Genomic DNA, 72089 nt, shown 5'->3' with positions numbered 1-72089 from the left:
GTGCCCGATCTGCAAACTTAATGGGTTGTTCGGCAAATCTAGATTCATATACCCACCCCTAATATTTGTGTTGTAAATTCTTTAATATTTATCTTCAATTCTTACGGATAAAAAAAATTGTAACATTGACTATGATCGACATTAAACAATGAATGCAAAAAAAACAAACAAAGGCTGAGTTTATGGGTCAACGATAATTCGGGTATTTTGGTTTCATTACTAAGCAACTTTAATTTTTCTTTGAATTTGTTGGCTTATAACTTTTATTTGTTGGTTTATAGATTTTGTCAACGATTTTACTTATTTTTTATGTTTTGTACGTAGTGTTTATTTAGTGTTGTGCGTCTGAGGGGGGTAAATACCGGAGAAATTTACACCAATGGACCATGAGTAATCATATAAGTGAACCTCACATCACACCTTAACCTAAAACCTTAAGGCTCGAGTTTATGGGTCGAGTATTCACTTATATGGTGCTCAACCTTCTCATTCCTACACGATGTGAGACTTTGTAACGATGAGCCTCATCGTTACGATATCACCACTCTAAACCGCATAAATTTCAATTTTTAAATGAAAACTCCGTTAATTTGCTAATGAAAAATGAAAGTAAATTTTTCGCGATATACATTTACCAAACAATGCACAATTACTTAAATGAATATATATATATATATATATATATATATATATATATATATATATATATATATATATACACACACACACACACACACATAGTAACTCAGTACACATCATTCACATAATGGAAAGTAAATTAGTTCATACATATAATTAAATTTGTGATTTACATCCTCAATTCAAAAAGAATTATAGAACCAACTACGGAGGTGTTGATTAACAAAACACTACTCTCTTCCAAGAATAATACCAACGTCATCACGTCGGCTTGGCGGCTCCACAAAAGAATCTCACTCCACATACTCTATTGTTGTGCTTCTGCTCCCATAAACAAAGGTTCGCAATCATCACAGATACAACCCACACAGTACAAAAATTGCAAGGGTGAGTTAATTATAAAAGAAATTAACACAAAAATCAAATGAACATGATTAGTAAGAAAACATTAAGAAATAACATAATCATACACAAACATCCATTAGTCCAACACACACTCAACAAGTAGTCATCAGCCTTCCATAATTTCAATCAATCATGCTCAGTATGATGCATGCACTTCACCTTAACTCTCAAATGTAATATGATATCATTTGTCAGAAAATAGCCTAAGCATGTCCCCATGACACTTTCACTTAGGAAAACTAGACAGCAAGTGTCGAGGCCACCTTGTCGTGCACAGGCAACTCCCCCCCCCCCCCATGGTGATCAGCCTAAGTCTTAAGGGAGTTCCAAACCGAGTGGCATGCCCCCAAGTACAAGTATTCCTCCTCATGAGAAACTACAAGTACTTACTGACAAAGTTTATACTATTTCCATGCAATATGAAGTATAAAACATGGGCATCATCAATGCACTGACCGTGGATAATTAAGGATTCTAAGTCATCTCTCTTTAGAGATGCTTAAAACTCTTTAACCACTCTATTTCCCCCACCAGGGATATCCATCATGATCACTACACCCCCCATGTACATACACATCACACATCATCACAATGACATTTTCAACATCAACAACATCTCATCTCAATGTCATTATCAACATCAACGTCATCTCATATTAATGTCATTCTCAACATCAACATCATCTCCTATCAACATAATCATCAATAACAACATCATCTCATATCAATATTATCATAAACACCAACGTCGTCTCGTATCAATTATAATCAATATCATCTTCAATAACAACATCATTCTCCATCAACATTATCATAAACATCAACATCACCTCATATCAATTAATATCATCAATAAAAATATCATCAGTAAATCACATTCTGCATATACATACATATATAGTTCATGCCTGAGATTCACATTCTCCAGGTCTTCAGAAAACACAAGTCTAATAAAAACAATAATGTCCTTTATCAATAACAGACATATCGTATCCCATTAGTCAAAAACATTGTTTTTCTAGAAAACCAACATGCAATAGGGACAGGTATACATCCCCATAGTTAGGTTCCTTGACCCCAACTACGGTATCAAATGCCATAAATTATAATAAACTCCCCTCACCTATCATGAGCTCTCTGTCAGTTCCTCTTTGCGTCGCTCAGAGACCTCTCTCGTTCACGTTCGCCAGTCCAAACACAATGTTTTATATACCAAATCAAAGGAAATTTAGTATAAATTTCAAAAACAAGGTTAATAACAACATTCAAAGTCAATTACCCCGGTCAAAACATAAAGGGCTAAGGGATGTTTTGGATTCTAGTAAAAGGAGACGTCAATTTGAAATTCCGATCACGCTAATGTGACCGAAGTAGTGAAGGTCACAAAAATAACATCAATTTTATAAAAAGATAACTTTTACAATGTCTTATTTTCAATGGGTTTTTTCAAAGGAAGTGTAAAAGCACCCTATTACAGTACCCAAAACACAAGAGACACTAAAAGAAACTCAAACTAACTAGAAGAAAGGCTTAGAAGTCAAGATTACCTCAGAAAAGCTACGAAAGAGAGGATTGAGGGATTTTTTTCCACCAAATCCTTGAGGTGGATTCTGAGGATTTCACTCTGATTAAAATGTTCCTCTTGGTGTGGTGGTTCAACGGCAAGCAACGACGACTCGTGGTGGCCACCAATGGTCGTGGGTGGTGAAGGAGGAGGTGGGTGGGCGTTGGAGAGAAAAAGAGTGAAAAAAAACATGTTTTTCACACTGAAGAACATATTTATAATCTGCAGATCAAGCTCGTCTCGCTAAGCAAGAATCCACTTTTGGCGCTAAGTGCGACTTTTCTCACTTAGCGCAATTCCTCTTGGATTGGGAGTTTTAAAATTTGAAATCTCATAATTTCAACTTAGGTCAATAAAACTACACATAACTCAACATCCACATCAAGAAAATCACACATGACTAATTCACACCATTCCCCAACTCATTCAAGTCAAGCATATAATCAAATAACATGATAAATACATTTAAACATTGATTTATAGTTACCAAAATTTTAGGGCGTTACAGACTTCACTTAACACTTGTACTCCAACAATCTCCCCCTCAAGTGTGAGTCTCATCCACATGATAGTCTCCCATTCGAGCGGAAATCATTTTCAATCCATGAGTATCTAATGGTGGCCCTTAGAGCTTAATCGTGCCTACCCCGACTCGTTTAGTCATTGCCTCCAACATGCTTTAGTACCTTGCACCGCTGCAACACCTACAGGAGACCTGCTACCTAACCTCCAAGAAGACTTTCGATATAAGGAATCTCCATGTCCATGGATACCATGGGCCATAAACAATCATATAAGTGAACCAGACACCACACTTAACCCAAAACCTTATGGCTCTGATACCAATTGTTATGCAATCGAGGGGGATAAACACTGGGGAGATTTACACCAATGGGTCATGAGCAACCATATTAGTGAACCTAACATCACACCTTAACCCAAAACCTTAAGAATCAGGTTTATGGGTCTTCTCCTCACTTTAATGGTGCTCAACTTTTCCATTTCTACACGATGTGGGACTTCACCTTACACTTGTACTCCAACAGTTAGGAAGGCAATTCATCTCTATTTTCAGGATATGCTACTAATAAAGGGAGCATTAATCAGGTAGTTGCTAAGCTTTATGCAAAATTTTGTTTTTAATTTCTTCAATCTGTTTGTGGAGTTTGATTCATATGGTTGGGATATGTGCTAAGTCAATTTGTTTATGCAAATGAAATCTTGATGTTATATGAGTATTGGAAAAATCAAAATTAGAGAGGGATCAAATTTGTCACTAAATAAATAAGAATCCATCACAAAATTAGTTAATGATGGACTAAGATTTCTCGCATATTTTGGCATCACAAAATCTTTAGCAACGAATTTTTGTCCCATCATAGAACAATGATGGAATTTATTTCATCACATCATTTAAAAATTTGTCATAACTTTTATTTCAATGAAACACACAACAAAATCACAATTCTGCTGTGTTGTTTTTCCAAAGCCACAACGGAATCACATTTCGTTGTGGTTTTCTAAACCCAAAAAAGGTAACGGAATTGTGATTTTGGTACCTATTTTTTCCATGAAAAAAAAATCAAGATTTCATTATAGGTACCTCTACAACAAAATCACGATTTTGTAGAACATGAATTTGCAAAGAAACAAAAAAAAAAGGTACCTCGAAGGAGTTGGGGAAAAAGAGGGATAAGGCTTGAGCACGGTTGGAAAGTGAAGGAGAAGGGTTGGGAAGGAGAGGAGTTGAGAAGGGAAGAAAAGGAAGAGAGAAGAGGATGGGAGGAGAAAGGTTGGGGAAGAGAGAATAGGGGTGCCAAGAAGGGGAGGTGGGGAAGAGGGAAGGGTGGAGTTTTTGAAATGTGGGGCAAAATAGGGTTTTCACAGTGAGGTAGAGGCCAAAAATAAATATTATAGAAGCCAATAGTAGTTTCTGACTCTTTATTGTACAATTATTTATTCTTTTTGTAAAACTCTTTATTTTATTAGGCTAAAACAATATATATATATATATATATATATATATATATATATATATATATATATATATATATATATTCTTAACAAATGTCTGGAGTAAGATGACCACTATCAATTATTGATCTTTCTAAACTAAGTTAATCACAGCATAAGGATATAAGTATTAATAAATGAAAAAAATATAAAAATATAAATAAGAAGAGAGATAAAAAAAAATACAGAATATCAAATGAGAATTTATAGTGTCCATATAAAATACACATCTTTCACACGTTAAAAGGGAACAAACTGTTTCCATGCCTTTACATTGGAGCTAACAATCCCTCTAATCCTAAAACTTTCATAGTCAAGCAAAGCAAGGAACACACAACATTTAAAAATGAACACATTATTCAATCAACATTTTCTTAATATGAATGAAGAAGCTAGGTTCCATCTTAAGAAAAGAAGTAGTGATCACTTGCAGCTTGAAAGTGGTGACCCACACAAGTACTTATTATGAATGTACATGTACGCATCATGATCATTGTTATTCTCATCGTCACCCTTTGGAATCTCACCACATAACATATTGTAGCTCACATTCAATGACAACACATTTTCTATCACCACAGGAAGGTGCCCATAAATCTTATTGTGACTCACATCCAATGTTAATGATCTTATCTTAGGCAACTTCACTTTTCCAAAATCAAATGCAAATTGGTTCCATGAAATGTTTATGTTAGTGGTCACTTTGGTGGACCCCAAAAGCATAGAAGCATCACCTTCAAAAATTATGTGACAATGAAATAGATGAAAAGTTAACCCTTCTTAATGAAATGGGGATTTTCCCCAAGAGTTGGTTATAATGGAGGTACAAATTTGAAGAGTTATAGTTCTCATCATTGAAGAAACCATATGTATAAGCGATTAGACCTGTAAGCTTGTTGTGTCCCAAAAAGATCCCAAATAGATTAGAGGTTGTCGCTTTGTGCACCAGCCATATTGCTTGTACACCTAGCAATAAATGGGTATTCCAAAAATACCCATGTCTAGTTTCTTCTTTCTTTTACCTTTTTTCTTTAATGTTTTTAACACATTCATTCATTCATTCTCTTCGTTTCTTCTCATTTTTTCATTTTCGTGAGAGGATAGGTGCATTGTGGCCTCTTCGGTCGAGGTGAAAGTGTTATGGAGGTATGTCGACAAGTGGTGGTTGTCGCAATGGTTGATGTTATTGGTTTTTAATATATAGGGTTATCAATTTTAATGTTTTATATTATTAAATGAAGTAAAAAAGTACCTAGGGTTTTGTGTGATAGTATATGTATGGTGTGGTTATGGGTCATTTGTTTGTGATTGAAATTTTTGAATGTCTTGTTAAGATGGACGAAGATTAGTGGATGTATGACAGTATAATGCTTGAAGAAGTTGATATGAATGAACAAAATAAAGATGAAGCTGGTGTGAAATCAGAACATGTTGATTGTTTCGATGCGTTCAATACTTCTCAGGTATTAATATGTTTTTTTTGTTGTTAAAGTAAGTTATTGAATGTTTGTTGAAGAGTAAAGATGTTTGGATTGCATTGTAGGTGTTTGCTACCCATGATGATGTTTTGAATTGGGCTCGAGCTATTGCTTATGAGATTTGTTTTGTTGCAGTCATTATGAGGTCAGACACAAACACTGGTATGAGAGGAAGGGCTTCATTTGTCTTAATTGGTTGTGAAAAGAGTGGCAAGTATAGGTCTAGGAAGAAAGATTTTGTAAGAAGAGATACTGGTAGTAGGAAATGTGGGTGTCCCTTTAAGATACGTGGGAAACCAGTGGTTGGAGGCCAAGGATGGATGGTGAAGTTAATGGGTGGGACTCACAATCATGAAATGACAAAGTCATTAGTTGGACATCCATGCATTGGTCGATCAGCTAAGGTTGAAAAGATAATTATTGTTGATATGACAAAGTTAATGGTGAAACCAAGAAATATTCTGCTAACGCTAAAGGAGCACAATCCCAATAGTTATACAACAATCAAACAAATATACAATGCAAGAAGTGCATACCGTTCTTCCATAAGAGGAACGTAGTGACAAAGATCTAGCATTGATGAATGTAGTGAATGTAGTGACAAAGATCTCTGAGTGATGAATGTAGTGAAAAATGTATTCCCTGAGTGTACCAACTTGTTGCGTAGGTTTCACATTGACAAGAATGTCAAGGCAAAGTGTCAATCCCTGGTTGATCAAAAAAATGGATGGGATTATGTGATGGATGCCTAGGGGAGTTTGGTTGATTGTCCTTCTAAGGATCAGTTTGATGATTGCCTTAAGAAGTTTGAAATTGCTTATTCACCATGGCCAATGCTTGTTGACTATGTCAACCAAACATGGATAATTCCCCACAAAGAAAAATTTTGCACTTAGGAAACACAACAACAAACAGGTACAAAAATTTTGCTTGTTGACCATGGCCAATGCTTGTATTTGTTTATTATTTTTTGTGTCTTTCATATGCAGGATCGAATCTGCTTATTGGGCTTTAAAAAGACTACTACATAATAGCCTTGGAGACCTATGTAGTTTCGGGGAAGCCATGAACAACATGATCACGCTACAACACACTGAAATTAAGACATCTTTTGAGACAAGTACACATGTGGTTGGACATGTTTTTAAATACAAAAAACTACTTGGCATGGTATCAAGGTATGTTTTAAACCAAATTGTTGTTGGGTATGAGCATGTGAGTTATGCTGTTATTGACAGTTCTTGTTGTGGTTGTGTAATGAGAACTACTTATGGTCTTCCTTATGCATGCGAGCTAGCTAGATATGTTGTCGATAGCATACCTTTAGGTGTAATCCATATGTTTTGGCGGTGGCTAAGTTTTTCAGAACAAGGTTTATCTGAGCCCGATGTTAGCATAACAGAAGAGATGGAAACCACATCCAAGCGGTTTCAAGAACTTGATGTTTGTGACAAAGTTACTCTAAAGAGTAAACTTCGGGAAATTGTCTACAAAGCTTGATCTGTCTTACTGAGAGTATGTTGATGTTTTACATTTTGTGCAAAATAGTAATTCTTTAGTCAAACGTAGTGCATCATCATCTGACTAAGCAATTCCAAGAAGGACTATGCCAATGTTGGGTCAATTTCATTCATGCATTCATGATTCATTGAAAACATTGTCAATGTCAAAGCTGACGATAACTGTGGATATTGTGCAATTATTGCCTTATTAGGTATGGGTGAAGATTCATGGTCTTTGGTATGCAACCATTTGCTTAAAGAACTTGCCAAATAGTCATATGAGTATATCAACTTCCTTTATGACATAGGCAGATTTGAGGAATTAAAGCGGTCCCTACTTGTTGATGGATTGTCCATGATATGTAATTTCTGTTATTTTTATAGTTAAAATTTATTGTAAATAAATGTAATCATAATTGTAACATGCAGGTTACCATGGATAAGTGGATGAATATAAATGATATGAGATATGTCATTGCATCAAGGTATAATGTCATCCTTGTTTCTCTGTCTCTCCAACAAAGCATGATGTTTTTTCCTCTTAAAAGTCAACCACTAAAAGATTGTTTTATGCATCGCGTAATATGTAATGGTCATGCATATGATAATCATTTTGTTTAGGTAAATGCATCATAATTTTTGTTTTAATTTATCAAATAAATTGTGTTATAATAATTTGAAACTTTTTGTGCATATGTAACAAGTTTTTTTAAGAGACTGTTGTCCCTTACCACCTCTAGCTTTGTTATGGTCTAGACATTTTCATCCTCAAGCAAAGTAGTGATCATCTCCATATATTAGTAGAATACAGCAGTATAAAAAATTATTGATGTTGAAAACAGACTATGTTGATTTAAGTGAAGAGTGGAGATTTAGCTACTTATGTAATTGTAATGTACTACAATAATATACACCTATTTCATTGGAAATTCATATAATTATCTATTATACTTTACTTTCAAATGGTTTAGGGTTAAGTGTTACTTGAAAATAGAGGTTTAGTGGTATGCCAGTTGACTGGTGCATCACAAATAATGGGTTTTACTACCTAGGGTTTAGTGTTATGTCACAAGTTAGGGTTTAGTGTTAATTCAAAACTTAGGTTTTTTGTTAAGTGTCTAATATAAGGTTTATGGTTTAATTCAAGACCTATGATATACGGGTTCGATACTAATATAAAAAATATCTCAAAAAAAATTGTCAAACAAAAAAGTTTTCAAATAAAATAAAATGATAAACATTGTCTAAACATTTCCTAAAAAATTCTAAATGTCTTCATGCGTCTTCCATATGCTGCCTTCGTCGTGACCACACATATACATTGCGTTTCACAGTGACACCTCTAGCAATCCTTAGGCAGTCTTCCATCACACTGTATGCTTCTATACTTTTTGTCACTATCCTCATGTTCAACAATCGTTTTAATCTTTCAGCTATTGCTTGGCAAGCATCCTATGAAATTGAAAACAATGGAAAAGGGTTATACACGTTGCATGTTCAAATAAAATGAATATCAGAGTAAACTAAATATATATGTTACCACTGCATGTCGAGACTGCTCTACATGAGAAGGTGCATCTGCAGGGGCTTCCTCCATAGTTGTTGTCACCATTAGGTACTGAGGAATATCTAGTTCAACATATGTGTCATCTTGAAACACAGGTGGATGTCTAGCTGGATCCCTGGGTTGTGCCGGTCTTATGAAGGGATGATACATCATGTAAAACCAGTCGATGTAGTCTGTTGCATATTGTCCAAGCACAACACAAATCTGACCCACTAGTGCAAGGTACTTAGAAAAATGCATCCATCTGTCGTCAATATCTTCTAAGCATAATCTTGATGCCGGAGAATGTGGAGGAATGCTATAAACATACCCAAATTTCCGCACAACCCTCTCTGGTCGGTGTATGACAATAGATGGACCCCATTGGATATGTCCGAAAAACAAAGAAATCAACACAAAGTCTCTAACTGCACAATGGTCACCATAGGGCATCCAGCAAACACCATCAGATGCCAATCTATCTAGACGTTTCCGATATGTCGACACTGGTAATGCCTTCCCAGAGTTTCAGCAGCAGGCATGTGGTTTCCTCTCATGATAATCTTTAGCAGCAATAGCCTCAGCAACAGAAGGAAAATGCTCATAAATCCAAAACTACACATATTTTCAAAACAAAAAAAATAAAATCAACACAATAGTCAACATCTAAGAACAACAAAAACAAAATCAATTATAATTACCTATAACAGTATGATATATCTTGCAAGTTGTCTAGCGCTACTCTTAGATGCATCATTCAAATAGTCGTACATATGCACTAAGGCGGCAGCTCCCCATGTGTAGCTTCCACTCTGGGTGAAGTCTCGAAAGGCATCCAAGAACGTCACATGCACGTGTATTGCACTCTTGTTAGCAAAAAGAGTGCAACCTTGCAATTGCAACAAATAAGCTCGAGCTGCTACCGTCCAGTGTGTGACATCACATTTGCTACGATAAGTGTCTCGTAGCCATGATAGTTGAACATATGCCCCATGACATTGTACTATCTCAACTCTTGCTTCATCTGCACTTACCTCAAGTAATTCGACTAACAACAACACTGCTTCGTCAACATGAAGAGTCTCAAAGCTATGGAAGGTGCCTATGATGGGAAGATGAAGCAAAGATGCCACATCATCGAGGGTGATAGTCACCTATCCTACAGGAAGATGGAAACTGCTAGTTTCCTAATGCCACCTCTCTACAAAAACCAATATAAGTCCCCTGTTAGACAAGTGGCCTCAGATATCTTAAGAAGGGGGGTTGAATTAAGATATTACAAACTATTTACCCAATTAAAATTTTATTTTAATTTCAATGCAAGTTACAAGTTCCCTTAAAAATGAACTCTTCAATAATGATTCAAATAAAACAATCTGAATATAAATGCAAAGCAATAATAAATAAAAGAGTTTAAGGGAAGAGAAAGTGCAAACTCATATTTATACTGGTTCGGCCACACCTTTGTGCCTACGTCCAGTCCCCAAGCAACCCGCTTCAGAGTTTCACTATCTTGTAAAATCCCTTTACAAGTTCTGAACACACAAGGAAAATCCTTCCTTTGTGTTCAGATTTCTTTACAACAAGAGACTCTCGGTCTCTCAATCCCTTTTGAGAATTTAGAAAGAAGAGAAGAATAAATCTTTCTTGAAAGAGATAGATTGTACAATCTGAGCACTCAATTAATTCCTTATTGAATTGCAAGTGTATTGGCCAAGGAATTCTTAAGAGGATAAAATGTTTTTGCTCTTTGAGAGAATAAGACTTTTTGTTATGAAAAACTCTGAGCAAATTCGTGTTCCAAGTCACATATAAATAGACCTTTGGTGGCAATGTAAAAACCATTTGAAAAGATGTGACTCTTGGAAATAATTTTCTGAAAATATCCTCTAGTAATCGATTACAGGATTTGTGTAATCGATTACAGGTTTTAAAATTTGAATTAAAACATTTATTAACTGCTGGTAATCGATTACCAATATTGTGTAATAAATTACACAGTGTAAAATTTGAATTCAAATTTTTAATAGCAGTTGTAAACCATTTTGGCCACTGGTAATCGATTACCAGAGAGTAAATCTCTTGAAAAAGACTTTTTAACTTAAATTTCTTGGCCAAACCTTTTGCTATTTCAATTAGGAATTCCCTTCCTAAAATACTAGAGATCTTCTTGATGTTGTATTTTGTATTCTTGAATCATTGTCTTGAATTAAACTTGAGAAGCGCATTTTCATCAAATCATCACAATCATCATCAGAACATCAAAGACAAAGTCAAAGTCTTTGCTTCTACAATCTCTCCCTTTTTGATTATGACAATTTAATTCCTGAAATCAAGATACAAGTAATGTATATGCATGATATATTGCGTTCACTCATTTCATACTCCCCCTATGTTTTGGAATTGATGATCACTGGTTTTCTAAGCTTCTATACCACCCCATTTATCTCCCCCTTTGGCAACATCAAGAAGCCAAAGTGCGTGGTAATAACAAAACAATAGTATTCATATAATTCAATATAACACGAAAACACTAAGACCAAAAATAATCCAAACAATCATAAGTTAACTAAATAATCCAAACATTCATAAGGTAAATATATAATCCAAACATTCATAAGTCAAACCACATTTAATCCTAAGCATAAAAGACTAAAGTCCAAATACCAAAAGATAACTAAAGTGCAGAAAATGATATCCTAAAGATCATAGCCAAATACACGGCTTATAAGACAAAGATAATTATAAACTAAACACTAAGAAAGTGGTGGTGGTGGTGGAAGATCAAAGCTCTGACGAATATATCCCACATCTTCTTCAAGTTGTGTGAGACGGATATCTATTCCTGCAAAGCGATTATCCAAAGAATCAAAACGTTCACCAACATAAGTGCGAAGACCTCGTAACTCTGAAAGAACTTCAGTCATAAAGGCTTAATCATCTCGTTGAGGAGGAGGAGAATGAGTGCGGTCATCTTGTGGAGGAAGTGCATCTTTCTTTAGCCATTGACCATTACGATCCTTACGGTAACCAAAAGAAGTGACTGCACCAGCACCTATAGCAAAGGAACGCTTGACTTGAACAAAAGGTTCATCATCAAGAGGAATTTGAAAATGACGGAGAAAAAGAGTGACCAATTGAGGGTAAGGAAGAGGTGCATTGGCCCGTAATGCCTTATGCATTCGGTACCGAACCAAGTGAGCTCAGTCGATCTAACGACCCGTAAGGAAAGCCCACATCAAGATCAAGTCCTCCTCAGAGGCTTGAGCCAAATTTGAAGATCGGGGAAGCAAAATTCTAACAATAATATAGTGCATGATGCGATTATGAAATGTCAATGATCCGGCCAGCAATCTACCGGTAATTTTAGCCTGGTCATTACAAACCATACGGCGAGCATCATGACTAGAATAATCAAATTTCCAGTCATCAACAATGGTGCCCTCAAAAGGTGCACCTTGAGTGGGTAATTTTGTCAATGAAAAGAACAAAGATTGATCAATGATCATAGAAATACCATGCACCTCAGAAGAAATAATACCATCCTGAATTTTTAAATTGATGTAGAAGACTTTAACAAGTTCAGGATAGTAAGACAATTTTAAAGACATAAAATCATTCAATCCTGAGTTTTGAAAAACTTGATAACAGTCAAATGTCTCATCATTGAAGAAATCTATGTCTAGGTACTTAGGGTCTAGAATGATCCTAGAAGAAAATTGAGAAAGGTACCGTAGACGTTGATCATTAGAAGAAAATAGAGTGGATGATCTTGGAGATGATAAGGAAGGATGAATAAATGTTGTGGGTGCTTCAGGTGGTCCGTGGCGGCGATGGCCAGCAGCAGCGGTGGTGGAGGATGATCCCTTTCGCTTCTTCGACGATTCTGCCATTTAATGAAATTTTAGGGAATTTCAATCGGTGGAATCGAAAGAGGAGTGAAAATGATGAAGATTGGGCTTTGTGGGACATGTTTTGGTGAAGAATTGAGGAAGATATGAGGGTTTGAAGATTAGGGATGAAGGGGGCACGAAGAAGAGATGGTGGCTGCGCAGCGTGACTGGTTTTCGTAGGTATTTATAGAGGAGGACGAGATGTAATCGATTACACGATTTCGTAATCAATTACAGGAGTAGTAAGCCTTCTGGTAATCGATTACAGGCTATTGTAATCGATTACAGGCTGTCTGTTCTTGTGAAATCGATTACACTGAATGGTAATCAATTACCAGAGCATAAACTAGGCTAGTTCCTCTAAACATTACCTATGTCTATGCTAAATACATCTAACACTATCAATCATCACTACTAATGTATTTAATTCAATCATTCAAACATCAAACACACAATAATGCATCAAGCCATCATAATAACATGAATTTAAACAAAATCATGCAAAGTAACATACTTAACATAAACAATCAATAATAATAAAAAAATAGATAATTCAATCAATCAATTTTTATTTATCCAAATCACTAACATCTAAGAGACCTAATTCTCTTCTAATAGAGAAGAATGTTTCTTTGGGGAGAGGTTTTGTGAAGATATCAGCAAGTTGATTCTTTGTATCAACAAACTCTAACACACAATCTCCCTTTAGAACATGATCTCTTAGAAAATGGTGCCTAATTTCTATATGCTTAGTTCTAGAATGTTGAACTGGATTTTTGGAAAGATTAATTGCGCTTGTATTATCACGCTTAATAGGTATATGGTCAAGAAGGATTCCATAGTCAAAAAGTTGTTGCTTCATCCATAAGATTTGTGCACAACAACTGCCGGCAGAAATATATTCCGCTTCTGCAGTGGATAAAGCAACACTATTTTGTTTCTTACTATGCCAAGAAACTAGAGCAGATCCAATGAACTGACAAGTTCCACTTGTGCTCTTTCTATCTGTTTTAGAACCGGCAAAGTCTGAATCAGAATATCCAATTAAGGTGCATGTGGAATTTCTAGGATACCATAAACCTATATTCATAGTGCCTACTAAATATCTTATGATTCTTTTAACAACACTAAGATGTGATTGTTTAGGATTTGATTGAAATCTAGCACACATAAACACACTAAACATTATATCAAGTCTGCTAGCAGATAAATAAAGAAGTGATCTGATCATACCTCGATATTGCTTAACATCTATTGACTGACCGGTTTCATCTTTATCTAAATAGCAAGCAGTTCTCATTGGTGTAGCCATGTGCTTACCATTTTCCATGTTGAATTTGTGGATTAACTCTTTGCAGTACTTGGATTGATTGACAAATATACCATCCTTGGTTTGTTTAATTTGCAATCCAAGAAAGAAATTAAGTTCTCCCATCATTGACATTTCAAACTCACTTTTCATGTCATGAGAGAATTCCTTGCACAATAATTCATTAGTGGATCCAAAAATAGTATCATCAACATAAATTTGAACTAATAAAATATCATGTGATTTTCTCTTTATGAAAAGAGTAGTGTCTACTTTTCCTCTAGAGAAGCCCTTTTTCTAAAAGGAACTTACTTAGACAGTCATACCAAGCCCTAGGGGCTTGTTTCAAGCCATGTAAAGCCTTTTTCAATTTATAGACATGATTTGGCTTATCCGATATTTCAAAACCTGGTGGTTGTTCAACATATACTTCTTCTTGAATTAAGCCATTTAGAAAAGCACTTTTAACATCCATTTGATAAAGCTTAAAATTCATTATGGATGCATAAGCTAAGAGCATTCTAATGGCTTCTAATCTAGCAACTGGAGCATATGTTTCTTCATAATCTATACCTTCTTCTTGATTGTATCCTTTTGCAACTAATCTAGCCTTATTTCTAATGATTATGCCATGTTCATCTAACTTATTCCTAAATACCCATTTTGTTCCTATGATGGGATAGTTTTTAGGTTTCTCAACAAGTTCTCACACATTGTTTCTTTCAAACTGATTTAGTTCTTCTTGCATAGCAATTATCCAATGATCATCTATTATGGCTTCTTTTATATTTTTAGGTTCAATCATAGATACAAAAACCATATTATTGCATAATTCTTTAAGAGAATGTCTAGTTGTTACCCCTTTTGAGATATCACCAATAATGTTGTCAAGGGGATGATCTTTTGAGGCTTTCCATTCTTTTGGAAGTTCATCATTTGATTTGGCTTCTTCTGGAGGATCTTCATTGCTTCCTTTCCCTTTTCCTTTAGAATCTTGTCCATGAGTATGAATTTGTTCTAAAGATTCTGCAATATCATCTAGTATATTCTTTCTTGACAAAATAGCATTAGATTCATCAAAAGAAACATGAATGGATTCTTCAATACTCATAGTTCTTTTGTTATATATTATATATGCTTTACTTTGCAATGAATATCCAAGAAAGATGTCTTCATCAGATTTTGCATCAAATTTTCCTAGATTATCTTTACCATTATTAAGCACAAAACATTTGCAACCAAAAACATGAAGATGTGAAATGTTAGGTTTTCTACCATTATTAAGGCCCTATTCATGATGTAACATGCAGTATTGACGACTTCATCCCAAAAATATTTTGGAAGAGAAGTATCATTTAATAAAATTCTAGCAATTTCTTCCAATGACCTATTTTTCCTCTCAACAACTCCATTTTGTTGAGGGGTTCTAGGTGCAGAAAAAATATGCTCAATACCATGTTCATCACAAAATAATTCAAAATCTTTGTTTTCTAATTCACCCCCATGATCACTTCTAATAGATGCAATCTTAAGATTTTTCTTGTTTTGTATAACTTTGGCAAGTTTTCTAAATGCTTGGAATGCATCACTTTTCTGAGTAATGAATAATGTCCATGTATATCTAGAGAAATCATCCACTATGACAAGAGCATAGTAATTTCCTCCAAAACTCATAGTTCTAGAAGGACCAAATAAATCCATATGCAATATTTGTAAGGGTTGAGTAGTTGAAACAATATTTTTGGGTTTGAATGAGACTCTAGTTTGTTTTCCCTTTTGACATGCATCACATAGTCTATCTTTTTCAGATTTTAATTTAGGCAAACCAACAACTAAATCTTTTGAAATTAATTTATTTAAGTGATCCATGTTTATGTTAGCAATTCTTTTATGCCATAACCATGTATCATCATCTTTGCTAAGAAAACAATGATTGTTATCTAGTTTTAGGCTTAAGTCTATCATATATACATTGTTGACTCTACATCCTATATGCTTTATATTGGTGTTATGCTTATGTTCTATAAGACATTTTTGAGAATCAAATGATACTAGATAGCCTTTGTCACATAATTGACTAACATTAAGTAGGTTGTGCTTAAGACGTTTAACAAGTAGAACATTTTCAATGGAGTTTGAAGAATTTGTACCTATTTTACCAACTCCAAGGATTCTACCTTTGTTGTTGTCACCATAAGTTACATGCCCGCTTTTCTTGGGAGAGATATGTGTAAACTTTGATGCATCTGCAGTCATATGTTTTGAACATCCGCTATCTATGTACCATTTCTTCCTCAAAGATACCTCTTCATCGCTTTCATAACTTTTAGCCATTAGACAGAGGTTTATCTCTTCATTTTCTGAATCTTCAGAAGATTCCATATCATTGTCATCCCATGTGATGTAAGCTTTCTTCATTTTCTTTTCACTAAAATTTTTCTTTTCAGATTTCTCCATCTTTTTCTTGAAGATAGGACAATCAACCCTCAGAAGTCCAGGTTGATTGCATTCAAAGCATTTTGGAGTAGAAGATGAAACTCATGTCCTTCTTTTAGATTTAAAATTTGGTCGCCTTTGACTTCCTTTGATTTTCAGAAACTTGTTGAACCTTTTTACAAAAAGGCTAAGATCATCATCTTCATCTAGATCAATTTCCTTATCACTTTCTTCTTGGATTGAAGATGAGGCTTTAAGAGCAATTCCCTTCTTTTTCTTGTCATTTTCTTCATGTTGATTTAATCTCAACAATTCCATTTCATGTTCCTGTAACTTTCCAAACAGAGTAGCAAGAGTCATGTTAGATAAATCTCTTGATTCAGTAATGGTTGTTACTTTAGGTTGCCATTCTCTACTTAAACATCTTAATACTTTGTTTATGAGATCTTCATTTTGAAAATCTTTCCCTAAAGCTGCATGATGATTTACTATATGTGTGAACCTCTTTTGCATGTCTTGTATGCTTTCATTTGCATTCATCCTAAATAGTTCATATTCATGAGTTACTGTGTTTATCCTAGATCTTTTAACATCTGTTGTGCCTTCATGTGTTACTTGTAGAGTGTCCCACATTTCCTTAGCACTCTTACAATTTGAAACCCAAAAATATTCATCCATTCCCAGGGCAGATGTAATTATTTTTTTGGCTTATAAATTATATTGTACTCGTCTTCTATCTTCTTCAGACCATCTATCTCTAGGTTTTTCTATTGTTGTGCTTCCACTTGTTGTGCTTCCATCTATTGTGGTTCTTTCTACTATGGTGGGTATATAAGGTCCTATTTCTATGGCTTCCCAAATGTTTAAATCTATTGCCTCAATGAAAATTTGCATTCGAATTTTCCAGTAGTGGTAACCCTCTCCATTAAAGATTGGAGGTCTATTGATTGAATTTCCTTCTGGAAATAAGAAGTTTGTTGAGGTCATTATTCTTGAAGCTTCTAAACTTTATACAAGAATGAAGCGCTGATACCACTTCTTAGACAAGTGGCCTCAGATATCTTAAGAAGGGGGGTTGAATTAAGATATTGCAAACTATTTCCCCAATTAAAATTCAATTTTAATTTCAATGCAAGTTACAAGTTCCCTTAAAAATGAACTCTTCAATAATGATTCAAATAAAACAATCTGAATATAAATGCAAAGCAATAATAAATAAAAGAGTTTAAGGGAAGAGAAAGTGCAAACTCAGATTTATACTGGTTCGGCAACACCCTTGTGCCTACGTCCAGTTCCCAAGCAACCCGCTTGAGAGTTTCACTATCTTGTAAAATCCATTTACAAGTTCTGAACACACAAGGACAATCCTTCCTTTGTGTTCAGATTTCTTTACAACAAGAGACCCTCGGTCTCTCAATCCCTTTTGAGAATTTAGAAAGAAGAGAAGAATAAATCTCTCTTGAAAGAGATAGATTGTACAATCTGAGCACTCAATTAATTCCTTATTGAATTGCAAGTGTATTGGCCAAGGAATTCTTAAGAGGATAAAATGTTTTTGCTCTTTGAGAGAATAAGACTTTTTGTTATGAAAAACTCTGAGCAAATTTGTGTTCCAAGTCACATATAAATAGACCTTTGGTGGCAATGTAAAAACCATTTGAAAAGATGTGACTCTTGGAAATAATTTTCTGAAAATATCCTCTAGTAATCGATTACAGGATTTGTGTAATCGATTACAGGTTTTAAAATTTGAATTAAAACATTTATTAACTGCTGGTAATCGATTACCAATATTGTGTAATCGATTACACAGTGTAAAATTTGAATTCAAATTTTTAATAGCTGTTGTAAACCATTTTGGCCACTGGTAATCGATTAGGTAATCAATTACCAGAGAGTAAATCTCTTGAAAAATACTTTTTAACTTAAATTTCTTGGCCAAACCTTTTGTTATTTCAATTAGGAATTCCCTTCCTAAAATTAGAGATCTTCTTGATGTTGTATCTTGTATTCTTAAATCATTGTCTTGAATTAAACTTGAGAAGCGCATTTTCATCAAATCATCACGATCATCATCAAAACATCAAAGACAAAGTCAAAGTCTTTGCTTCTACATCCCCGATCGTCAGTGTCCAAGGAACATGCGATCAGAGGACTTAATCTTGTGGCAGCAACTAAGCCTTCAATCTCTGCAGCAGGCTTGCCGAATTTTTGAACCTTCCTTACATGGGAGGATAGCTTTAATTTAGGACGTTCCTAAAAAACAATTAAAATCATTTTAACAATGATAGCAAATACTTATTAAAATATAATTTATTTAAAAATATAAATACCTCTCCATTTCAAACAATGATTACAACATGATCAACATAGTTGTTGTGACTTTTGGCAAGCGTACCAATTGTCATTGAAGGTTTCACATTTATAAAAGAGTTCGTCTTCACAGGAACTTGAGTTACTTAATTTATTCGGATAAAGGTTATCAATTTAATAGTTATGTACAAATTAAATCGAATGTCATTTGGTTTTGGTTTAACTAACTAAAGATAAAAAAAGTAAAAGAATGGTGAAAATAACGGATTTATGAAAATAACGAAAATAACAAAAATAATAGAAATACGGAAATACAGAAATAACAGAATTTAGTGCGTTGGAAATACGAAAATTGCGGAAACGATTTAAATTAATTTAAGAAAACATAGGATTGGACTTCATCGTTCATATCCTTAGTATCTTAATAAGATTAACATGTATAAATCATTTTCTAACATTACTGACGCACACATAATTATCCCAAGTCGATTCCTTGCACTTGGAACCTAAGAACATTTACTAAATATCGATCCTTCGCATATACAATAAATATCCCAACATTACAATTATATTCTCGTGCTTTTTGCAATCAAAACGTTATACTCTATTCATAGCAACGTAACTTAGAGAGTAAAATCATTTGGTTCAAATTTTAAGATTACTTTCGAGTCTCACTTAAAATCCAATTTCATGACACTAGTGATCAAATAGAATCAAGCATTAAGAGTAGAATGAAATTACCAACAATGAGTAGAAAAGATTTATACATATATAATATCAAAAAAGATACATAAGGGTACAAAGATTACATCCAATCCTTCAGAAAAACTAACCGATCATTGTGTAGAGGACAAGACTAACAAGAGAAATGACGAAGGAAGTGATCCACGATCACAACTCTGCAGCGCCTTGGCTCCACTTTTCCTCTTCTCCTTCTTCTTCTTCTTTTTTCTACTAATTTCAAGCTGCTGGTATTTTTCTTCTCTTCCCTGGTGGCTATTTATAGAAAAAGCCATCTAGTGTAGGGGAAACTCGCCCAGGCGAGCTGCTTACTTAGGGCTGAAGGTATCAGCTTGCCCATGCAAGCTAGAGCTCGCCCAGGCGAGTGGCTTGCTTAGGGCTGAAGTTTTCTCTTTAGCCTAGGCGAGCTAGATGCTAGCCTAGGAAAATTTGGGGTCAGAAACCTTCATGAAAAGACCATTTTGTCCTTCCTTTTAGCTTTATTTCTAGATCTAACAAACAACCATAAAAACCTACAAAATCATGGATGAATCTTTCATATTTAAACAATAATGTTAGTAAATGTACAATATATATATATATATATATATATATATATATATATATATATATATATAAACAACTAGATTTAAGGGTAGTTTATATGAAAACTATTACAATCAAAGGATAAGTGCTAACAATTTAATCCCAAAAACAACTGAAATTTGACACTTATCAACTCCCCCCAACCTAGAATCTTGCTTGTCCTCAAGAAAAGTAAAGAAAAATTAAAAATAACAATAGTATAAGTATGCTTCAAAAATTATGAACATGCTTTGTAAAGAATCAATCCCCAAACTAATCAGAACAACATTTTTCACAATGCAACAATGAGAAATGAAAGCACAAAGATGGATTTCACAGAATCAAAAATGAGATTAAGATCATTTTGCATTTTGTTTCTAAAAAATATCAGAGGAAACACTGGATTAATTCAAACAAAGGAAAACCTCATCAAAGGTGTATAGTTCTCACACAGGCAAGTGTTTCATCTCAATTCCAATCACTGATATGTCATAAATCAATTTTGCAAGTTATTTCCCATCAAATCAAAGATAATGTGCATAATCATCATGGATCAATAGGTCTTTTTAAGGTTGGGCTTGGTTTTGAAGGAAATCTAGGTTTTTTTGGATATTCAAACATACCTTAAGAATAGGAGAGCAAACATAAAAATCTAGATAGTAACTTAAATGAACGATCAGTTCCTATCTTTTTTCATTTCAACCAAGTTATCGCATCTTTCTATTAAGATATTTACAACAACTCTGTACATGATTCAGACATTTATTTATCCATAAAGAACTTGTTTTTCCTTTTCTTTTTCATTTTTATTTTTGTTCTTTTCTTTTCTGATAAATATTTCCTTTTCTTTAACACCCATAAAAACGGAGTATTCACATCTCATTAGCCACTAAATGATAGAAATCCCCATCAAAAACACCCTTTCTCTCCTAACCTAAGGTAAGGTAGGAAACTTTTATCCTAGGTTAGTGTTCCAAAAATATCAAGTGTTTGGCTCAAAGGGTTTGCAAATGGAAAAAATAATATATATTGGGATAGCAGTTTGGCCAATGGCTTAAAATGTATAGAAAGAAATAATTCCTAGATCATATTCATGAATCATATGTAATGACAATTAGAAATTCATGCAAAATCAACTATAGAGCATATCAATGAAGACACTCAATGTAAAATCTGTGGTTGCACACAGTCACTAAAGCTTAAGGCCTTTTTCCATATTCAAATCAAATTAGTGTTTCAAAAGTTGTTATTTTATCAACTCCATACAAAAATATTTGAGTTAATTTGGTGTTTTGGAAAAGTCCTTCATTGTTTTTCATTCTCAAATGTTTTCAAAAGAAATCCTTTTGTTGTGTTCTGATCCAAAAATAAGTTTAAAAAATACTAGTTGTTGATTCTTTCCAAAACATGTTATGTTCAAGAAAATTTTTCTATACAAGTCCCAAAAAAGAGTTATAATCTATAACTATACTAATAGAATATCAAAGCACGCATAAATTAATCAAAATAAACTCATGTAAGTAAAAAAGGTAATAAAGTGTTGAATTTTAATACAAAATGATAAATAAACATAAAGACAAATTCATGAATTTTTGAAGGTCTTGGCTCAAGAGCTTATTCTCCTTGATGATCATGGTTAAGGAGCTCAGTCTCCTTCAATGAAATAATCAACAGGATCTGCCATGTCTTCATCCTCCTCCTGAAAAATAGGCTTGTCCCCAGGCCATGCAATGATAGCTCTAACAAAACAGATTAGAAATTCAAAAAACATAATTCGTGAATAAAGACTCAAACTAAGTTTTAGACATATAAGACATAAGATTAAAGTAACACAAATTAAGACAAAGTTTAAAAACATTGGGTTGCCTCCCAGGAACGATTCTTTAACGTCTTTTAAGTTGGACGTTATTGTTGTGACTGAGGCTTCACTATTTCACCATCCATAATTCTTTTCTTTTTCATAAGCAAATCCTTCATGAATTTATCATATTTTGGCATCTGCTCTAACGCCTTAGAAAAAGGAATGTTAGTTTGCAGTTGTTTAAAAATATCTATAAAATGCTTGTACTTCCTTTCCTTATCTTTCTTTGACGGAGCATCGGATAAGGAAGATGCTCAATTGGTGGATGGTTTACTATAGCTTTACCTTTGTTAGTGGCTTGTTCATTTGATTTCTTCTCTTCTTCACTTACCACTTTTTCTTCCACTTTTTCACTAGTCAGCACTTCATCATTTTTCTAGTTTTCTTTTTCAACTCCTTCTTTATTTTTTTTCTCATCATTATCCTTCAAACCAATCACAGTCCCCCACCTTGTTGTAATTAAATTACAGTGTTCCTTTGGTTTGACCTGTGCGGTTGCTGAGAAAGATCCACTTCCATGTTCAGATAGTTGTTTTGCCAGTTGTCCAACTTGAACTTCTAGATTTTTAATAGAAGCATCAGTGTTCTTCTAGTTTGCGATGGACTCCTACATCAACTATGTTAAAGTATCTTTCATCTTTGACATTCTATCTGGCTGAGCTTGTTGTTGTTGTGGACCCCTATTTGAAAAACCTCCATAAGAGTTATTAGAAGGACCTACAAAAGAAATGATAGTAGGACCAGAATTTTGTGGTCTCCTGCCATAAGGCTGATTTGAACTTGAGCCACCTCAATAGCCTTGGTAGCTTCCTTGAAAGTTTTGTTGAGGTCTATCTTGGTTCTGTAGATAATGGGCCTCTTTTTCTTGTTGTCCATCACTAGGTGCTAAACAGTGGTCATTCTGATGGTTACCACCATAGAAATTACATCTCAAAATTTGTTGAACTTGGTGAGCTTGATTTGTTTTCTGCAGTCCACCTTGGTGATATTGTTGAGGAAGTTGGCTTATCTGCTTTGTTAAGGCCTCAATTTGTTGCGTCAAGAGTTTTTTTTTTTGAGCTAGAAGTGCACTCTGAGTGTCCAGCTCCATTATACCTTTTCTTTGAGTCAGAGCTCTATCATGATGACTTTGATAATCACTAGCTGCTATGGAGTCAATGATTACTATGGCTTCCTTCGGACTCTTGGACATCATAGTGCCTCCAGCTGAGGCATCAAGGACCATCTTGGTTTGAGGTTTCAAACCATTATAGAAGATATGTAGTTGTGCAGCATTATCTAAGTTATGGTTCGAGCACCTCCACAACAAAGATTTGGATCTTTCCCACGTCTCGCAAAGAGGTTCGTCAAATCCTTGGGAAAACATCGCAATGGCAGATTTTGCGCTAATAAATCTTAAAGGAGGAAAGAACCTCAATATGAATTTCTCCTCCACCTCTTCCTAAGTGTTAAGGCTTTTATTTGGATGTGATTGGAGCCATGTTTTGGCCTTACCTGCTAATGAAAATGGAAAAGCTCTGAGGTAGGCAGCTTCAGAATCTTCGTCAAAAGCTCCCATAGTACTGCATAGTTCCATGAAGGTAGACAAATGTGTGTATGGATCCTCATGATCCATTCCAGCAAAGGGATGTGAGCCCATTAGGCTAAGCAGTGTTGGCTTTAATTCCACGACCTTATTGATGAAAGGGGGAATGACTATGCTATTGTAATGTTTTGGGCCTTGCTGATAAGCTTAGTCACCCAGAGTCCTCCTTGGTGGTCTATTTCCTTCTCTTCTTCCAGCCATGTTATTTTTTACAAGTGGCTTATCAGTTGAAAGATAATAAGAAGAAGACTCACCTAGTGTTATAGTGGTTGCTTGTTTCTTTTTCTTTCTATTCTTCCTTTTAGTCTTGGTAATTTCTAGATCAAATGGTGATTTATTTGCAAGAAATTTACCTCACATAAAGGAAAAAAGAACACACTACAACAACCCGTAAGCACCAAGGTTAGTGAAAATAAAAGTAAGCGAAAATTTATACAAGATTAAAATGAAAGAAATAAGTACAAAGTTAAGAAAAAAATAAAAGAGGGAATTTGTACAAAATCAAAAGAAATTTACAAAGGAAAAAGCATATCAAACTAAAAGTTTAAATCTGAAAGAACTAAGTGGATGACTCGAGTCCCCGGCAACGTCACCAGAAACCTGTTGTGACTTTTGGCAAGCGTACCAATAGTCGTTGTAGGTTTCACATTTATAAAAGAGTTCATCTCCACAGGGACTTGAGTTACTTAATTTATTCAGATAAAGGTTATCAGTTTAATAGTTATGTACAAATTCAATCGAATGTCATTTGATTTTGGTTTAACTAACTAAAGATAACTAAAAGTAAAAGAATAGTGAAAATAATGGATTTACGAAAATAACGGAAATACAAAAATACAGAAATAACATAATTCAGTGCGTCATAAATATGGAAATTGCGAAAACGATTTAAATTAATTCAAGAAAACATAGGATTGGACTTCATCGTTCATACCCTTAGTATTTTAATAAGATTAACATGTATAAATCATTTTCTAACATTACTGATGCATACATAATTACCCCAAGTCAATTCCTCGCACTTGGAACCTAAGAACATCTACTAAATATCGATCCCTCGTATATACAGTAAATATCCCAGCATTACAATTATATTCTCGTGTTTTTTGCAATCAAAATGTTATGCTCTATTCCTAGCAACGTAACATAGAGAGTAAAATCATTTGGTTCAAATTCTAAGATTATTTTCCAGCCTCACTTAAAATCCAATTTCGTGACACTAGTGATCAAATAAAATCAAGCATTAAGAGTATAATAAAATTACCAACAATGAGTAGAAAAGATTAATACATGTATAATATCAAAAGAGATACATAAGGGTACAAAGATTACATCCAATCCTTTAGAAAAACTAACCGATCATTGTGCAGAGGACAAGACTAACAAGAGAAATGGCGAAGGAAGTAATCCACGGTCACAACTCTGCAGCGCCTCGGCTCCACTTTTCCTCTTCTTCTTCTTCTACATTTTTCTACTGATGTCAGGCTACTGGTATTTTTCTTCTCTTCCTCTGCATGGCTATTTATAGAAAAAGTCATCTAATGCAGGGGAAACTCACCCAGGCGAGCTGCTTGCTTAGGGTTGAAGGTATCGGCTCGCTCAGGCGAGTGGCTTGCCTAGGGCTGAAGTTTTCTCTTTAGCCCAAGCTAGCATCTGAAACCTTCATGAAAAGACCATTTCGCCCTTCCTTTTAGTTTTGTTTCTGGATCTAACAAACAGCCATCAAAACCTACAAATCATGGATGAATCTTTCATATTTAAACAACAATATTAGTAAATGTACAATATATATAAACAACTAGATTTAAGGGTGGTTTATAAGAAAACTATTACAATCAAAGGATAAGTGCTAACAATTTAATTCCAAAAATAATAGAAATTTTTCACTTATCAATAGTCAGTCAAAACTAATGTGTCGTGTGGCCCGCCTGGAAAACCCTCGGCATGTGCAACTTCATCATCAACAGTTGCTTCTTTAGGTTTTTTGTGGACCTCATCAGCTGTGTGATCCACGTGCTGAACATCCTCAACAACAGGGGCAACTTCCCGTTGCCTACGTGTAGATACTCTGGGCCTTCACCGCTAGGGAGCTTCATCTAAATCCCAACTTACTTCTCTCCAAGAGCTCTTCCTACAACTATGCCTATAGCTCGACTCAAATCTCTAATTCTAACCACAATTTGTACATTTAAACCATCATAACAGTTTATGTCAAAATTCGAACAATAATTCAATCAATTACTATTTAATATTTCATACATAAATGAATAAAATATTTTTTATATATATTTTTAAAATATTTTTATTTACTTTTACTTAATCAAAATAACTTCTTTATTAAAAAGCACCTTAAAAAACTATAATTAATTAATTAAACAAAATAACAAAAAATATGTCTCCTTGCCTATTTTTTTACAAAAAAACTAATATATAAAAAATATATTAATATATTATTAATTTAAAAAAACAATAACTATTTAAAAACAAAAATCAAAATAATATATTTTTAATTAAAAAAACAATAACTATTTAAAAACAAAATTCAAAATAATATTTTTATAATTAAAAAAACAATAACTATTTAAAAACAAAAATAAAATGAATATATTTATACTTAAAAAAACAATAACTATTTACAAACAAAAATCAAATTAATCTATTTTTAGTTAAAAAAGAATAACTATTTAAAATTAAAATTCAAAATAATATATTCATAATTTAAAAAAATAACTATTTAAAAAATTAATATATTTATAATTAAAAAACAATAACTATTTAAAAACAAAAATAAAAATAATGTATTTATAAATAAAAACATTAACTATTTAAAAAATAATATATTTATAATCCAAAAACACATTAACTATTTTAAAAAAAATTAATATATTTATAATTAAAAATTAAAAACATTAACTATTTAAAAACAAAAATCAAATTAATATATATATATATATATAATTAAAAAATAAAAAATAATTAACTATTTAAAAACAAAAATCAAAATAATATATTTATAATCAAATAAAAAGAATAATTATTTAAATACAAAAATAAAATTAATATATTTTCAATTAAATAAAAAAACATACTGATTGAATAATCCGTATGTGTTATACGGATTGAATAATCCGTATAACTCATACGGATTACCCTATCTGTATGTGTTATACGGATTAACCAATGATTTATTTTAATAATATATTTCTTTACATATATAAATTTTTATTAAACTTGTGATTTTTATTTACAATTTATATATCTAAAAAAATTAATTATTAGATCAAAATTAATTATCACAAAATTTATTATGTAAATTTACATATGCATTAAATATACATTAGAAATTTTACTGTTATATATAACGACATTAATTATTTTATAACATAATTGATCTATTAGCTCAATTGGTTAAAGCGTCGTGCTAATAACGCGAAAGTCACAGGTTTGATTCATGCATGGGCCATTAAAATTTTTAAATTAATTCTCCGTAATCCCATTACGAGCATACGGATTGTCAATCCATAATGAACTTACGAATTTGTAATCTGTAACAGCTTTATAGAAGGGTAATATTGGAATTCCACATCTTTTGTTGGGTGCACAAGCAATTTGCTGGTGCACAAAGTAATTGCCTCATTTGACTTTGGGAACTATCTAAAAAGGCCCATCATTTCTTCAAAACCCAAAATAATTCGTACGCAAATCAAATGAATATGATAATCCATGATATATATCAATGAGTTTAAACACTTTGGTTTCTCTACCTTTCTCTTCTCTTTGAATCACATGTTAAATCATATTTTGAAGATTCTCTTTTAAATGTTCTCTTTTCATCACGTGGTTTGGATTACATGTTAAATCTTCACTTTTAAAAATGTGGTCGTAGCAATTAATATATATCAATGAGCTTAGACACTTGTTTTGGACTAATACGTTTACATTGAATTGTAAAGCATTACGGTAGCTATCATGCATTACCAATTTGATATCAATTTATCAGATGTATACAAAGTTAAAAAATACCTTGGAGTTTTGTGGTTTCCGATTCCAATACAAGTTTCATGACTAGTTATTACCTAAACTCAGTTCAGGCCTAAGCATCTAAGCAATTTAACTGATCTGCCACATACCTCAGTCAATCTAAGCAAGCAAGTAGGCAAAAAGCCACTCAAAGAAATTAATCTTCGTTAAAACTCGCATGTTCTTCTATATTTCCTTGGACAAAGTGATCATCCCAATTGATTAAGAATATTTTGAAGAGGTAGTAGATACTTAGGCTAATTGACCATTTTAGATCACTTTTAAAAAGTTTTTTTTTTAATCAAAATGAATCTCTTTTAAAAGATATTATCGGCATAAGTATGTTTTGACTAATGACTCAATCAAAATTTCAAATTTGAGGACAAAACATACCATGTGGCCATAACTAAACTTTTATGTCTTTAAATTTTAAGAAAAATCAGTATAATCTTTAAACTAAGATCCCTCTATCCATTAAGTTTTTTAATCCTGAACATATCGATCAAGGGTTCTTGAACTCTTTAAAAAAAAGATTTCTAATCCCTAGATAAAAGTTTGAACCCCATTACTTTTAATTATTTAATGAGTTTAACATTTAAAAATTTGACCAATCAAACTTTTTTTAAAAACTAAAATATTTAAAGAATAGAAGTTGAAAAATCTTAACCAATCATGCTTTTGTTCCAGGACTAAATATTTTTTAAGAAAAAAAAATATAATCCATTATTTTAACTTAGCCTTAATCAACAAAAGTAATTTAGTTAATGAAATTTTCAAAAAATAAATAAATAGAAGCGGGCATTGCAATAAGTTATTCAAATGATTAAAGACACGGGAGCAGGATAAAAATCTGGAAATAAAATTGCATAATCATATGCCTCAATTGGACAATGACCTATCCAAAACTTTGTTCGTGCCATCCCAAAATAATATATACATAATGGATCAACTGCAGAAATTTAAAATCTCCGAAACAAAAATTGAAATTAAAAGGCAAAACCCTTACATCATGTTTAAAATTATGGCTATGTTGGCTTGTTCATCATTCATTTCTCCCATAAATTATGGCAAGTCCATTTCCCCCATCACTCATTCATAGGCACCTCGGAGTTGACTTGTTCATAATCATCCTCACTCTTGCTCTCTTCAGCATCATCCATTGAGGCTCCCTTTTGGAAGTAATCAACTTTGAAGTCATAATCACCATCCACGGGATCCGATGAGGCTCCGGCTTTCTTGGCCTTTTTCCTTTTCTTCTTCTCTGCTCGCCTCATTTTTGTATTAAGCATACCATCTGCAGCATATAATTTTTCATTTTGCATGCCAGCTTCACTGTTCCCCTTGTTCTTGCCAACATCATCTTCTTCCATTGATTCATCAACCTCAGCCAGGTTTCCAGGACCTTCACCTTGTTCAGCTGGTTTGATTTGTGTCTCGTCCTATAAAATCATAGTTTGTAAGAGGATGGGTTAATTAGTAAATGTGAAAGGACTAAAAATACGAGTATGATTGATATCAACAATAGTCAATTCCCTAGGCATGTTCTCCTAAGTTTAAACATCTTCAAGAAACATACCTCTAACATCATCTCATCAAGAGTGAGAGGGTGACTTGAAGGAACTTCAACAGCATTGAAGTTATCAACAGATATAAGGCTCCCAATATATGAAGATTCACTGCTGTAAACTTCATCAATGTTAAACTCTTTTGAAAAATCAGAAACTATATTGGCCTCTGAAGGTTCCCCTTGATCCCTATTTGGGGGCATGGTATAATATATAATTTTACCTGAAACATACAAGTGGAAATTTCTCTTAATTTGGTAAAGCATTGAGTATTTCCTCATTTTTAACTTCAACAGAAACAAGTTTCAGTTTCTCTGTATATGATTTAGCAAAATCAATCAATGTATGCATACCTTCATTCCAATCATGAAGAACGATTCTTGCAGCAGCATTAATGTCAACTATTCCACCCTTCTTGAGCTTGCCCCTAACTGTACCTACCTTCAGTAGAAAATCATCAACATCGCCTAATTTGAAACTTCCAATCTTGTAATGAGTTACCAGCTGCTCAGGAGGGCAGAGCTTGAGAATTTCCTTCACTGCATAGTCCAAGTTAAAAGAAAAAGACTTTCAATTTAATCATGGAAACAAGAGTCAATAGCCAGAAAATTTGAATTCAACATAAAGATTTTCCATTAATACAATAAATTTTTGGAGCTAACTCGGTATTTTAGAATTGACTTTGATAAAACAAACTTCAATTTATATCTAGAAAAAGTAAAACACAACCAATAGCACTTTTATCAGGATTCTAGAGTCAGGAGGAAGGACACAAATTGTTGAAATTTGAATTTATAAATGAAAAAGTAACTCTAATTGAGAGGTGGATAGGATAAGAGATTCACCAAAACAGATATTAAGCCAATAGCATCTCCGCTAAAAGACAGCCCTGAGCAAAACACTAAAGAAAGCAACATAACAAGTTTAAGGACAAGGTAACACCTGATATGAAGACATTCTGGTAAAAAATGCAACAAAGAATAGCAAAAATTGCATACTACTGTAATGTGTTTCTTCAATGTCGCAAGCTCATTTTCTTTACTAATTTTTTTTCAAATTGTACTCTTATAAAGCTACTACCATCCATCTTGAATTGCACTATAAAGACCTAAATAACTGGATAATAAGGGAAAGAAATGCCTTGATATACCTGGGTTAATTGGATTGTCTAACTTCTCAATTCTCTTGCAATTTTTTAAAACCACGGAAGCATCATTTTCTTGAGACTTCAGCATAACAACACCAGGGCAATCCAGCAACTTAACATTTTTGTCCAAATGAACCTCTTGCATTGATCTTGTTAACCCAGGAGTAGAACCAACATTGACAACATGGGACCTCTTTAAGCTATTAATAAGACTACTCTTACCAACATTGGGCAAGCCAATCAAACCCACAGTGATCGACTTCTTGATCTATCAATACAAGGAAGCAAAATAAATGTGAAGACCTTCAATGAATGATCTAAAATCAAACAGACAATTACAGAAATAACAAAATTAATGGATAAGCAACAAATATCACATAAGACTAGAAGAGAAACTACATGAATTACAGGGGGTATTTGTGTTCCAAAACAGTTCTGCTACCTCATGACTTCTTGAGTAATTTTTCAACAATTTGATGAGAGTATCAGCACCAAGACAATCACTTAAGTTTGATCTTTGTTGTTGTGTGCTGCACTTGAAGGCCACAGTAGGTAATTCTTCTCTAAGGTACTTGAGCCACTTCTCTAAAGCTTCTTTAGGCACAAGATCTATTTTAAGAGCCAAACAATTAGTCAGTGCAAAAATAAATATTCCAAAAAGTAGAAAGGAAACAAAATGAAATGTGATCAGTGAGCTACCAATTTTATTTAAAAGCAAGACGAGACGTTTATCAGGTCCCGATTTCATCACCATCTTTTCTATATCAACACATCGAGTACCCAATGGATCCCGGGCATCAAGCACCTCCAGTAAGACATCAGAGGCTTCAATGACCTTAACCAAATCTTTGTAAAAGGCCCTATCTGAGCTATCTATGGAATAAGAAGAACAAAAAATTAATATAAGTATAGAGGCAAATAAGCACTTAACATTAACAAAATTGTCAGCCAATTACAAATAAATACACACCTTTAGTCTTCCCAACAGTACTACCTTTTAGAGTATTCATTTCACTCAATTTGGAGTTATCTTCATCCTCTAGCAAGCCCAATTTCCTTTTCCGAGCCTGAAACAAGCATTGAACATAGTAAAGTTTCTAACTACAAGAAAAACAGAAATCAAGACTGAAGCATAACACAGAAGCATTCTAGAGTTCATGTCAGCCTTTTTGTACACATCCACACCATCAATTTGCCTGCAGGTTTAAATCTCGTAGTTCTAATAAATTAATAAAAATAGATCTTCAACAACAATACAGCTGACAAATCATGACTTACGAGAAAACATGAAGGGTTCATATAATATAAGAAAACAAATATTACAAATATCCACACACTTTCTCTTCCACCTCATTTCTTCCTATCTCTTCTTTTTCCATCACATTACTTATCACATATATCACTCTCCCTCTACCTTCTCTCTTTTCTTCCTAATTCCTTTATCTTCCCACCCCATTTTGAAGTGGATGTCAATCAGCACTGATAAGAATAAAGACATGCAAACACTTCTATTTATCAATAATCGAACACCTCATTAACATCTACGATGTATCTTTGTCTCACTATTCCCATCACATCACATCACCCATCATTCCTACACTTCACTCTCTCTCTCTCTCTCTCTAGGTGTCAGTTAGAACCCAAGTTCCATGAATTTGTTTTTCGAGTAAATAACCAATTTGTCCTCGAAAGTGTGAGCTGTAGTCACTTTAGACCCTCAGTAATAAAAATTAAAAAAAAAAAAGTTCCTGAAAGTGCAATCCGTCACTCCCTTCGGTCCATGATTCAAAAATTTATATGACTTTACACTTTCAGCAACCAGTATGGCGGTTTACCCATTAATTTCCATAAGAACAAGGTCCATCACTCCATCAAATTTCTACAATTTATTTTTCATTTATTTCACTGTCTATCTCATCACAAATCAAAACATATTACGTGCGGGAATTAAAAAAAGAATACATGGAACGGTGTGTTCAATGAAGGAAAGAACAACAATTACCCTTTCCTTGCGTTCGGCTTTCTTTTGTTCCAATTCCTCAATTGCCTTCGCCCTTCGCGCCTCGAGGGCCTTGAGTTCCTGCTCCTTGAAGGGCCAATCGTTGGGAATACCAGGATCCTTCTCAACCTTCTTCTTCCCACTCAATCGAAGCTTCTTCGCTTCCTTCGTTTTCTTCCTGTTGTGCTCCCTCACCTTCCTTATGACCTTGTACTTCTTCTTCAGCGAAACCCTCTTGCTCTTACTCTCTTCAACACAACAATTTCGCCACAAAAAAATAATTTTTAAATTAAAACATTAATATTATACAACGACGGTGGTGAAGGGTTTGAAAAAGAGTTTTCTTACTCTTGCTCTTCTTCACCATCTTGTCGTCTCGAAAAGGGGAAGGAAAGAGAGAATGGAGAGAGACGGCGGAGAGAAGAAGAGTGTTTGTTGCTGAGGTTTTAGAGACTGAGGCGAAAGATATACTTAGGGTTTTAAGTAGTATAGTATGGGACTATTGGGTTTTTGTTTTTTTATAATGGGTTTGTTGATATTTAGCTTATCTAAAATTTAAAATAGTGTAATATAATGTATGCTTACATAAGCTTTTTATATCTAAAAAATATGTTGTTTTTAAATTATTATCTAATATTTATTTTTTTTAAATAATTATATGAAAAAATTATATGTTTCAATTTAAGACATAATTTTTTGTCAAATAATGACCTGAGTAATAGAGTATCATGTCATCTGATCTAATTACTAACATATCATATCATTGTCATTGTCATGTCTTCAATTGCAAATTTACAACGACATGTCACTAATTAGACTTGACGTGATACTTCGTCCGTCGCATCATAATGAAAGATTAATAACATGTATTAAATTGAAACATAAAAATTTCACATAATTATTTGAAAAAAAAATAAATGTTTAGATAATAATCTGAAAACGACCTATTTTTCATATATGAAAAACATGTTTAGGCCAAACTGAAAAATAGTTTTTAAGTAACAATGATAAGGAGGATTTTTATCAAAATAAATAATTTAATTTCAAATAAAATGATAAATTTTATTATTTTATTAAAAATAAAAAATAAAAATGATAATAGTAAATTTAAGTTATGTTTAAAAGCAAATATTATAAGTCAATAAGAAAAAATTGTTTCTCAAACACTTTTATTTGATCAATTAAATTTGTAAATTTGTCGAAAAAACTAAAAGTTAATTAAAATAACTTGATGAACATATATGTAATTTACTTTTATATAGACTTAATAAACTTTATCCTATTTATTTTTTCAAGATAATTTCTCATTCAAAATAAGAAATACATTAAATTAATATGATATTTTTTATTGATAGGAATAAAAATAAACACGGTTTGAATTGTACAATAGCTCACTTATCAATTTATCATGTTTAGCCAAGTGAACTAGATTAATGATAGTACTAAAGGTGAAATTAAAGAATTAAGATGCATACATATATCTTGGGTCATTGAAGGAAGAGTGAGTAAGAGGATAACATGTTGGCATGCTTTGGATGATAACTCATAGAACATCAATTATATATGATTTAAGTATGTTTTTCATATATGAAAACAGGTCATTCTTATATTATTACTTAAAAATTCCTTTTTTGTCAAATAACTAGCTGGAAAAAAAAATTGTTTCAACTTAATAATTGTCGTTAGTCACATTCCATTAAGTGATGACGTGATAAACATAGTGTCATGTCATTAAGTCTAATCACTGACACGTCATTGGAGATGATAACGAGACAATGACATGTCAAGGATTAAGCTTAATGATGTGACTCTCTATCTGTCACGTCATCACTTAACGAAATAAGACTAACAACATGTACTAAGTTAAAATAATTTTTTTTATGTAGTTATTAGATAAAAAATGAATATTATATAATAATTTGAAAACATCCTATTTTCTAGGTATGAAAAACTTATTTAAGCTTATAATTTATAAATAATGGTTTCTTTAAAAAAAATATACACGAATGATTAGTTTAAATAAAATTTAAAGAAAATACTATTTTTTTAGGTTATAAAGTTGCATAAAGGAGTATATTTTGAACAATAACATATAACAAATGAATATACATTTCAAGAAGAAAAGATTAAACTAAATAAAGTTGATTGTTGGAAAATAATTCAAATTTGTAATTTTAAATCCCTAGGATATTTTTAGATTTAAAAAGGATATTGTCTTATTTTTATGATATCCTTTAGAATTAAAGATATATTCTATAAATTAGATATTTGTTTTTTCTTTTAAGATTATGATATTAAGTCTATATATAGAGATTCTTAAGATGAGAAGAAATTTCACTAAAAATTGAGAAGAATTACCTACGTGAATTAGGGGTCGTCATCTTAAGTGAGAGAGGAGTCATGTGGAGGAAAAGTTTGTAAGTTTATTCTCTTTGTCCCGAAAAGGCAAAAGCTTGTTATGAGAAAATTTTAGGAATGAAAGTTTAAACCACGTTAAATACATTCAAGGTCATAGATGTAGGGATGAAGGCTCAAATGCGTTAACAAAATATGGTTTGGATATAGAGATGGGTCTGAACCATATTAAATAAATTTATGATGATTTTTCATTTTTTTATGGTGTTGCCTTTTGTTCTTAGTTATGTGATTTTTGAGTTATAAAAATACATCAACTAGAAGAATAATTATTTTCATTATTAATTAAAAAAAAATTTAATCAAGTGATTGAACACAAATGATTATTGTATTGAAATTAAAATTGAATGGTTTGATGCCTCACATAAGCCTGAAATAAGTTTCTCTATAGAGCTTTTTTTAAAAGTCACTTTTCATAAAATTTATAATATCAAAAATATATTTTGAAGTATTTATAACTTTGGTTTTTAATTAAATTTAAACACTTTTAATTTTTTAATTATAGATTAATTATATATTTTACTTTTAATTATTAAATTCATTGCATGTTACGTCTTTTACTGTTCATTTTAAGTAGGGCACACACTTTTATTAAGTTAAATCATCTTGAAGTATAATATTAAAATAATATAAAAAAATGTGAATAGAGTAATGGTTAAAATAAATAATTTAATATCAAAAAATTAAAAAATATATATCATCTAAAAATATCAATATCTTGAACTATATGCTGGAATAATAAAACAAATATTATAAATAGTAGAATAATTAAAATAAATAGTATAATATGAAAATATCCAAATAAAAATAATCAAATAAGATAATTTTATTATCTTTTATTATCACTATCTTATATAATAAAAAGGTAAAAATTATAAAATCCTATCTTATTTTTAAAAAATGTAAGAATAATAAAATCCTATGAGTGGAAGAATACAGAAAAAATATAATAAAGTCTTACATTATATAGAAAATATTATCAATGAAATAATAAATATTCAATGACAAAAAAGAAATATATATGAAAACTTGGAAGCTAGAAACTAGTATTTTAAAAAATACGATTTGTAATAATATCACAAGAAACACTAGAAGTTAAAAAAAATAACTTGTGTACAGAACAGTCAAATAAGTTTTTCATTTAATAAAATATTAAAAGATAACTAAAATGTTTTGTCAACCATAAAGTATGTTAAATTTAAAAATTATATTCAAATTGAGATTCACTAATATTACAATAATTTTAAAAATTAATTTATATAAAAATATATATTAATTGATAGTGTTTGATTGGAGGGAAATGGAGGGAAGAAAAACATCTATATTCTATATATTATGTATTTATCTATAAAGGAAGCTTGAAGTTTTGTCAGTATTATAATTTGTGACATCGTGAATTTGGTTCAATAAATGTTTGACATACTTTAACATTTGTGAGTTGTTAGATTGAAATTCTAATTTGACAATGGCTAATGATTTCATTCAATAAATGTCTAACATACTTGAACATTTATGAACCGTTAGATCAATATTTTAATTTCACAATAGTCATTGATTTAACTGTCGGAAAATTTGTTGTGAAAAAAATGCTTAAACATTTTAAAACCATCAAGTGACAACTCTTTGCTTCGTAGCACTTAAATTCGATGTTGGAACGGAAAAAGAGGGAAACAAGTTTTCTTACTTTTGCTCTTCATCATCTTGTGCTCCTTGTTATTGTGTTTTTCTTGGTGGCATACATTTTTTATTTTATAAAAACCAAAATTATATTTTATTCATTGCTTAACATAGAGAACTACTCATCCCTACTTAGCAGAGCCAATATTCTCTCCAAGCTGGTTGTGGTTGATTCCACCACCCTCCAGCTTGCAGGGAGAAGGGTAAGAAAGATGTTGCACCAATAGGTAACTAATTGTTAGTTGGATGACTCCATATTAGGCATGACAATTCTCCCTGCAACTTGGGGGGATCCCTGAGGGGATTGCCCCCATTCAGGGTCTTGTGGTTGGGAAAAAATTCCCCACGAGGACGGGGATGGGGATGAAACCCCCTTGCTACTAATTCAGGGACAGGGACGGGGACTATGTTCCCCACCCTGCAGGGTTCTCGTATCCCCGCATATATAGAATTTTACTTATATACCCTCATAAATTATAATATGTATAACATAAATATAAGGGTTAATATAGTATTTTACTAGTAAAAAAAATACAAAATAAAATTATCATATATATAAGTAATATCTCACAAGTCACAAAGACACAAACATTTCCCAAACCCTAAAACGTCGCATCAAACATTTAGACTTCGTTCCTTGACTTCCTTCTTCACCTTTATTCCTTCTTCACTGCTTCGTTCCTTTTTCACTTCTTCATCGTTCCTTCTTCACTGTTCGTTTCAGTCATGAACTCGTGGAAGCCTTCGTTGCACTTTTTTCTTCTTCGAGTCGCACCGTGCATTTCTGGGTTTCGCAACTTCGAATTGTTCTTCCTCTATTGTATGTTCTTCCTCTGTTTTATTTATTTATTTATTTCTGTTGTATTTTCAATTCTTTGTTTGGTTTCTAACTTATTGTGATGTTTTGGTTTGCCTGATTCATTGAGTTTAAAATCTGTAATCTAGCAATAAGAGTTAGATTTGCGCATTTACAATTTTACATGACTCATATTTGTAAATTTTGTTACTTGTTTATTGTACAAAAAATGGGTACGCCTATTGATCCATCCGTTAATAGTATTGCTCCATTAGAAACACAAGTTGCTAATGACGCACAAAGCAATTTGGTGGAAGAAGCAGAAAATTCTCCAAATATAGAAGAAGTTGAAGATGTTGAAAGAAGTCCAAATAAAAGAGGATTAACTTCTGCTGCTTGACCCACTTCAAAAGAAAGAAAATAGAGGGAAAATGGAAAGCTATATGTAAATATTGTCAAACGAAACTTGGTGATGATACAAGATCAGGCATTTGCACGACCACATTAGAACATGTAAGCTTCGAACAGTGAGGGGTCCAAAGCAATCAATACTAAAAACTCTTGAACAATCATCATCTTCAGTAGGAGATAGAGGCGAATCTATTTTAGTTGGAAATTATACCTTTAATCAAGATGCTGCTAGGATGGAATTGACAAAGATGATTGCATTGCATGAATACCCTCTTGCTATGGTTGATCACATTGGGTTTCGAAGGTTTTGTATGTTGTCCAACCTTTGTTCAAAGTAATATTCCGTAATACATTGAAGTTGAATATACCAAAGTTCCTTGAGAGTGAAAGGGCCAAAACTATGAAGTTAATTCAAAAAAATTCAAGTCGCATAGCTATAACAACGGACATGTGGACTGCATCGAATCAAAACAAAGGCTATATGACTATTACAACCCATTTCATTGATAACAATTGGAATTTGCAAAGTCGGCTTATGAGGTAAATAATCATTCACTTGGAAGTTTTATGATTTTAATTTTATATAATTGGTAATATGTGTAGTTATAGTAACATGTATTCATAGAACTTGATTTTGAGATGAATAATTATTTTATTTTAGGTTTATGTATGTTCCTACACCACATACTGCTGAAGTTCTTGCAGAGATTATAATTGAACATTTTTTTAATGGAATCTAGATAGAAAGGTATCTACAATAACTATTGATAATTGTAGTACTAATGATGCAATGATTCCTAAAATTCTTAGCAAGTTTGGACGTAGTTCATTTATTTTGGGAGGGACTTACTTCCATATGCGGTGTTGTGCCCATATTTTAAACTTGATTGTGAAGGATGGAATGTCAATTATCCATGATTCCACTGAGAAGATTAGGGATAGTGTTTCCTTTTGGGTTGGAACACCTAAGAGGGAAGAAAAATTTATTAAGGCTTGTGAATAATTGGAAATTCCTTATTCAAAGAAACTTAGGATGGATTGTAGAACTAGATGGAATTCAACTTATTTAATGTTTGTTTCTGCATTGCCATATCTTGAAGTTTTCAAGCGTTTGAGTCAATGAGAGCCCCAATATAAGTCATTGCCAAATGATGATGATTGGAAAATGGCAACTGAAATTTGTGAGAAGTTAGAAATCTTTTTTAAAGTTACTGAGTTATTTTTGGGTACACAATATCCAACTTCAAATGTTTATTTTCCAAAAGTGTGTGAAATTCGATTGGCTTTGAATGAATGTATTTTTTCTTCTAATAACACCATTCAAGGTATGACTGACAGTATGATTCCCAAGTTTGAGAAGTATTGAGTCATGATCAATGGAGTGATGGCAAGAGGGGTTATTTTGGACCCTAGGTTGAAAATGAAGTTGCTAAATTATTTTTTCCCTCTCATGTATGGAAGTGAAAGCACAAATCAATTGAATAGGGTGACAAAATTATTAGAAGATTTGGTTTTTGAATATCAATCTAGGGAAAAGATGACTACTTCTATTTCCACTTCATCTTCAATAGTGTCTGGTTTGGATAATAATGGTGGAAAGGTTGATTGGAGTTCTGACTTTTAAAATATGTTCAAGAAACTTCTTCTGGTAATTGTGTTAAATCTAAATTGGATTTATACTTGGAGGAGTTTGTATTGTTTAATCAATCAAATATTAGTAACTTTGACATTTTGGGATATTGGAAAAACATTGGAGTCAAGTATCCTACTTTGCAAAGGATTGCTAAAGACTTTCTAGCTATTCCTATCTCAACGGTTGCTTCAGAGTCTGCATTTAGCATTGGTGGACAATTTTTGACTCCACATCGTAGCAAATTAAATGAAGACACTGTTGAGGCATTAATGTGCTCTCAAGATTAGCTACAAAATGAGATTGAAGGTAATAAATTTAATTTTACGTGTAAATTTTTCTTCTAAGCAATTAATTTATTTTAATGATTGCATAATGGTGTCATTAGGTTCCTTAAAATCAAAGATGAAATTTTGCTCAATAGTTGACGATGTAGACACAACAACGCCAACGGTATGAAAATTTTATTATATTAATTCATGACTTTTTATATTTTCTAAACACATACTTACATGTTTTTCATCGTGTAAGTTTGATGTTGAAGATGTTTCATTGCACTTGGATGAAAGTATGAAGACTTGATTCAATATGATGATGTTAATTTATTGTATGAAGACTTGTAATGTTATGCTAGCTTTATTATTTTTTATTGTGTAATACTGTAACATTAATGTGTACTTGAATATTTCTTGGATGCTTTTATACTTGTGTGATTTTATTACTATTATTATTGATTTATTTTGGTATTTTTAGTCATGTTTTAAACTTAAAATTAAAACTTAAATTTATTATTGTTGAAAAATTGAGATAAAATAAAAAAATAATAATATTTTTATAATTTTTGACATTTTTTAATGTAAAATGGGGACAGGACAAAAAATACCCCCACCAAGATAATGGGGATAGAGAGCAAGGTAAAGTCTGGGGATAGAGAGCGGGGGACTACTCCCCGACCCCGCCCCGTGTGGGTGTCATGCCTACTCTTTATTTAATTTTTGTGGTGATTATGTAGGTGTAGCTTTTAACCACGTGTGTTTTCCTATAAATGCATGTACTCTTGTAAAATCATCTTATTCAATTAATCAATATTCTATGGCAATTCTCAACTTGGAATTTATGAGGTCTAACCACCTCAAGTGAGTGTTACATGTATCTACTCTCAAAAATCTAACAAACTCTATCAGCTATTTCTCTAAAGTAAGAACACAGATTTTCCTCTTCCTTTTATTTATATTTTCAAAATGAATCCCCTAATCTTGATATTATAAATAAGTCCATGTAACCAACAAAATTTTTAAATTAATCTATGTAACCAATAATATGTTCACCATCTAAACATTGTAACAGATATTAAGTTATTACTTGAGCTTTTTTTTTTGTTGCAGTATAACCTCTTATCATATTATCAAACCTAATAGTGTCTTTCAACAAATTTTTAAAATAAAAATTTTCCTGAAAGTAAAAATTGTGTTTTCAGTTTTACAAAACACATCTAACACTTTGATCCAAGTAACAAAAAGTTCAACCCCCTTCAAATAAGATTTTGAATTCATATAAATAAATAAATAAAAACTTTGTTCCATAAAGGTGGATTCGTCTGACTAGCTCAAATTACTTAAAAGTCCAGAGTGATTTCTAGAGGGGGGGGGCTACCACCTGTATGACTATGAGATAACAGCATCATCATCATTGACTCCATTAACAATATAATGTACATCGTCCTCGTACTCGTCTTCATCATCAATTTGAAGATCTGCAGTTTGTGTTTCACCACTATTGACATCAAGAGCATTATGTGAGGTCCAATCAGGAGGAAAGGTCTTTTGTAGGGCTTCTGTTAGTTCCCCTCCAGTCCTCTCAATCTTGCGTAAACATCTTGACCAGTGAACCGCAGTTCCCATGTCGACAGTCATCTCAGACTCTATCATCTCTCTACATACAGACAAGAGACCACTGTAAACGTAAGATTGAGCAAAAGTGGCTCTTGATAGCAAAGATGTCATAAGACAATGGTACGCTGCTTTGTCTGGTTTCAATTCAGCTAGCTTCATCTCTTCAAAGCAACTCAAAGCCTTCTCTGGCATAGAAGCACGCGCCCAACCATTTATTAGAGTGGTGTAGGTTTTGAGGTTAGGTTTTATACCAAATGCTTCCATTTCTTGGATAATCTCTGTTGCTTTCTGCCAGGAAGAAGAAAAACTGGTTAACAATGATATAAATAAACAGAAAGAAAAGAAATGAGACTAAATAACATGCAAGGATTTTGCACGCAATACATTGTTATGCAAAATGACGATGAAGATGAGCCAAATGGGACGTTTATACCCTTACTTTTTAGTCCACTATAAGTAACCACAAACTTAATAATAAATTATATTTCTCAACAGACAACAGCCATCATACCTGCATATCCCCAGCTTTGCAACAGGCATTTACAAAAGAAGTGTAGGTATGGATGTCTGGTAGAACTCCTTCTTTTCTCATTTGTTGCATCAAGTCTGCAGCCTCCCAAACATCACCTCTACGAGCCCAACTAATAAATAAAACTAGGTTACTAACATATAAAGCAGGTTGTGAAGTCATCAATAGACAAAAATGTTAAAGCATCCAAGCATGTACACATGGAAAAAAAAAGTTAAAAAAATAGATAATGCCATCATTCAAGAATATATATATATATATATATATATATATATATATATATATTTATAAGCAAGTGAAAAGTTCAAGTTTGATTGTCAGATCAGATGTAATTTAATCTTACCCATCAATTAGTATGTTATAGACAAAAGTGTTTCTTGGAATATTTTTTGCACTCATTTCTTTTGTGACTGCAAGGGCACTCTGCATTCTGCCTGACTTGCAACATGACTTCAATAACGCTTCGTAAGTATAGACATCAATCTCCAGGCCCTCATTCCTCAACACTGAAAAGTACTGAAAGGCCTTTTCAGTGTCACCCAGTGAAGCATAACCTTGCATAAGAGTTGTATATGTATGCTCATTTGGTCCAACACCTGCCACATTCATTTCATCCAATATTGCTACAGCCTTGGCCATCTACAAGAAAAATAACATTATTTAAGAATGTACGAAAAGCTAACGATGCATGCACTAAAACAATAAAACTAACAGAAACATCCCTCTGTATATCTAACAGTTTGTAATTCAATCATACTAAACCAGAGTTAAACCAAAAAGATAATTAGGGCTTTGATAGGATGGGTTTTTATTTTATCTGCAATGTAAATAAATCTTGGTAGTGTCAAATATCAAAGAAGACAGAATAGCTGCTGAGAAGATGACATGAAACTCAGACATTGCACTTAGGGTCCTGTAGGCATCACAACTAGGGTTGGATTGAACCACATCTCAAAGAGAGCAATTTGTTTGTGGTAAAACTAACCAATCAAATATCAAAAGACAATTAGGATCCGATTTTTTAACAAAACCAATTAATATTCCTGTAGCTAGTCCTGATTGAATTAGGAAAATCTTTAACATTGAGACTTTTTAGTTTATACTACTACTAAATGCACACTGAAACAAACTGAACTAAATAACTAGAGCATAAAACATAGTTACCGAATTTAGCATTTTTCATCATCAATGGTTAGCCTTTATTTTAATGTTTCTCCAATTCTTTCAAGAATGCAACACTGTTGAAAGTTTATAACAGTAAGAAGCAACAGAAGCTAGCAGTGCATGCCACGGTTGTGCCAATTTTAACTTGAGAGTAATCAATTAATTTAAAAACTTTAAGAAAATCAGGTGTATTTAATTCACTTCTAGAATACATATGTATATTTTTTTTTTTTGGAAGGCACAAAATATATATATTATTAATAATCTGATCAAAGTAGTACAAGTGGTACTGAAAAACAGATATACAAGCACCTCTGGTGCTGCCCTCCAAAAAACCCCATGCTAACCCAATAAAAAGGCAAGCCGACTTAGATTAACCAAAGGATTCCGATATATTGGAAGAGCAGTGGTTAAAACTAATATCGAAGCCTTTCTCTTTAGATTTAAGCCAAGACCAAAGAAGGTACAAGGCCTCATCCATGACTTTATATGGATCAAAAGGTTTTTCTTGAAAAATCAAAAGATTCCTGTGTTGCCATATAGTACTAGTTAGGGCAACCCACCAAGCCCTCCATCTACTCTGATTTATGTTTGCCCCAAAACCATCACAAAATTGAGCAAAATGATTTAATGGGGAGGCGGAAAGAGGTCCTACAGCCTTGATCCATCCCATTGATTCCCACCACAGCTTTGTTGTCCTTTCACAATTAAAAAAGAGGTGCCCCACTTCCTCCTGCCCTTGGCCACATAGAGGGCACTCAGCATCTTGAATATCCACATTTCTCCTTAAAAGATTCCTTTTAGTGGGGAGCCTGTCTTTAAGAAGTCTCCAAATGAAAATTGCTGCCCTTGGGGGTATGTTCAGATTCCATATTAGCTTGGAAATGCCTGCTTGTGAACCAGAATCATTTGACTTCAGCATTAGACTGTAAGCTGACTTGGTGGAGTAAACTCCATTAGGTTCAGCTTTCCATACCATAATATCCTTTACATGTCTCTGAATGCATATGGAAGTGATGTCTTCCATAAAACTCACTGCCAAATCAAGTTCATGATCAAATAGATTTCTCCTCCACTTCAAATCCCATCTCCAATTATTCTGATCGAAATTACCCATCATGGAAATAAGGCTGTGTTGCTGACTGCTTATGTTGAAGAGTTGATTATATTGCTGTTTGAGAGTGCTTTCCCCTACCCATCTGTCAGTCCAGAAATTAATTCTATCACCACAACCTATCTTCCAAACCATATTTTGATGAAATGTGCTGTGCTGAGACTGGTGATAAATCTTTCTCAGATCTTTCCACCAGTTGGAAAAACCTCTTTTTTCTCTTCCAAGCTGGAACTCTTTCCATCCACCGTATTTGGAGTTAATAATTCTGGCCCATAGCTGTTGCTGGTCAGAAGCCAAAGCCCAAATCCATTTGCCCAGCAGAGCTTCATTGAATGTAGCAATATCTTTAATCCCTAGTCCCCCTTCAGCCTTAGGAAGACAGACCTCTTCCCATTTGACCCACGGTATTTTCTTATGCTCCATATCTCCACCCCACAGAAAATTCCTTTGGAGAGTCACCAATCTATGAACCACCTTTTGAGGTATCTTGAAGAAAGAAAGCAGATAAATTGGTAATGCGTTGAGAACAGAATTTATAAGAGTCACCTTCCCTGCCATAGATATGTTCTTTTGGGCCCATTTGGATAGCTTTGATTGACATTTGTTGATCAGAGGCTCCCATACCAGTGCACTTGATGGTTTAGCCCCAATTGGAATACCTAGATAAGAGAAAGGGGTTTCTATTTGCCTGCAGTTCAGAAGCTGAGCTGCCTCATTTGTCCAGCTAACCATCCCTCCAAATATCCCAAACTGACTTTTGGCATAGTTGATCTTTAACCCATAAGCCAACTCAAAGGCTCTCAGCATGGCCTTCAAAACTAGAACATTCTCCCAATGGGCTTCTCCCACAAAAACCGTGTCATCAGCATATTGTAAAATGTTAATGGGCTCCTTTTTCTTTCCAACCAAGTAGCTTCTATACAGATTTTTCTGCACTGCCTCCCGCATCAAACCTGTGATGCCTTCTCCTATTATGTTGAAAAGCAAAGGGGCTAAAGGATCTCCTTGCCTCAAGCCCCTGGAAGGGACAAACTCCTTTGTGGGACTGCCATTGACTAAGACTGATATGGTTGCTGTTGTGAGACAAGCAGAAATCCATTGTCTCCACTTTGGGCAGAAACCCATTCTCTGCAACATATAGTCTAGAAACGACCATGAGACTGAATCGTAAGCTTTTTCGAAGTCCACCTTGAAGATCATCACTGGCTTCCTATATCTGCAAGCTTCCTCTATCACCTCATTAAGGATTAAAACCCCATGCAGGATGTGTCGATCTTTAATAAAAGCTGTCTGTCTCTCATCAATGAGAGCAGATATAACAAGCCTCAATCTATTTGCTAGCAACTTGGCTATGACCTTGTACATACAAACAATCAAGGAAATTGGTCTGTAATCATCAAAAGACTGAGGGTGATGAATTTTGGAAATTAGAGCTAGGAAAGAAGCATTGCTGCCCCTAGGGAAGCAGCCATGAACATGAAACTCATTCACGAATCTGCTGAAGTCAGCTTTTACCACCTCCCAAAATTCTTTTAAGAAATTGAAATTAAATCCGTCCGGTCCAGGGCATTTTTCCCCACCACAACTCCACACTGCCTCTTTGATTTCCTGGTCTGAGAAAGGAGCAGACATAATATCCCTCTGCCTCTGATTGATAGATGGAAATTGAACTCCATCAAGGGTAGGTCTGAACTTATGCATTTCAGAAAATCTATTTTGGAAATAACTCACAGCTTCATTCTTGACTACAATAGGATCCTGAACCCATACATCACCAATGAGAATTCCTTGCATACTATTATAGTTTCTTCTGAAATTTATGGCTTTATGGAAATAAGCAGAATTGCAGTCCCCTTGTTTCAACCATTTTTCTCTAGATTTCTGTCTTAAGAGGGATTCAAAAGCATTTGAGGCCTCCCATAGTTGCTGTTGTAACTCTCTCCTGTTCCTGATATCTTCCTCGGATAGATTTCTAAAGGAAGCAATGTCTTCCACTTCATTGAGCTTTTGCTGGATTTTCTGAATTCCTTTATCATTAATGAAACCATATTCTTTACTCCACTGCCTAATGACCTCCTTTAGATGCCTCAGCTTGTTTTTTAACACAATACCCCCCCAACCCCCCTGCTGAGCATTACACCAAGTCTCCTTCACTAGTTTATGATACCCTTTCTGATTAATCCACCAATCAGCAACCTTAAATGGCTTAGGACCCCAATCCACCATCTTGGTCTGCAGAATAGTTGGGCAGTGATCAGAAAGGTCCCTTGGAAGGACATGTTGGCAGCTATCAGGCCAGGTAGATAACCACTGGTCAGAAACCAGGAACCTATCAAGCCTACTCTTCACACTACCATTGGGTCTGATCCATGTGAAGGTACTCCCAGCACTCTTAACCTCCTGAATCTCCATATCCTGGATCCATTGGTTAAAATCTGAAATACCCATGTGATCTGGAACACTTTGGGAGGAACTAAGTCTTTCTTGCTGACTTCTAATGCTGTTAAAGTCTCCCAAAAAACACCAAACTCCAGGAGGATTAGAAGCTTTAAACTGTTTCAGGTTATCCCAAAGGGCTCTCTTCCCAACAGAATCGCAGGGTGCATAAATATTAACAAGAAATATCTTCTGATTGTTATGAAGCCAAGTTCCTTCAAGCATCAGGAAATTGCTGTCTTTCACCCTCCTTTCCACCTCAAAGAGAGAATTGTTCCATAAGCACAGTAACCCACCAGCAGCTTGAGTTGAAGGAACAAAGTCCCATGAAACATCTGCATCCCCCCAAAGAGACTGACAAATAACCTTAGTAAAACTCTCTTTTTTAGTTTCTTGAAAACACGCAATATCCACCTTAAATTTTGAAATGATCCGTCTAATGGCTGCCCATTTACACCCCCTCCCCATACCTCTTGAGTTGTAAGATAAAATAATCATATCTGCTGTTTATGAATACCCATCTTAGCTGCCATCTTATTGTCTCTGATGTCCATTTCCAACATACTCTCCTTTAACTTCATATCATCATCACCGTGGTTCAGGCCCAAAACCTTTACTAAAGCACACTGCCTTTCTAATAACTCTCCATTGTTTGACAACGTATTGTCTATATTTGTAACTGGGCGACACCACCTTTCTTCTAACATAGACCTTTGTGGCAGATATACTTGGGCCTATTTGCTTCTGGCCCAAAACTCCTACATCTTCCTTTGAAACATGTAAACCAGAATAAGCGTTGACCACGCCTTTGTTTTTTGCAGACCTGTCATACCCAGTCTCTTGAGCCTCCTCCAACGAACAAACCATCTTCTTGCCCCCCACTGGGTCTATGTCTAAGCTTTCCATATTTTCGTTAGGAATCTGACCCTTCTGCCTCTCGTCTGCATATATCTTTTTCTCTGCTGACTTTTCTATCTGCATGCAAGCCATTTTTTGCCTTTCATCCCTTGTAAGAAGACCATTACCACTCTGGGTAAGCCGACCGTTGTGGGGTTCGAAATCTGCACCAGAACAAGCGCCAACGAGGCTCTCTCCCTTGTTCACCATTGATTGGTCCACGTCCTCCGAAACGCTATCGGACCGGTCCAAAGTGGAGTGACCGAGGGCTTGTACCCAGTGGTCACAGCGAGCTTGAGATTGACGGATATCCTCCCAAAGATTGGAAGGCCCGCCGTTCACGTCTTCGGCACCACCGTCTGAGTCATCGGAGCCGTCACCGACAAAACAAGGAGTGTTTGGCAGAGTCGAAAGAGGGGATGGTGGGAACCAGCTATTATTCCGACAACACTTCGGAGGCGCCCCTATCCTGCTCAGGTCCTCCACCACCTTGAGATCAAAATCCTCCCCTTCGATGGTAGCCCGCACGTTCTCCTGAAAACCCAGACCCCGTTTGGTTCGCACGAGGATTCTAGCAACGTCCATCCTTTTCCGGTCCTCCACATATGCGTCAACCTCCACCATCTCACCAATATCCGTCAAGGCCGTCGCCATGTACTCCGGTTTCCACACAGCCGGCGGTAAACCCCATAGCAGGACCCAAGTGAGTCTGTGGTCAGGTTTAATGTCCGGTGACCATTTCTGGAGCTCCGATATTGGTGAAGATCCGTGCTTCCGCTCCTCGTTGATCATATGTTTCGCCTTAATGTCATCCAGGTATGGGAGAATCACCCAGTCATCCACCCAGTAACATGGTTGAACTTCATGTTCAAACGTCCACTTTAACTCCTCCTCCAATCTTTCGAACATACCTCTATTCTTCAATCTCCCGACCCATGCCCTTTGAAGCCATTCTTTGTCCTCTCTGGTTGGGCTTAAAACCATCTTTCTCTGTCTATCCCCTTTAATACCTTGAGCGTCTCCTATCACCATATAAGAACTTCCTTCCCCCGTTGTCGCTTCCTTAGCCACCTCCACGTAGGACCGTTGTCTACGGCCAAAGCCTGGTTCTTTCTTATAAGCGTGCTGCTTCCCTATGAGCTTCACCTGGGGTTTCCCCTCTTTCTGGATGTCTTCTTCATACAGGTTTGTTTGAAACATCTTTCCCCTGTCGAACTTTGGACTGTTGACAAACAATTTCATTCCGCCAATGAAAATATTGTTGTCCAGTTGCCGTTCCAGCCTCCTCTCGTCCACCACTTCTATGAACCTGACGAAGCCGAACCTGTGCCCCACCTTGTTTCTATATCTGGGAATAAAAACTTCCCTCACTCTACCCCATTTCTGGAAAAGCTTCCACAGATCACTCTCCCTTATCTCCTCCGGGAATCTTGAAAAGTAGAACGTCGTGACATGTTCCTTGTCTCTCCACGTCATATATCTATCTGGCTGTTGATCTCCCCTCATAGTTTGTCGACCTCCATTCTCCGACCCTTTCCTACTTCTCCTGTGAGATACCTTCACCCATTCTCCATGGTTGGTAGTATAGTCGGTGTTATCCTCGTGTTCAGTATTCCACTTCACTGCCACATTTCTATGGTGATCATATTCCACTACTCTGCTGCTTCTCCTTCCATCTCTGTTACGCAATTGTTCCTTGCTGTACCTTCCCCGTACATTGCTCCAACTCCTTGCACATCCTCGTCGTCCTCTCTCTAAGTGTCTCCCGCGGTTGCGCCTTGTGTGTCTCACTGTGTTGATCAAACGCTCCCCCCCTGTCTCTCATTCTCTCTCTGGCTCCTTTCTCTCTCTCTCTGTTTGTCTGTGTTTACCTCACTCAGTTTCTCTCTCTTTCTCTCTCTCGGTTTCTCTCTCATTTTCTCTCTCTATCATTTAATGGGTCAAATAAGATTTTGGTCCCCATAGAATTTCAGATTTCGGGTTTTAGTCCCTATAATTTTTTTTGCCTGAGCAACAAAAAGGCAAATATTTAACCCCATAGAGACTAATTATGAGCAATACAAATGAATGAGGGACTAAAAATGGGGGGTAAATTATAGGGATCAAAACCCAAAATTTGAAATTCTACAAGCATCAAAAACTTATTTAACCCTTATTTAATTTACTGAAATTTACTGTTTGGCCTCTGTTTCACCATTACTGAAGAGCAATTGATAAGAGGTGGGGCTTTTTGTATTTTTCTAGTTGAGGGTGGGGGGATGTTTGAAGAGGTAGGACTCCAGAGGGCAACTAGACAAGATAGATGACAGGTTTCTTGATTTTCTTTGGTTGCACTAGTCTGTTTTTTCTGATTTGTTGCATGCTAATGTATGCAACGTGTTTAAGGTCGCCAAAGCTATTGTGAACATAAATCTCTGAGATAAGGGAGTAACACATTATGATAAATGTTCTTTTGTTGTCATTAATTAAAAATTCTTGTTTACATCGTATTATTATCGAAGAGGGCATAAAAAACTATGGCAAATTAGAAATAATGATTATTAAGATTTGGTATTTTTGTGTGAAAGAAAAGAAAATAAGATCTTTGTTTTAGGTCTGAGCCAGTTGTAGATTTATAATAATACTTCCTTTTATTTTGAAAAAAGGAAGTGACATTTTTTTTTTGCATACACATAGATGGCTGCATGAAAATTTTTAATGCACACCTGTGAGTTCTGTGTTTATCTTTTTGTAATTTTAATTATAAGTAATTGTTCTTTGATTCATTTTGTTGTTATTATTTTTTCAGCCTGCTAGAAAAGAAATTAGCTCTTTAGATTCATTTGCACTTTTGAAAATCATATACATAAGCAAACAAAAGATAAGAGAAATAAGAACCAAGACATGTCATTTGTGTATTTTAATTACCAATTGTTTGTCAACCACAGATTACCTTACGCTTCTCAACAAGGCCAAGAATAAGAGCATTATATGTGTGTACAGTGGGAATGCAACCACTCCTCCTCATCATATCAAAGATCTCCAGGGCTCTCCTCATCTCCCCAGCTCTAGCAAAACCATGTATAATGGGCAAAAATGTGCGTGTAGTAGGTCTATACCGCTCCTTCTGCATTTGCTTCACCATACAAATGGCACGATCCATGTTACTCATCCCACAAAAAGCTGTTATAATGTTATTGTATAGTACTACATCAGGCTTCAAACCATCTTTAGTAAAGTCTTCAAAAACGGAGAATGCATTAGCCCAATCTTTCAACTTCAAGAATCCATTGATCAACATAGAGTACGTCTTCATGTTATGTTTTATGCCAGACATTTTCATCATTTTGCTAATCTGCAATGCTTTGGAAACTTTTCCTATCTGAAAAAGAAGACAAAACAGAGTGGTGTCAACAGGCCAGAATTACTGGTGGCACATACATTTGTTTGTCTTAGAATATGAATTTAAGCCTAACTCAACCCTAAAAGCTAGCTCATAGGGTGAGGGTTATCCACTACTTATATACTCTATCTTGACACTATCTCTAGCCGATGTGGGACTTGAGCTTTTCCCAATATACCCCCTCACACCCAACACTTTTGGGCTTGATGCGTGGATAATATGATGGATGACCCTTTTGATGGATCTAGGATAGGTTCTAATATCATCTTAGAATGTGAATTTGAACCTAACTCAATCCCAAAAGCTAACTCATGGGGTGAGGGTTATCCACCACTTATATACTCTTTCTTGGCACTCAAGCCGATGTGAGACTTGGGTTTTTTTCCAATAGTTTGTTTGACCAAAATTAATTTCCCCACATCCTAAAATTAAGGTAGCCAAAAGTAAGCATTAAGCAAGCAGTTTCAATAAAAGAAATAAATGAAGGAGCACATCATATAACAAGAAACAAGAGGCCTTTAGGATTAAATGAAAGAAAAATCAGTAACTCAATCTGCCTCTTATAACCTTGGGACATAAAGGACAGTTTATTAGCTGCAAATAAATAGTCTTTCAAATATTAATTTCATGTGTTTCTAAGGGAATTTGGTTCTGAATTTCAATACATTATCATTCAATCAAGAAAAGAATTCACAATAAAGAAAACTAATCATGCCCATAACAGAGTGCAAGGATCAAAAGTGAGGATTAAGAATTGATAACAGAGACTTATTTTTCTGAGGATGAGCAACTTTTTTTCAAATTGGCAGCAAAGACATTTGATGTTTAAATCTGAGAGCTCTTGTCAACTATTCAAACCCTCACCACGAGCCCAATCCTAGTGGCTTATTCCCTTTTTTTTTAGACTTGTTTATCATTCCTATATGCATTACTAAAGAAATCTATTGAACATTAACAACATCAGAAGTGCATAGTATGCAATTGTAGTTGAGGAAGGAGGATCAAATGGCACAGGTTCAAGAATTGACAAACTTATACCACCCTAACCTTTTATAGAATATAATCCTTGTCAGAACAACCATTGAATTGTAACTGTCCATCATCTTGATCTTTCACAATTTGAAAAAACATCAAATAATTCATATTTTCATATATTTGAAATTGATATTAATCTTAATACAAAGGATACTTAAATAATGTGAATTTATTGGTCTGATCTACATGATAGGAACTTCAATAGTATCTACTGAATGGGATAAATGAACAGGATAGCATATATGACCAAATTAATGTCACATGTGAAATATATCTTACCTTGGTGTAAAGATTAATAAGACAACCATAGCTGATAACTGAGGGAGAGAAACCACATTCCTTCATCAAAACAATTAAAAGTTAGTGTCATTCAATGTTGAGTGCAATAATCACAACAGTTTTAGATACCATATCCAAATAAATCAAGCTGACTATGAGAGTAATATAGCACATGCTAAATTAACAAAAAGGGAACAAATTTCAAACAAAAACAGAGATACTCAGGCTAACAACCAAAACGTAAAGAGAGATACTATATACTTTATGCATGAACTCTAGACTATAATAAACAATTGGAAATTACTTACCACCTTTTCTTTTAAAAAACTACAAATATTACAAAAATACTACTAATATCTGCAGAGTGAGAAAGATAAATTTCCTTTAAAAAAAAAGTTGGTAAAATGCAAAAATTAATCTCTCAAGAATTAGTTCAAAAACAGCTTGAATTGCCTCAGTCAAAAGCTAGCAGCTGGAAGAGAACAACACAACAAGCATCATAACTGAGCTAAACAGACAAATGTAGCCAAGACTACAGCAACCCATAGCCAAATAGACAACTGTAATACAAACAGTACAAGGCAGAGGAAAAGGAAATTCAAAAAAGTGGAAGAAGTGTTGCAAGTAGCAACCCACTCAGGAATAAGCTAATTCGTGGCAAAATAAATAAGATGAAGCAAAACAGAAGCAATGGAACAGGGCCATACAGACGAGAAAGGAAGTGTTATCGATGGCAGATGGCAGAACACAGTGGAAGGCCAAAATTCTGTCATATAACACGCCATTGTGGTCTACGGTGCCGCCATAGCAAGTCTCCCTTCAAAAATTGCCTATGGCGGTTGGCAAAAAAAAAACCGACATGGTGGCCATAGCTCCTCCGTTTAACCACACTGAAAGAAACCAAATAAGGGGACATGAGAAGACAAACACACTGCCAAACAGGGCAAACCAAGGTGGAAGAGTGGCTGAAATAACCAAGTGAAAGGTTGACGGACATGCAGATAATGGGGAGGTGAGATTATCTATATGGTTGCCAGCTAAGGTGGCTGAAGATGAGCCATGACACGCTGACATAAAAACCAGCTGGAGAGTGTGGACAATGCATGACTGGGAGATTTCTAGAGAGAGATCAGGTCCTAAAAGATCATTGATTGGATACTGCAAATGTTGAGAAACAGAGATGATAGCTGCAGTGCAAAGAAAATCATGTTGAGGATATGAACAAAACCACTGAAGCATTAATGTTAGCTTGAAAGATACGTGTAAGCAGTGGGTAGGAGGACCGTAGGAGCAAAGCTAGTGTACAGGCAAAAAGCACAGGACGGACTTTGCTCTTTGAAAGAGAATCCTACATACAATCTGGAATTTTTATGTTAGAAATTTATGTTTAAGTCCCCCTATGCTATTCGATGTTCGCATGGAGTGGGACATTTTCTTTTAAAAGATAAAATTGATGACAACACAATGAGCACATAGCATGCCAAAACTAGAAACTAGAAAGACTATAGTAATAGTGATGATGATGATAAAACTATGAACGAGCAATACCTTAAGTCTGTCAAACACAATCAAACATTTCTCTTCATTACCAATCATTGTATAACCATCCATCATGGTATGATATATGTCAATGGGAGCATCTATCCCTTGTACTTCCATCTCCCTCACCAAGGCTTCAGCTCGATCCATATTGCATGTTTGACTGTAAAATGCAACAGGATATCAAAAACAAGAAGAAAATTGAAAAGAAATGACAATTATTTGCACATTGACAAAAATTGGAAACTTACAAAAACAGAAATCTAGGTTACAATAATAGATAAAAACATTAACAGATTAACTATGTCAGTCAATAATTGAGTGGTTAATTTGTTTAAATTTTAACCTAATATTGATTTAATTAACAACTTGAGAGGAAATTTTTTTTGTCTTGGCAAACATTGATACTTATATTAATTTTTTATTTCCCAGCTAAACATTACACAAAGGAAAAAAGAAGGAAATGACACAAGTAAATTTGGAAGACAATTCTCCATTTAGTAATAATGATCTATCCAATACTTGCAACATATGACAAATAAAGGTCTTGAATCATATCATAGAAATAAAAATGAACCCTTAAAAGAAATATGAATGCTCACCAGTGCGCATAAATTATGCTCCCATAAGTGACAGCATTTAAAGATGGGAGCTTCTCTTTGGCCTCCTTAAACCAATGATCTGCAGCACTTCCAAAGCAACATCAAATAGTTATCTCCATGATACAAACTGATGCTTTACTCTTCACTCATTTATGAACTGGCCCTCAAATTATTTCCCAATATCAAAGATCAAAACTTTCACACCAGCACAGGGAAGAGAATAGAGAAATCGTGAGAGTGGGGTTATTTAAGTATGAAAAACCAGAAGTGAACAAACCAGCAAAACCAAATATTCAATTACTTTAGTAAGAGAAAAAAAAACAAAACCCAGCTATAGCAGTGCACTTTGCACTTTGGTGGTTGGGAGTTCAGAAGATCAATTGATCTCCAGTGACTGATGCAACTTTATTAGTTTATTTTCCATATTTTTATTAAAAAGGAGAATAGAAGAGCTAAATAAATGAGGTAGTTAATAATGGAATCTAACCTAGATAATTAATTTTTACAATAAAGTGTGCAGGTTTTTGGCTTCCTTATAAGCAGGAAAAATTGGCATTCCACTTCTAAAGTTCAGTGGCAATCAGTTGCTAGGATTCCATTCTGGCATTATCAGTTTTGAAATTTTTGTTTATTGTTTGGATTCAGGTTTTCTGTTAGACAATAAATACAAAGTATTTTCTTTTTATCTATATAACCCAAACATCTTCATTTCCAATTTTCTGCCGCAACCGTATGCTTTTCCAGAAAAACTGGTGTCAACTATCCTTTAAACTTAAAAGATTTACCCCAGTGCATTGAACTGGAAGTCTGGAACCAAAATGAAAGTCTACGCTAGCCGCATAAAAATCAATCTGGACACCTTTCAATTTTTCCCTTTGGCATGGTATCAAAGTTCTATAACCAAGTAGTACAAATTGAATCCTTGCTGGCTACATTCTTTATGAAATTATTATAAAAATTTTAAAAAAACAGCACAATTAAAGTGGGCATGTATATTAGCCAAACATCAATCCCAAGTTAATGGGATGAGTTAGAGACAGAAACCATTTGTATAGGTTCACTTAATAGCTTAATCTTTTGAGTTGGTATATGAACAAAAGAAAGAAAAAAAAAAAACTAACAAGTACAAACAATACTTCTAATAAAAGGATACAGTAACGGGGAATTTATCTGGTTTACTTACTCAGCCTTGCCCATTTTAGCGAATCCTCCCACAATTATACTGTATGTCACTATAGTCATTTCAATTCCCTCCTCCTTCATCTTTCTAACACAATGTAAAGCTTCTTCCATGTCTCTACCAACTGCATAAGCATGAATAAGACTGCAAACATTTAACATGTATTAATTATTAAAGTCAGAAGAAACAATAGTCATAGTGCTTTTTCTTTTTTCATAAAAGAGATTTAATTTTGAAGGAAAAAAAACTGTAAGATGGGGATAATATTCTCCTTAAACCAAAGAACAAAATAAAAATGGAAAAACAAAAAATACAGAATACCAAACAGAATCCCTAAAGAATGCTAAAAACCCTTGTATTGTGACAGTGTATGTGAGGAAGAATTGTAGGGGATCATAGTCCCAATTGGGCGAGAAAATTGGCACGACTTGGGGTAACTAACTGCCAGCACAACCAGTGGGAAAATTCTGTTGTAAGTTACAGAGAAGTGATATAAGTGGCTATAGAGAAATGTGATCTGATGTTGTTCCTATCTATCAGAATCCTTGAGTTAAACACCAAGGAGGAGAGAGAAAAATGAAAGAACAAGTTTAAAGAGGACTTCTTTTGAATGGTAAACATTTGAAAGAACAGAAACTCGACAGTTAAATATTTTTCCCCGATCAATAATATTCAACTTTACAAAGAAAAGTCAATTCATTCACATGTTCATCTCTGAAATGACAACACACACCAATCAGAATGTTGCCTTAGGTTAAAAGTAAAAACAATTTTAGCAGATGTTAAAATTATACCACACCTCTAATACAGATGATTTTGTATAAAGAACGTACCTACTGTACACATGTGAAGATGGCTCTATTCCTCTTGCTTGCATACTCTCAAATGTTTGGCGTGCATGATGCATATCCCCTCGTCGTGCATAATATTTAACCATCAAGCCATATTCTTTTCTAGCAGGCTGGAAAATTAATAACAACAAAATGAATCAAAGAACAATTACTTATTACTTATAATTAAAATTACAAAAGATAAACACAGAACTCTCAGGTGCGCATTAAAAATTTTCATTCAGCCATCTACGTGTATGCAAAAAAAGATGTCACTTCCTTTTTGCAAAATAAAAGGAAGTATTATCATAAATCTACCACTGGCTCTGACCTAAAACAAAGATCTTATTTTCTTCACACAAAAATACCAAAACTTAATAATCATTATTTCTAATTTGCCATAGTTTTTGATGCCCTCTTCAATAATAATACAATGTAAACAAGAATTTTTAACTAATGACAACAAAAGAACATTTATCATAATGTGTTACTCCCTTATCTCAGAGATTTATGTTCACAATAGCTTTGGCGACACATACTGCTGCATACATTAGCATGCAACAAATAAACTAGTGCAACCTAAGAAAATCGAGAAACCTGTCATCTATCTTGTCTAGTTGCCCTCTGGAGTCCTTTCTCTTCAAACGCCCCCCACCCTCAACTAGAAAAATAAAAAATCCCCAACTCTTATCCATTGCTCTTCAGTAATGGTGAAACAGAGGCCAAACAGTTCAAGTTTTCCACAAAACAACTTCTATGGCTTCAAATTTTCTCTTTAATTTCCAAACATCATATTTGTGCCCCCTCGTTTTAATGACTTATAGCAATGTCTCACCGATGTTGTTATTAAGGTAAAAACCAAAAATTAACTTCATTTCTTGTTTACAGAAGTATGTATTGGAAACAGTGAAAACTACTTTTCCTTATTTTATGCTTTCATTCACTGTTTTCTGATTAAACTTCAGAAAGCAAGAAATAAAATAAAACCAGAATTCAGAAAATAGAAAGAAAAAAAATCAAACCAAATGCCCTTCAATCATAAGCTTCCACTAGACAAGCTTCTCCATAACAACTTATAGGGGAAGAAAATAAGAAGGAAAACTAAAATTAGCTTTTCCATACGTTAAAATTAGCTTATGCATAAGATAATTTGTAAAAACTCTCTGATATTAGCTTTTCCAAAACCTGATTTTTAACTCATACATAAGCTAATTTGTAGAAACTCTCTCATATTAGCTTCTGCAAAATCTGATTTTTAACTTGTGCATAAGATAATTAGTAGAAAGCTTCTCCAAAATCCGATTTTTAACTTGTGCATAAGCTAATTTTAGCTAGTGACATATTTCATTTTTTTTCTTATTTTCTTCTAAGATTAGTAGTTAGAGAGAAGTTTATCCAACCAAACTCTAGCTTTACCGATCTCAGGTTCAAGTCCTGGGTACGCAGCTACATTAAATACTTGAAGGGAGAGTTTTGTCGCCCATAGTGGTCCTATCCGGCTCAAACAGGATTGCCTCCAGTAGAAGATACTCGTGGTGTAGACAAAAAAAAAAGACTCTACCTACTAACTACTTCTCTACTATATGAAAAACTACACAAGCAACCCTTCTAAACAGAGTAAAGAGTTAATAGAAGCAACAACTAATATAAGAATAGCATATAGAACAAGATAATGAACCTTCTTAATTCTCTCGAAGGCGGTCACAACGGCCTGCCAATTCTCTGGCTGGGTTTCCAGAACCTTCTGGAAGCTCTTCCTGGACCCGTCCCTCTCCTTGTGCCTCGTGGACGGGTACTCTCCCTTATCACCACCATTCCCTTGCAGCCAGCGCGCCCTCTCTTCACTCCTCTCCCGCATCTTCTTCCCGTCGTCGAGCTTCACTGTCAGCACCCTCCCATGGAACTCGACGCCGTCGAACTCCACCGCCCTCATCGCCGCCTTGTCCGCCTTCGTCTCGTCCCCCTCGCCGCCGTCGTAGATGACGAAGGCAAACCCCGCGCTCCGCTCCGTGTCGTGGTGGCCCTTGAACAGAATCACGCTACGTATGGGGCCGAACTGCCGGAAGAATTCCGCCACCTGCGGCTTCTTCACCCACGCCGGCAGGTTCCCCACGAAGATCTTCCCCGGCTGCCGGAAATCGAAATTCCGGGAATCAGAATCCGCGCCTTCACCGCCGCTCTCTTTTTTGGTTTCGGTGTCAATTTCCGGTGGTGGCGGTGGCGGTGGCGGAGGAGGAGGAGGAGGGGAGAGTTTGCTTGTGAGCCATAGCTTGTTAGCGAGAGGGTTTGAGGGAGGAGTTATTGGTGTGGCTTTGGGGGGTTTGGAGGGGCGGCGAGGGGTGGCAGCGCTGTTGGAGTCTGACGGTGGTTTGTGGGAGAAGGATACGGTGGTGGTGGCGGCAGAGGCGGAGGGAGGATGGTGTTTGGGGGAGAAAAGGGTGGTTTTGGTGGGAATGGATAAGTGCGAGGTGGAGAATGAGAGAGGTTCCATTGTTATTGGCGTTTGTCGTAGTAGCAGTATCCGAACCTCATACTCTATCCACTGGTAAGGAGGTAACTATGCTGTGAAAGATATGAACCTTAGGTAGGTGTAAGATATTTAGTAGTACATTTGTTCTTATAAAGTAACTAAATAAAGGGGTTTTCTTTCTTCTAATATACACAGTCTTGCTAAGGGTAGAGAGAGGAAGACTAGAGATTTGGATCAAGTAAAGTGTGTTAAGGATGAAGAAGGCAAAGTTTTAGTGCATGAAAAAGATATCAAGGAAAGGTGGAAGGCGTATTTCCACAACTTATTTAATGATGGATATGGATATGACTCTAGCAGTCTAGACACAAGAGAAGAGGACCGGAACTATAAGTACTATCGTCGGATTCAGAAACAGGAAGTAAAGGAAGCGTTGAAAAGAATGAGTAATGGTAAGGCGGTGGGGCCAGACAACATACCTATTGAAGTATGGAAAACTCTTGGAGATAGAGGTCTTGAGTGGCTCACCGAACTCTTTAACGAAATTATGAGGTCAAAACGCATGCCGGAGGAATGGAGGAGAAGCACGTTAGTGCCAATCTATAAGAACAAGGGGGATATACAAAATTGTGCAAATTATAGGGGAATCAAGCTCATGAGTCATGCCATGAAATTATGGGAAAGAGTGATCGAACGGAGATTAAGAAAGGAGACTCAAGTTACTGAGAATCAATTTGGTTTCATGCTGGGAAGGTCGACCATGGAAGCGATTTATTTATTACGGCGGGTGATGGAGCAATATCGCATGGCCCAACAAGACTTGCACTTGATTTTTATTGACTTGGAGAAAGCGTATGATAGAGTGCCTAGAGAGATTTTGTGGAAAACTCTAGAGAAGAAAGGGGTTAGGGTTGCATATATTCGAGCTATCCAAGATATGTATGATAGGGTATCGACTAGTGTTAGGACACAGGGTGGAGAGTCAGACGATTTTCCCATCACAATTGGTTTACATCAAGGGTCAACCCTTAGCCCCTACCTTTTTACCTTAATTCTGGATGTCCTCACGGAACAAATCCAAGAGATAGCGCCGAGATGCATGCTTTTTGCAGATGACATAGTCCTCCTTGGAGAGTCGAGGGAGGAGTTGAATGAGAGGTTGGAAACTTGGAGACGAGCTCTAGAAACACATGGCTTTCGCCTAAGCAGAAGCAAATCGGAGTATATGGAATGTAAGTTCAACAAAAGAAGGAGGGTTTCTAACTCAGAGGTGAAAATAGGAGACCATATTATCCCTCAAGTCACACGGTTTAAATATCTTGGGTCTGTAATACAGGATGATGGGGAAATTGAAGGGGATGTGAATCATCGCATTCAAGCGGGATGGATGAAATGGAGAAAAGCATCGGGGGTGTTATGTGATGCAAAGGTACCGATCAAGCTAAAGGGAAAGTTTTATCGGACTGCGGTAAGACCGGCGATTTTGTACGGAACAGAATGTTGGGCGGTCAAGAGCCAACATGAGAATAAAGTAGGTGTAGCGGAGATGAGGATGTTGCGGTGGATGTGTGGTAAGACTCGACAGGATAAAATTAGAAACGAAGCTATTAAAGAGAGGGTTGGAGTAGCGCCTATTGTAGAGAAGATGGTGGAAAATAGACTTAGGTGGTTTGGGCATGTAGAGAGAAGACCGGTAGACTCTGTAGTAAGGAGAGTAGACCAGATGGAGAGAAGACAAACAATTCGAGGCAGAGGAAGACCCAAAAAGACTATAAGAGAGGTTATAAAAAAGGATCTCGAAATTAATGGTTTGGATAGAAGTATGGTACTTGATAGAACATTATGGCGGAAGTTGATCCATGTAGCCGACCCCACCTAGTGGGATAAGGCGTTGTTGTTGTTGTTGTTGTTAATATACACAGTCTTATTTTTAACATGAATACATGACTAAGATATAACTAAATAATATCTTAAAAATATATTATTAATATAACTTGTTAACACATTTATATTAAATATAATAAAGATGTAAAAATTAATAAATTTCATAAATAGATAGTATATGCATTTTTTTTTACAATATTATATGTATTAAGACTTTAAACTTTAAAGCCTCTAAGTAGTCATTCCAATTCATCTTGGACAAGTTCAACCAGATATTTAGTAATTTGAAGGCCAACAATCTTTGTTTTTACCCAATTACACCTTCTCTCTCCTCTAATTTCTCAAAGTATATCGATCTTAAAAGAAATGTCATACACCATACTTAAAAGAAATGTTTGAAGTGTACTTCTTTTTAATGTTGGTGAGAAGTTGGATTTGATCATCTCAACTTCTCAACCTGTGCTATTTTTTTTTTTAAATTTTGTTTAAAAAATATTTTTTAACGAAGTTAAGAAGTTGGGAATTCAGTGCCCAACTTTCTAACTTTATTTTTTAAAATATTATATTTTTTTATAAAAATTATTTTATTAAATATATTTTTTTTCTTATATGATTTAGTTTTAAAAAATTGATAATATTTTTGGTTTAATAATAATTAATTTATACCATAGTACATTACATTATAAATAAAATACATAAACAATAATATTTATTAACTAAAAGCTAAAGATAAGGTATATTGGGATAATTTTTTATGTTATGGCCTTGTTAAAGATAAATTTCACTTTTTTTTTTTCTGGTATCCCATTCAATTTTTCGTTCATTCTCGGAGGAATGCGATTTAAAAAGATGACCGTTTGCACTTCTTGCCACATTAATTCGTGTGACAGTAAACCAAAGGAGTTGTCGTAGATGTGTTGGCGGCACATAGTTCATGGTATTAACATTGACATATTTACAAACAACAATTACCTTAGAACACAGGTAAATGTTTAGCATGATATTCATCCACAATCACAATTTTTGAGATTGTAACATGACCCTAAACCTTCAAAGTGGTCTCTATTACAATAAATGTGTGATTGTGTTTTTCAAATTTATTAACAATGTGCATATTTGATTCCTCCTACCGACCGTTACTAATTGCCTTAGAGACGACTTCAAAATAATGTGAGTTGGAGTTGATCATTGTATGGGTTTGTCGGCCTCTAATAGCCAAAAGTTCTGTAGTCTTAAAGTACATCTCCTAAACTAACCAACCAACAAATATCTTGTGCCTTTAGACATGAAATTAATCGACTCAGACAAATTTGGAGTCATATGTCCTCAATGTTTCTCTTCATCGAAGCATTGTAGCCAATATTTTTTGGGTAAATGATCAAGCCATTCAGCTGCATTTGGCTTATTCATACAAATATCCAGGAGATGTTGCCAATGCATATTCTTTGTGTATGCGTATCCTATAAGTATTCAACCAATTTAATATGTTATGAAATTTGAATTAAAATATAGTTTAATGAAAAAATAAAATATTGAAGATTCTCCCCAACCTACATGAGTGGTTTATTCAAATGTTTGTAGTTTGGGTTTGTATAATGTGGCACATGCATGTGTTCCTAACCCATAAGTTATTAGGGTTGTTGTAGGCACTTATGATGGAGGGGTGCCTATTAGTCGGTGAATACGACTAACTTTTGTGTTTAAAACTTGTGTAAATTGTATCAAACTCCTCCAATTTATGGTTATTTTATAGTGTTATAAGTTCTTTTAGTTAAAGATAGGTAATAAATACTTAGTAATTCTATTTTGTGTGTTTAATAATCATTTTCTCTCAATTTCAGGTTATTTAGGCAAGTTTGTGAAGTGCTGATTTTCACCTTCTCGCTAAACTAATCTGCTAGCTTAGCGAGCCATCCGCTAAGCGCAACCCTCCTCAGCTGAGTGCGAGGAAGAATATGGAAAAAGGATGAGTTGTGCATGTTCGCTAAGCGAATGGTCATCCCGCTAAGCATACCGCTTCAATCCATCTGCTGAGCGAGAAAAGCATGCGCTAAGCCGATATTCACTAATGTGCGCTGAGCGGATCAGAGTCGTGCTAAGCGCACGAGCACGAACAAAGCCACCTATTTAAGCCTGAAATCAGATTTAGAAAGGGAGTTTGGCTATTTTTCTTGAGGAGCTCTTGCATGTCTTCAGGTCTAGAGAGAGAGGTCCAAATTCCAGAGAGTTTGAGAGATTTTGTTGTGTGAAGATCTGCAGAGACCAGAGCTGGAAAAGGAAGTTGTCCTGAGAGCGTGAGCTGAGTTTATGAGCGATTGAGAGGTCCTAGAGGTGGAGGAGACATCCCCACCACTTGTATTTCTGCAATCTTTCATCTTTCTCTTTTCTTTGTTGTAAAGGAAGCTTCCCAATTATGGAAAGCTAAATCCTCTGTTGGATCTTCCTTGTAGGTACTTGATGTAAATATCCTTTTTTCTATTTAATGATGTTTTGTGTGTTCACTGTACTATCAGAACTTCATTCTACCATGCTTTTGCCTTCATCACGTAGATGTATGTGTTTTTAGGATCATTCAACAGTGGAAACTGGTCTGATTCTTCGAACTTGATAGGATAGGGCTAGTTTGTCGTATTTTCATGAGGAATTGGGGTACGGTAACCTAGTTGTTGTATGTTTATCTTAATACGATCATGGTTGAGTTTAGTCCAACAAGAGGAATCTGCGGACGATTCTTGATCAAGATTAGGCTAGACTATCATGAGGAATCGGGGTTTAGCATTTCAGGAGACACCATAGAACACATAAGCATTGTTAAATAGAGAATATCCTTTGAGCATTATGCACCTACTAGGAAGACCAACGTGTCACTTTCTTGTCTTCACGCATCATTTCTCACGTGATTTTCCCTTTTTAGTAGTTAGTTTACACATCTGTTCATATAAATACATCTCTTTTCACACTAGACACCTATTTACTAAAATAGCTTTACCAAGTAACACAAGTTTCCCGAGAGTTCGATACTCGGTTCTTACCATTTTATACTACTTGCGCGATCTAGTGCACTTGTCGGAAGCGAACAGTGCCTATTTGAAATAATTTAAATGTTACTCTGCGGAATAACATGTCTTCTCAAATTCTTCTACAATGGCGTAGGCAATCGAAAAGATATGGTTAGCATCGTCTTGTGTTGTAAGTTATCAATAACATACTAGTATACTTCACGTAAATCATCTACTTGTACAATGGGTTCCAGTATGCAAACCCATTAATGCATGGACCAAATGACCAAAAGACACGTTTAGGCACTTTTTTGCCAGTTATCATTTCTCCCTCTTACATGGATTTTGTTTGACTAGGAACCACAATCCCGAGAATACAAGATTGCAAAGATACCAAAAGTTTTGGTAGTTTGACATACAATTCTTCCCAATTTCCTTGAATAATCTCCCACACTATTTGCTTTGCTAACCATGTCTTTTTGTAGGATGGAGTATAATTCATGAATGTTTTTATCTCTACAATCAACATTTTGATGGAGACATGTTGGGTTCATTTTGACAATGGGTTGGATGATCTGTGTTATGATGTGTTTATCGAGTTGCCTATGATGTTGTATGAGTATTGGCGTGAGACAAGTATACTGACCTTTGATACTCTTGATAATTCATTTCTCATGTGTCTTTGAATTGCATGCGCCTAAGCTTCATATACAACCATTTTCATGTGATTTACACACAAAGTTTAGCCTTCTCTAGTTAGAATATATTGGTTTGCAGTCAAAATGATATCTAATGTTGCATTCTTTGATTGCTCGAATACATTGTGCTTTTTCATCGAAGGTCATGCCAACCTTAAGTGCACCAGTTGGTGGTTGTACACGGTCTTGTTGCGGAACGAAATGGTGGTGATCAATGTATTGTGGTAGATGGTCGAGGTTCAATTCCACTTGATGCCTAGGTTGATGATATTGCAATAAAGGTGACGTTGGTACGATAACACCCTCGTCATCGATTTGGTCATTGTTGTGATGAAATAGCTCTTGATCCTCATGCTTACTAAAATTATCGATGTTTTCTTCGTGAAATCGTATGATGGGATCTTCATTAGTGATGAAATCTTCATTTGGTTTTGATGTTTGTGTTTGTGGTTGTTGTGATGGGGTGATGTTGTAAAATATTGTGATGGATAATAACTTTGTTGGTGAAAGGAGGTTTTTTGGGCATCAAAAAAAGAATCATGTTGGGATAATAGTTGTGTGTATGAAGTATTAATAGTTGTGTGTATGAAGTATAAATGTCAAAGGTGTCTTGTGTTTCAACGTTATTGTATGAAGACATTGGATCATTGAGGTTAAGATTGTTGTACGGTAATGGTTGTGTATATGGTAGTTGTGGTTGAGGAATAAGCTCAGTAACAACATACAATTCGTGAATCCAATTTTTAGCATGAGAAACCTATTTGGGACTCTCTGAAACGGGCAAAATAAAAAGGAAGATGTGAAATTAGAAAAGGAGATGAAAAGAACAACACCACAATCTTACAAGATTGATAAGTTGAAGATGATTTGCCATAAAGAATAAATTTTTTTGATAAGAACCTAAGGTTTCACAAGAGAAGTAAAAGAGGCACTCTCTTAACCACCTCTAATATGAGCTTTCATCAAAAACTGCCAACAAAGTGTTTTAAGAAGTTTATTTATAACCCTAAAGTAGGCCCAAGACCCAATAACAAATCTTATAATTAAAAGACTTAAAAATAACAATAAAAGGTCGCATCCCATTACAAGTCAAAAAATTGGCCTAAAATACAATTAAAAACGAAAATAAATATTATTCTAAAAGTTGGCTAAAATTTACTTCTTCTTCTCTTTCCTCAATGAGAGAATTTAGTCTCTCGCCAAGTTCTTCTTGAAATATCTTACTCCTTGCTCAAGTGATTGGTCCATCCATGTTGATCCCACCCAAGTCAAACTCTTCATCCTTGGATAGCCTTATATCATTCCCTCCTTCTTGGGAAGAATTTGCCCTTGAATTGATGTCAAATGTACCTACATCACAAAGAGTCAAGTCAGTAACATTAAAAGTATTGCTCACACCATAGTCTAGTAGTAAACCAATTTTATATGCATTATAGTTTATGCACTCTAAAACTTGAAAAGGATGATCTCCCCTTTCTTGAAGTTTAGATTTCCATTTGGAAGTAAACCTATTCTTTCTCAAGTGAACCCATCTTTTTTCTACCCTTATTGGCATATCTAGAAAATTATTCAACCTTTTTCTCAATTTGTGTTTTCACCTTCTCAGGAAAACTCTTAACAAAGTTGGGTTTAGAAAGTTCATCCCTATTCATCATAGTAAAAGTGTTAGGCAAAGGTAACAAATCAAGAGGGAACAATGGACTAGAACCATAAACTACCTCAAAAGGAGAATAAGAAATAGTAGAGTTTACTACCCTATTATAAGAAAATTCAGCATGAGGTAGGCATTTGTCCCAAGCTTTCAAATTCTTACCTACCAAGTACCTTAAAATTTGGGATAGAGTTTGATTTATCAGGACGATTGGCATATCACATGGTCTCAAGCTTTCTCTCACCCATCCTTTTTCCATCAAGTTATCCACTTGCCTTTGGATCTCTTATGTCTCTTTCAGATTGCTTCTATATGTTGGCTTATTTGGTAAGGAAGCTCCCGACATGAGATCAATTTGCTGCTCTATCCCTCTCAAAGGAGGTAACCCATGATGGGTGTCTTTGGGGGAAGACATCCCCAAACTCCTTCAATAATTCTTCCACATCTATAGGCAAAGAACTAACAATAGAAGACAAACTGTAATCATGAGACATTAGTAAATACATAGGTTACCTAGCTAGCATCACTTTCTTCACCTCTTTTTCTCTCATGAATAAGCTCTGTATTTTTCTCTCCTTGATTTTCATCCTTTTTTTTTTTACAGTTTCACTCTTTTTTTTTATCTCCACTCTTTTCTCTCCTGTCACGCTCTCTCTTTTCATCAATTTTGTTTTTCTCTTCTTTTCTCTCTTGTTCTCTTTTCACTCTCATTTTTGTTTGATCCTCACAAACCTCACTTGGAGACAAAGGTGTGAGGGTCACCTTTTTCCCTTTATGTTTAAATGAAAATTTTTTGTGACACAATTATGGACAACATCCCTATCATACTGCCAAGGCTTTCCAAGAGATGGCCAGCCTCCATGGGGACTACATCAAACAACATCTCATCAACACATTTTCCAATGAAGAAGCATATCAAAACATGTCTATCTACAACTAGCTCCATATTCTCACTCAACCATTGTAGTTTGTAAGGCCTAGGGTGAGGGGAAATTTTGAAAGCAAGCTTTTCAATCAATCTTTGGCTAGCTACATTGGTGCAACTACCCCCTATTAATGATCAAAGAGCATATTTTCCCCATGACCATGCACCTAGTATGAAAAATGTTCTCCCTTTGAGTTTCATCTCCATCCTTACACACACTACCCATTAACCTCCTAACCATCAAAAGATCACCTTCCAGGGGTTGTACATCACATTCACTTTCACTAGATGAACTAGAAGAGTTAGAAGAAGATGCAATAGTGATATTCCCATTACCCAACACAATTGTAGAAGCAAGCTTCATGATGATGAACCAAGCAATTTTGATGATGCCAAAAGCCCAAGTAATTGATTCAAGACTTCAAGATCAAGCATCAAGAATCCAATCCAAGATTCAAGATTCAAGAGAAGAAATCAAGAAGCAACAAGTCAAGACTTCATATGGGATAAGTATTAAAAGATTTTTTCAAAAAGCAAACAGCACAGTTTTGTTTTACAAAAGAATTTTCTCAAATTTTCTAAGTTACCAGAGCAATTACTCTCTGGTAATCGATTACCAATTATTAGTAATCAATTACAAGTGACTAGTTTAGTTTTCAAAATGTTTTCAAATGGTTTACAACATTCCAAAATAATTTTCAAATAGTGTAATCGATTACACTATATTAGTAATCGATTACAAGTGAATCTGAACGTTGGAATTCAAATCCAATTGTGAAGAGTCACAACTTTTCATAAAATGAATTGTGTAATCGATTACACCTTTGTGGTAATCGATTACCAGTGAACAGTTTTGAAGAAAAAGTTAAGAGTTATAACTCTTAACATGGTTTTCTCAAAAGTCATTACTTTTCCAATGTTTCTTTGACCAAACATGAAGAGTCTATAAAAGCATGACTTTGGCACACATTCAATACATATATAATATATTCTTCCAAACAATTCCTTTTCACAATCTTTCTCTAACCATTGCCCATTGCTTTTTCTTTGCCAAAAAGCTTTCTAAACTTTGTTTCAAAACTTTGTTTTTCTGCAAGTGAAAATTTTGCAGAAAACAAAAGTGTGCTATCTTTTCATCCCTTCTCCCTATTGCCAAAAGATTCAAAGGACTAATCGCCTGAGAATTCTTTTGATTCTCCCTTCCCCCTCTTGACAAAAGATTCAAAGGACTAACCGCTTGAGAATTCTTTTGATTCTTCCCTTTCCCTTAAACAAAAGATTTCAAAGGACTAACCGCTTGAGATATCTTTTGTTTCCCCTTACAAAGATTCAAGGGACTAATCGCCTAAGAATTCTTTGTCTTAACAAATTGGAGCGTACATCCTTTGTGGTACAAGTAGAGCGTACATCTACTTGGGTTGTAACACTGAGAACAAGAGAGGGTACATCTCTTGTGGATCAGTTCAAGTAGAGCGTACATCCACTTGGTTGTTCAAAGAGAACAAGGGAGGGTACATCCCTTGTGGATCTTTGCTTGTAAAGGATTTTACAAGGTTATTGGAAATCTCAAGAACCGGTGGTTGCTTGGGGACTGGATGTAGGGACGGGTTATGGCCGAACCAGTATAAATCTTGTGTTTGTCTTCTTCTTCCCTACATTCTTTATTTTCTGTTGTGTATCTTTTATTTCCGCTTTACTTTTGTCTAAGTTATTGTATTTGTTCTTTACTTTCGCATAACTTAGTAGTAAAGCCTAATTGAATCTAGTAACATTAAGAAGGATAAATTTTTAATTATTCAAGACACACTTATATTTAATTCAACCCCCCCTTCTTAATTATTCCGAGACCACTTGATCCAACAACAACCATAGTCCTTTTGTTAGGACATTGGAAGGCAATATGACACTTTCCTAAACACTTAAAACATTTAATAGAACTTGACTTTGAAGAAGTAGGAGTAGGGTTAGAATTATTTTTACCAAGGGCAACACCTTTTTCATGAGATTTGAATGGAGATCCTCCCTTCTTCTTGAATGTCTCTTTATTTTTTTCCAGTTGAAGAGCCATAGGGGGACTTCTTGTATATTTGCTTCCTCTTTAATTATTGCTCCACTTTGATAGCTTGATGAATGAAATCCTCCAAAAAGGCATAGTGGTGTAACTCTACAATGTCTTGGATCTCCCCATTAAGACCATGCAAAAACCTTGCTTTGGTGGTTTCTTGAGACTCCTCAATTTGAGCCATAATCAAGGAAATCTCAATCTCTTTGTAATACTCATCCACACTCCTATTTCCTTGAGTTAGTCTTTGAAGCTTGTTGTGAAAGTTTCTCCCATAATAGGATGACACAAATCTCTCTCTCAAAACTCTCTTCATGTCTTGCCACATATTAATCAAAGGCCTTCTCATCCTCTCAACATCACTCCTCACTTGGTTCTACAATACTAAAGCATATCCCTCAAACTCTAGTGAGCCCAATTTGATCTTTTTCTCATCATTGTAGTTGTAACAAGCAAAGACTTGCTCAATCTTCATCTCCCATTCAAGATACACTTTTGGATCATAAGTCCCTTTAAAAGTAGGGATCTTCACCTTTACTCCTTCAATCCCTTCCTCTCTTTGTCTACCTCCATACCTTCTATGATTTCTTCTCTCGCTATACCTCTTATTCCTCCTTTCTCCCTCATCCTCTTCATACCCCTCATCTTCTCCATGAGAAGAATTAGATGATATGTCCTCTCTTCTTCGCTCTATATTTTCAATCCTTACACTTAGAGCTTCACTACTCCTTGTGTATTCTTCCCAAACTCTCATCTTTCTCCTTTCTCGTTCTGTCCATCCTTTCTTCATTTTCATAGCTCATTCTTCTCATTTGATCACCAAGTTTAATCATCTCCGCCATGAGCCTTGCGGTTTTTGGAGATGGTGAAGTAGCATATCCATTTGTAGAAGCCATACCTACAAGGAAAGTCAATGCACAAGTAATAAACAGAATAAGACCCTAAGGTTGATGATGATTCTCCACAAAGAATAGAATTCTTTGATAAGAACCTAAGGTTTCACATAAGAATCAAGAGAGGTACTCTCTTAACCATGTCTAATTTGGAATTTCATCAAAAGCTATCCATAAAGTGTTAACCCTAAATTAGGCCCAAGGCCCAATAACTAATCTAAAAATTAAAATACTTGAAAATAAAATAAAAGGTCATGGAAGCCCATTACAAGTCCGAAATAGGCCCAAAATACAATTAAAAAACAAAACTAAATCCTACTTTAAAAGTTAGCTAAAGTTTATGAGTTTCATTTCTTCTTCTCTTCCCTCCATGAGAGAATTTAATCTCTCGACAAGCTTTTCTTGAAATATGTTACTCCTTACTCAAGTAATTGGTCCATCCATGTCGAGTCCACCCAAGTTAAACTCTTCCTCCTTGGATAGTCCTCTATCATTCCTTTAAGGTCATCATTGTCGTGTAATTTTGCTAAAATAAAACGTGTTTTGCCATGATGAAATGAAATAGGGGCATTATATAACAACTGTTTCAGTTGCCCAAGTAGGGAGATGGTTGTTAATTTTTTGAATCAATTGTGTTAACATAATAGATTTACTCATGTGTAGAAATATTGGGTTTGCACATGGGTACGTCAATCCGTGAATCGGGTCGTCTACAATCTAACCATGGTGGTGAATGACAACGATGAAGCCATGGTGATGTTTGGGGGATGTGAGTGGGAAGGCTATGAGAGTTAGAAATAAAGGTTTCTTTTGTAAGGATGTTGTTATGTGTGATGTGTTGTGAAATGTTGGGATTATATATATGGTGAGAAAGTTTGGTAGGAGGGTTAGGTGGGAGGGTGAGGTAGGAGAGTTAGGTGTGAGTCAACAGTGTGCAGCTGCGCACATCACAAACAACAACTTATCCATTGCATCATGACTATTGACCGCACTGTTCCACATCGCTCATTGAGCCCATGCGGATTATTGAGATTTGCATTAATGCGGTTGTTAGTGCATGTGAGTGAACAATGTGCAGCTGCGCACATCATAGACAATAGTTTGTTCGTTGCATCGTAACTGTTGACCGCATTGTTTTGCACTGCTCATCGAGTCCACACGGATTATTGAGATCCGCATTAATGTGCTTTCAAAGCATTTAGGATCATATTATTAAAGTAAATTGAAAATAACAACTGAAAAGCATGGAACAATGACAAATACATAATAAAGACTAACAAAAAATTAAAAGCAATACAACAACAAAATATGTTAAATTAGTCATTCTAATTCCAGGGAATTGTCTATCTTCTTTTGCTCTATCTCTACCCAGCTTAAGTCATTAACTTGAGAAGGTGATGATGAATTATGAACATTAACTTTAAGTTCCACACATATTTCACTTGTCATATTTGCAAATGTATCGAACATGCACCAAACACCTTCTTCGTCAATAATTTGAATTGCCCTATACTCAACACGACCATTGAATTGGTATACTTAACACGATACCAAAGTGCAATAATTATAGGCGTAATATCATCATCTCTAATTGATGACTAAATTGTGGTGATTATGTCTGACATCATCATTGTTGGATTCAACAGTGTCGACTTTGTCTTATCACTTTTGAAAATTGCATTTGCGCTTGAACTGTGGATAATCTCACCATTGATATAAACGTACGCACATCTTGGCTTTGAACTAATTTTTCTTGCTCTCTTTGTTTTCTTGTACAATTTGATTTGATGCAACTATGCAAAGTCTATGGTGTTGGATCAAGTGGCCTCGTAATAATTAAGAAGGGGGGTTGAATTAATTATTAATGTGTCTTGACTAATTAAAATTTTATCCTTCTTAATATTACTAGATTCAATTAGGCTTTACTACTAAGTTATGAGAAAGTAAAGAACAAAAACAATAACTCAGAGAAAAGTAAAGCGAAAATAAAAAGTGCATAGTGGAAAAGTAAAGAGTGTAGGGAAGAAGAAAGCAAACACAAGATTTATACTGGTTCGGCAACAACCCGTGCCTACGTCCAGTCCCCAAGCAACCCACAATTCTTGAGATTTCCAATAACCTT

General features: G+C 34.7%; 2 protein-coding genes across 2 annotated transcripts; both read right to left on the bottom strand.

Annotated features, from left to right (window-relative positions):
* Positions 1–28708: 28708 nt before the first annotated feature.
* On the bottom strand, positions 28709–33074 carry LOC114371199 (guanine nucleotide-binding protein-like NSN1). The gene is made up of 9 exons (XM_028328637.1): positions 32929–33074; positions 32584–32828; positions 31552–31648; positions 31281–31454; positions 31024–31190; positions 30585–30849; positions 29788–29973; positions 29446–29657; positions 28709–29308 (listed from the first exon to the last, which is right to left on the bottom strand). The coding sequence occupies exons 1-9, from the start codon at positions 32945–32947 to the stop codon at positions 28955–28957; spliced, it is 1719 nt and encodes a 572-aa protein (XP_028184438.1). The 5' UTR covers positions 32948–33074; the 3' UTR covers positions 28709–28954.
* Positions 33075–40941: 7867 nt separating this feature from the next.
* Positions 40942–58987, bottom strand: LOC114369988 (pentatricopeptide repeat-containing protein At5g04810, chloroplastic-like). Its single transcript, XM_028327270.1, has 10 exons — positions 58067–58987; positions 56392–56519; positions 55562–55702; positions 54379–54465; positions 53786–53939; positions 52238–52297; positions 50474–50902; positions 42274–42569; positions 41913–42042; positions 40942–41689 (listed from the first exon to the last, which is right to left on the bottom strand). The coding sequence occupies exons 1-10, from the start codon at positions 58877–58879 to the stop codon at positions 41174–41176; spliced, it is 2754 nt and encodes a 917-aa protein (XP_028183071.1). The 5' UTR covers positions 58880–58987; the 3' UTR covers positions 40942–41173.
* Positions 58988–72089: the final 13102 nt, after the last annotated feature.

Source organism: Glycine soja, chromosome 10, assembly GCF_004193775.1.
Source record: "Glycine soja cultivar W05 chromosome 10, ASM419377v2, whole genome shotgun sequence".
Lineage (NCBI taxonomy): Eukaryota > Viridiplantae > Streptophyta > Magnoliopsida > Fabales > Fabaceae > Glycine > Glycine soja.
This window is presented reverse-complemented; position numbering and strand designations above follow the sequence as displayed.

Coding starts and splice junctions, on each gene's coding strand:
- LOC114369988 (XM_028327270.1), bottom strand. CDS start 58,879: ATGGAACCTCTCTCATTCTCCACCTCGCACTTATCCATTCCCACCAAA. Junction 42,043..42,273: donor TATAACATACTAATTGATGG/GTAAGATTAAAT, acceptor TTTATTTATTAG/TTGGGCTCGTAGAGGTGATG. Junction 41,690..41,912: donor GCAAAGCTGGGGATATGCAG/GTATGATGGCTG, acceptor TCTTCCTGGCAG/AAAGCAACAGAGATTATCCA.
- LOC114371199 (XM_028328637.1), bottom strand. Junction 31,455..31,551: donor TACTGTTGGGAAGACTAAAG/GTGTGTATTTAT, acceptor CTTATTCCATAG/ATAGCTCAGATAGGGCCTTT. Junction 30,850..31,023: donor ATTACTCAAGAAGTCATGAG/GTAGCAGAACTG, acceptor TTGTATTGATAG/ATCAAGAAGTCGATCACTGT.